The sequence below is a fragment of the Zingiber officinale genome, chromosome 4A, assembly GCF_018446385.1.
Source record: "Zingiber officinale cultivar Zhangliang chromosome 4A, Zo_v1.1, whole genome shotgun sequence".
Taxonomy (NCBI): domain Eukaryota; kingdom Viridiplantae; phylum Streptophyta; class Magnoliopsida; order Zingiberales; family Zingiberaceae; genus Zingiber; species Zingiber officinale.
Window position 1 is genome coordinate 103,179,484 of NC_055992.1, and position 70,282 is coordinate 103,249,765.

General features: G+C 39.9%; 6 protein-coding genes across 11 annotated transcripts; 2 read left to right on the plus strand and 4 right to left on the minus strand.

Annotated features, from left to right (window-relative positions):
• Nucleotides 1-9,407: 9,407 nt before the first annotated feature.
• Nucleotides 9,408-11,347, minus strand: LOC121970394 (vicilin-like seed storage protein At2g18540). The gene is made up of 5 exons (XM_042521099.1): nt 11,023-11,347; nt 10,750-10,937; nt 10,609-10,689; nt 10,223-10,531; nt 9,408-10,151 (listed from the first exon to the last, which is right to left on the minus strand). Exons 1-5 carry the CDS (start codon nt 11,306-11,308, stop codon nt 9,468-9,470), a joined length of 1,548 nt encoding a protein of 515 aa, XP_042377033.1. The 5' UTR covers nt 11,309-11,347; the 3' UTR covers nt 9,408-9,467.
• Nucleotides 11,348-11,583: 236 nt separating this feature from the next.
• Nucleotides 11,584-26,344, plus strand: LOC121970392 (paramyosin-like). Of its 5 annotated transcripts, XM_042521095.1 has the most exons (19): nt 11,773-11,979; nt 12,062-12,132; nt 13,040-13,102; nt 13,575-13,668; nt 13,763-13,871; nt 13,944-13,982; nt 15,625-15,708; nt 15,801-15,862; nt 16,928-17,030; nt 18,304-18,453; nt 19,683-19,751; nt 19,841-19,897; nt 19,988-20,251; nt 22,295-22,384; nt 22,539-22,649; nt 23,382-23,452; nt 24,157-24,378; nt 24,900-24,993; nt 25,929-26,344. In XM_042521095.1, the coding sequence occupies exons 3-19, from the start codon at nt 13,042-13,044 to the stop codon at nt 26,223-26,225; spliced, it is 1,977 nt and encodes a 658-aa protein (XP_042377029.1). In that variant the 5' UTR covers nt 11,773-11,979; nt 12,062-12,132; nt 13,040-13,041; the 3' UTR covers nt 26,226-26,344. The 5 variants fall into 5 exon arrangements, with proteins under 5 accessions (XP_042377030.1, XP_042377028.1, XP_042377031.1 ...); XM_042521096.1 differs by lacking the exons at nt 11,773-11,979; nt 12,062-12,132 and adding an exon at nt 11,584-11,742 and having other exon boundaries at nt 24,166-24,378; XM_042521094.1 differs by lacking the exons at nt 11,773-11,979; nt 12,062-12,132 and adding an exon at nt 11,585-11,742.
• Nucleotides 26,345-26,453: 109 nt separating this feature from the next.
• LOC121970395 (pentatricopeptide repeat-containing protein At5g67570, chloroplastic) lies at nt 26,454-33,644 on the minus strand. The gene is made up of 9 exons (XM_042521100.1): nt 32,972-33,644; nt 32,031-32,222; nt 31,782-31,863; nt 31,497-31,688; nt 31,284-31,397; nt 30,034-30,127; nt 29,803-29,960; nt 27,943-28,374; nt 26,454-27,346 (listed from the first exon to the last, which is right to left on the minus strand). The coding sequence occupies exons 1-9, from the start codon at nt 33,583-33,585 to the stop codon at nt 26,639-26,641; spliced, it is 2,586 nt and encodes an 861-aa protein (XP_042377034.1). The 5' UTR covers nt 33,586-33,644; the 3' UTR covers nt 26,454-26,638.
• Nucleotides 33,645-33,783: 139 nt separating this feature from the next.
• Nucleotides 33,784-36,246, plus strand: LOC121970397 (40S ribosomal protein S3a-like). The gene is made up of 7 exons (XM_042521103.1): nt 33,784-33,867; nt 33,950-33,997; nt 34,111-34,216; nt 35,180-35,317; nt 35,390-35,575; nt 35,662-35,862; nt 35,949-36,246. Exons 1-7 carry the CDS (start codon nt 33,857-33,859, stop codon nt 36,042-36,044), a joined length of 786 nt encoding a protein of 261 aa, XP_042377037.1. The 5' UTR covers nt 33,784-33,856; the 3' UTR covers nt 36,045-36,246.
• Nucleotides 36,247-36,460: 214 nt separating this feature from the next.
• On the minus strand, nt 36,461-40,544 carry LOC121970396 (mitochondrial outer membrane protein porin 5-like). The gene is made up of 6 exons (XM_042521101.1): nt 40,390-40,544; nt 40,201-40,268; nt 37,577-37,687; nt 37,417-37,503; nt 37,133-37,341; nt 36,461-37,057 (listed from the first exon to the last, which is right to left on the minus strand). The coding sequence occupies exons 1-6, from the start codon at nt 40,433-40,435 to the stop codon at nt 36,751-36,753; spliced, it is 828 nt and encodes a 275-aa protein (XP_042377035.1). The 5' UTR covers nt 40,436-40,544; the 3' UTR covers nt 36,461-36,750.
• Nucleotides 40,545-41,069: 525 nt separating this feature from the next.
• On the minus strand, nt 41,070-46,600 carry LOC121970398 (activating signal cointegrator 1 complex subunit 2-like). Of its 2 annotated transcripts, none has more exons than XM_042521105.1 (10): nt 46,115-46,600; nt 45,823-45,982; nt 45,646-45,707; nt 45,478-45,572; nt 44,789-44,902; nt 44,246-44,311; nt 44,055-44,149; nt 43,539-43,972; nt 41,380-42,606; nt 41,070-41,302 (listed from the first exon to the last, which is right to left on the minus strand). In XM_042521105.1, exons 1-9 carry the CDS (start codon nt 46,536-46,538, stop codon nt 41,540-41,542), a joined length of 2,517 nt encoding a protein of 838 aa, XP_042377039.1. In that variant the 5' UTR covers nt 46,539-46,600; the 3' UTR covers nt 41,070-41,302; nt 41,380-41,539. The 2 variants fall into 2 exon arrangements, with proteins under 2 accessions (XP_042377039.1, XP_042377038.1); XM_042521104.1 differs by having other exon boundaries at nt 41,070-41,306.
• Nucleotides 46,601-70,282: the final 23,682 nt, after the last annotated feature.

Genomic DNA, 70,282 nt, shown 5'->3' on the forward strand with positions numbered 1-70,282 from the left:
TTCAAGAAAATAATCGCTTGATCACTTGGTCAGCCTGGACAGGTAAAGGCTTGGCTGAGTCGGAGGTCGTTAGTTCGAACCTTGCCTCAGCCCTTTATTTTGGTATTTCTGTTTCCTTTTATGGCTTAAGGTTAATTCTGACTTAAGATCAATTGAGTTCCTATTTATTCACGAAATACTTGCGTAACACTTGGTTATCTCGCCTCGCTTAAGGCTTATGACTTGTCCGAGGTCTACGGGTCGAACCTCGGCTGGAGCTCTTTTTTTCTTTTTGTAACTTCTTCCTCTTTGTAAAAATATCAAACGAACTCCAAAAATTATATAAAAATACTCTAAAAATTTCTAAAAATCTCTAGATTATTTATATAGCATTTCTAATATTTTTAAGGACTTTTATAATTCGAAATAGGGAAAATTGGGTTGTTACACATTCATCAAGTTCTGGTGGATCAAAATGCTTTGTCGATTTGAAATTCCTCATAAGCTTGTATCGTATAATGGGCGACAGTTCCATGCAAAAATTGAGAATGGTGTGAAGGTTTTGTATTCTCCAAGCTTTCACTTCTGTGGCGTACTCTCTGAGCAATGGCCAAGCATAAGTTACAAACTGAGTGATTATTCGATGATTCAAAATCAAACTTAATCATATGGGTGGCAGCTGAGTAGAAGAACTACCAAACATTTTGTAGGCGTATCGAACCACCTCGCGAGAGAGCACTGGGATGACGCCTTTCCATTTAGTCTACAGGATGAAATGGTAGTTCCTGTCGAAGTAGGAGAAGAATCCATTCGGAGATTACTTTATGATCAAGGTAATCTCGATCGGCGCCTTCTTAAACTAAACTTTATTAGAGAAACTAGAGAAAGGATAGCCACCCAACTGACATCCTACTAACAAATGATGAGGTAAAACTACGATCGACGTGTTGCCCCCAAGTGTTTTTTAAGAAGGTGATTTAGTGTGTAAAAGAGTCAAGTCGATCAAAAATATTAGCAAGTTAGAATCCCAATGAAGATGGCCTTATAAAGTTGTTTAGAAGCACATTTTTGGGGCCTATAATCTTCAAGATTCCAGCAACAAGAGACTACATCGGCTATGAAGTGCTAACTATTTACAACCCTATATAGTTTGAAGGTATTTTCTGAATAAATAATAGAAAAATGTACTATAGTAGTTACTTTTTTCACCCTTAGTAAAAATGCAAGCATGATCACTCGACATCACAAAAACTCCCAGACTCTCATGTCTCTCGACCAAGTTATAAGTATGGTCCCACGTGTCCAACGTTCTTCCGGTCAGCAAACTTTGAGACTCTCAAGTCTCTCAACCAAGTTATAAGTGTGGTTTCCATATGCACAACGACCTTTTGGTCGGTACACTCCCAAACTCATGCATCCGCTGCGAGTTATAAGCATGGTACCCACATGCCCAACAACCTTCTAGTCGGCAAACCCCTAAACTCTCGCATCTGTTGTGAGTTATAAGTGTGGTCCCCACACGCCTAACGACCTTCTGGTCGGTAAAATCTCCAGATTCTCGCATTCACTACGAGTTATAAGCATGGTTCCCACACACCTAATGACCTTCTGGTCAGCAAAAAACCTCCAGACTCTCGCATCCACTATGAGTTATAAGTATAATCCTCAAGCACCAAATGACCTTCTAGTCAGCAATAAACCTCTTGATTCTCACATCCGCTACTAGCTATAATTTGGTCCCACGCGCCCAACGACCTTTCGGTCAGCAAAATACCTCCAGACTCTTGCATCCGTTGCGAGTTAGAAGTGTGGCCTCCACGCAACCCTGTCGCTTACTTGACACTCACTCCATCGCTTGCTTGACACTCATTCCACTGTTTTCTTAACACTCACTCTATCGCCCATTTGGAACTCAGTCCTCCGCTTGCTTGGCACACACTCCACCACTCGCTTGACACTCACTCTGCCACTCGTGCACTTAGCATGCACTCGGTCGCTTGCTCGACATTCACTCCGTCGCTTGCTCGACACTCACTTTGCCACCTGCTTGGCACACACTTTACCGCTTGCTCGACATTCACTCCACCTCTCACTTGGCACACACTCCACCGCTTGCTCGACACTCACTCTATGTCAACACTCACTTCACCGCTTACTCGACACTCACTCTGTCGCTTACTCGGCACTTACTCCGCCATCCACTAGGCACTTACTCCGCCTCTTGCTTGACACTCACTCTGTCACCCGCTCGACACTCACTTCGTCGTTTGCTCGGCTCTCACTCTCCCACTTACTTGACACTTACTTCGCCGCTCGCTTGACATGTACATCACCGCTTGCTCGCACTTAAATATTTTAACTTAGCAAGGAAAAGGGAAGAGAAAAACCTTCAGGCTTTCTATCACAAAAAAACCCAAGTACAAAAATACCAAAAATTACAAGGATTATGAGGGTTGCAAGCTAAGTAAAATTGGAAAAAGCGTCATCATGGATGCCATTATAAATCTTCTAACAATTTATGAAGTTTGCAGGGAGCTTCGCCGTCAGATACCAGGCTTCATGGAGTTGCTTTAGGGCCCTGTCTACCCCATAAGAGAACATTTTCACCGTCCTCCTATCCAAGAGTCTGTTGAATTCCTTAGAGCGGAGGTACTCTAATCTTTTGGTCTCAAAGCGCTCAACCTCTCCGGCCTTATAGTTGGTCATTTTGGCCTTTAAAGCTTCCAACTTAGCATCCTTAGTCTCCAAGGTTGTTTGCTGCTCCTGGGTTTACAACCAGCTCTGTCGCGTGAATATTATCAATCTTTTTCAGTTTAAGGGAGAGGACCTTAGCCTTGACAATTTTCTTATCCAAATCTGATAAGGCCCTTGCCTTCCAGGTGCTCTCAGACTTGAGTTGGGATTCACAAGTTTACAGGCTGGCTTGGAACATTTCCATGGTTGTCGCATGAGTAACAATCTTCTCTCCCAATTTTCTCAACTTTCTAATGCCTCCGCTTGGAGACTTCCTCTATTCCTTATATGCCAGAGTCATTTTCGCGGACCAAAACTAGCAAAAATGTTATATATATATATATATATATATATATATATATATATATATATATATATACACACACACACACACACACACACACAAACTGATCACCATAGATTGGTAGATGGTTTCACCTAGGACATGATTGGGTAAACACTAATCTTTTTTAGCATAGTTTCCCTGCACTTATATATATATATGCTAAAAAAGATTAGTGTTTACCCAATCATGTCCTGGTGAAACCATCTACCAATCTATGGTAATCAGTTAGTGTGTCACTCCATGCCATTCTCCTAGGCCTCTGTGAGTTTGCCTCTCAGCCTTACAGGATGTTGGGGCATCAATAGATTTGAAGGAGACATGACTGACCCCTTGTGGGAGGGCATCCCAAACGTTGCACTTTTCTTAGTGGTGATAGGCTCTTCAAATGAACTAGGTCCAAGCGTAGAAGCCCTCGAAAGTGGTGCGGTCGCAGTGTAAGGATGAAAACCGATAGGTTGGTCGACAACAATGGTTCGATGAGAAGCTGGCCACCAAAAGGATCTATCGAAGGTAGGTCTAAGACGCTTGAGCTGGTGTTAAGCTCTCTCCTCAAACGAAGGGGGGGGGGGGGGGTGTCGAAGTGACTTGTAAGGGAGACTGAGCCGAGGGAGTCATCGATCGACATCTTTTGCATTGGATTTTGTGGGGTTTATTAGAATTTGTGGACTCTGAGGACACCGTGCAGACACTATAGATGGATAGGACAGGGCACCCTCTGCCTCATTTACATTAACCCTGTTGGTAGAGCCAGTCAGCTATGGGACATGCTTCACTATCTCGACATTTCCTCACCGATTTAGCTCGTCTGCGTCAAGCTTCAGAGTCTCACCTACCGAGGTTTTCCACATGGTCTTAACTGCAAAGAGAAAAAAAGACCTCAGTTAGCTATAAAGTAAAATTAAAGTTGCATTCCTTACCAAAACTGAAGGCAATCCGACCTTTATTGGACTCAATCTAAAATGTAGAGAATACCCTCTTAGAGCAGTTTTTTGATGTTGAACTTTAGGCCCGCTAGTGTTTCTAATGCTGAGACAAAAGTAGGCTTCTAACAGTACTCTCCCAGCTCTGGCAAGGGGGGAGGTGGCGATCCATTTGCCAATCGATTAGCTAGGATACAAGCAAATTCAGTTGGACAAAAAAGTAATGGGACTTCCAACCCTTATTAGAAGAAGACACCTTATCAAAAAAGATTATCTTCATTCTAGCTTGAAGAATGAAGACCCTTGCCTCCGATTTTTTAAGATAATAAAAATAATTAAAAAACATAGGGAGGGGGAGGGGGGGGGGGTTAGGGGGATGTGGTATAACTAGAAGAGGATAACAATCTCACACAGCTGTCTAATGAAATTGGGGGTTAAATGTTGAAGATGAATATGAAAATATTGAGATATTTACGAGAAGAAACTTGGAATAGGGAAGTGAAGACCTTCTAGGAACTGGTATTTCAAGAAGGTGATGTAACCAAAGGAGGAAGATGGGGACAATCAAGGGTGTTGAGGATGATGATATGGTAATCCCGAGGAAGCTTGAAGTTGAGTCGAATCTGGTTCATCTTTCCCGCCAATAAAATCAAACAGGATGGAGGTGTACCACAAGGCGGGAATGTGCAAAGAAGCTGCAAGGACTATCGTTCAAAAAAAGATATAAAGACTTAGGGAGAAACTTATAGTCAAGAAAGAGTCGAAACCAAAGAAGAGAATCATCGAAAACTACAAAGAGGCCAACACTAGAAAAGAAGAAGGATGCGTGGGCAAAAATCTTAGCGCAACAAAGCTTATAAACACTGAAGTTTAAAGCACAATAGTCTGATTCCAAGGATAAAAGGCGGGCTAATTATTGTAGCTGTCCGATTAAAAGAGCCAAAAGACATCGAAAGTCTAACTGTTAGACATTTCTTTGGGAATTAAAAAATTAGACATAGGTGGACCACGTGGCACTACCATAGGAAAGAGTTTATAATGAATGTGACAAGTGAATCATTACCATGATACATCATCATACATATTTCTACACATTACTGTGCATTTATGGCAGCCGACACACCCCTTTTCGAGATGGATAACCTCAACAATATAACCTAGCAGGGTGACAACAACCTAGAGAAGGGAGTTGGTTGGAAAAACTAAAGCTTGTAGGAGTTTACGTAGTCGGTACTGGGTCTCCTTTGACTAGACTTGAAAGGGAGATTTGTAATATGACGAATAATGAGGGGTCCCCAGGTGGGGTCCATAGGTCAAGGAGACCGGAGTAGGTGTTGTGACCAAAGGATATTCACATATCTCCACAATAGTATGATATTGTTTACTTTGGGTCTAAACCCTCTTGACTTTGCTCTTGGGGTCTACCTAAAATGTCTCATGCCAATGAAGATATCTTACATCCTTTTAAACATATGATCTTTTCCAAATCTTTCTAATGTCGGACTTTGATTGAATCCCCAATAATCCTCCTCTCAAATGAAGGATCATAATTACTCTCATGATCCGGGCCTCTCCGCGAGCATCTGGTCACTCTTGACCTTTTTCGAACCTCCCCGAGAGCATTCGATTACCTTGGCCTGCTCAGGACCTTCCCGCGAGCATTCAGTCACTCTGATCTGCTCCAAGTCTCCCCACGAGTATCCAGTCACCCTTACTTGCTCCGGGCCTTCCCGCGAGCATCCGGTCACTCCTGACCTTTTCCGAGCCTCTCGCGAGACCATCTTGATCTTCTTCGAACCTCCCCGCGAGTATCTGGTCACCTTGACCTACTCTGGGATTTGCTTCGGGCCTCCATATGAGCATCCATATCTAATCACCCTAACCTGCTTTGGGCTTTTCTAGCGAACATCCAATCACCTTGACTCGCTCCAAGCCTCCACGTGAGTTCGTTCAAGGGCGTCCTATATGACATATGATTTAGATCATGACTCTGATACAATTTATTGTGTCCTAAAGGATATTCACATATCTCCATAATGACATGATATTGTCCACATTGATCCTGAACCCTCATGACTTTTCTCTTAGTCCTTCGTTTAAGGGGAGAATTAGTGGGATACAATCAAAGTTTCATATTGGAAAGATATGAAAAAAATCATGGGTTTAAAAGGTTGTATGATATTTCTATTGACATGAGACTTTTTAGGTAGAGGTCAAGATCAAAGTCATGAGGACTTAGGCCTAAAAGATAATATCATGTCATTGTGGAGATATGTGAATATTTTTTAAGATATAACAAATGACATCAGAATCATGGTCCAGACCAGATGCCATGTGGGATAGCCTTGAACGAACTCGCGGAAAAGGCCCGGAGCGGGTCAGAGTGACAGGATGCTCGAGGGGAAGACTAGGAGTAGCTTAGGGTGATCGGATATAAATGCTCGTGGGCAAGCTCGAAGCAGCTCTCGAGAGCATCGGGTCACCTTGACTGCTTTAGACCTTTCCGCGAGCATTGGTCACACTGAGCTACTCTGGGACCTGCTCCAAACTTTCATCGCAAGCATTCAATCACCCTGACCACCTTTGGGTCTCCCCGCGAGTTCATTCAAGGACACCCCAAATGGAATCTAGTATGGACCATGACTCTGATATCATTTATTGTGTCCTAAAGGATATTCATATATCTCCACAATAACACAATATTATCCACTTTGGATTTAAACTTTCATGACTTTGTTCTTGAGCTCTACCTAAAAGGACTTATGTTAATAAAGATATCATACATCCTTTAGAACACAACAAATGATATCAGAGTCATAGTCTAGACTAGATACCATGTGAGGTGACTTTGAATGAACTCATAGAAGGGCTTGGAGCATGAGAGTAAGTGTGGTCCTTTGTTTAAGGGAAGGATTGTTGGGATACAATAAAATTCCCACATTGGAAAGATATGGAAAAAAAATCAAGGGTTTAAAACTATGTATGATATCTCCATTGACATGAGACCTTTTGGGTAGAGTCCAAGAGTAAAACCATGAGGGTTTAGGTCCAAAGTGGATAATATCATGTTATTATAGAGATATGTGAATATCCTTTATGACATAGCAAATGGTATCAAAGCCATGGTTCAGACTAGATGTCATGTGGGGTGACCTTAAACAAACTCGTGGGAAGGTCCTAAGGGGGTCAGGATGACCGGATGCTCGCAGAGAAGGCCAGGAGCAGGTCAGGGTAACCAGATGCGGATGCTCGCGGGGAGGCCCAAAGCAGCTCCCATAAGCATCAGGTCACCTTGACCTACTTCGGACCTCCCTACGAGCATCTGGTCATCTTGAGCTACTTTGGGACCTACTTCGGGCCTCCTCGCGAGCATCTGATTTGCTCCGAACCTTCCCCACGAGCATTTGATCACCCTGACCCACTCCGGGCCTTCCCACAGGTTCGTTTAAGACCGCTCCACATGACATGTGGTCTGGACAATGACTCTGATACCATTTGTTGTGTCCTAAAGGATATTTACATATCCCCATAATGACATGATATTGTCCACTTTGGGCCTAAGCCCTTATGCCTTTACTCTTTGGCTTTATCCAAAAGGGTTCATACCAATAGAGATATCATATAAATTTTTAAACTCATGATCTTTTCCATATCTTTCTAATATGGGACTTTAACTGTATCCCAACAATCCTTCCGCCAAACGAATTACCACAATTATTCTCATGCTCTGAGCCTTCCTTGTGAGCATCCGATTACTCTGACCTCCTCCGGAGCTCCCCGCGAGCATCAAATTACCTTGACTTGCTCCGCGCCCTCCAGCAACTTCGTTCAAAACCACCTCACTGACATTTGGTCTGGATTATGACTCTGATACTATTTGTTGTGACCGAAAGATATTCACATATCTCTACAATGATATGATATTGTTCACTTTGGACCTAAACTCTCATGACTTTGCTCTTGAGGTCTACCCAAAATGCCTTATGCCAATAGAAATATCTTACATACTTTTAAACTCATAATATTTTTTAAAATTTTCTAATGTGAGACTTTGATTAAATCCCAACAATAGGCGACAGTCAAAAGTCTCAGGTAGAACAAGGACTAAGGAACCTACCTAGTGGGAATCCCTCATCCTGATCGACTAAGGTTGATCAGAAGGGGTCCAACTCCCAGCTCGACCGAAAATTTACGGGGCCAATCAGACACTCTAAGAGACCCAGCTCCCTGCTCGATCAAATACTTATGGAGCTATGCTCCCCATCACTTCCCGATCGGCTGATGCTAATCGGGTATGCTCTTAAGATCCTTGCACCCCAGTCTGCCAGTTATTAATGGGATTATGCTCCCCATCACCTCCCGATAGCCTGATGTTGATCGGATATGCTCTCAGGGGCGTTGTGCCCCAGTCTGCCAGTTATTTGCATAACTCTGCTCCCCATTGCCTGTTGTCGATCAAACATGCTCTCAAGAGTCTGCACCCCAGTCTGCCAGCTACTTATAAAGCTCAACTCCTCATGGGGATACTATCACAACCTATTCACTCCTTATGAGAAATTAGGCTTCTTGTTCATGGCTTATCTTCTGACTAGCAGTTCAATAGGACTCCCGGTCCATGATTTAGTTTTATCATTAATACAACACGTGAGTTTATTAGAAAATCAGAAGATTATACTTTTTTATGAATACGTAACACTTTCCACACCTACGATGAGACTACAGGATACAGAAGCATAGTGATAATGATTAAACATGTTATCAAACATAATTATAAGACATTATAAAAGAAGTCCTATGATATTCTTACTTATATTTTTTTCCCTTCTTCCACTAGCGCTTGCAAATATTCCCAGGTCAAAAATCTTTATTTAGTCAAACTCCTAACTAACTCATGGATAATTCTATCTATTGCCACTTCCGGACGGAATCAATATTCATTCAATACTTATAAAATCAATTCAATAATAAAATTAAACAATTCATTCAACTTAAATACTTATACATTCAACTTAGTAATATTCAACTTAAATACTTATACATTCAACTTAGTAATATTCAACTTAAATACTTATACACTCAACTTAGTAATATTCTGAACAATATTTTTAAACCGTATTAATCAATAAAACTTTAATCAACCAATTAAAAATAAATAAATAAAATTTAAAATAAACTAACAACTTTATATATAAAAGTTTTAAATAATCAAATAAATTTAACTTGATAACTCAATAACAATAAATAAAAAAAAAGTTTAAACTAAACTTAAATAATCATTTAAAGCGAATTAATTCATTTTAAACTCACTTGCTTACATTTATTACAAAACTCGACTCGACTTACAGCTATAGAGTCGAACTTATAATGCTTTATTTGCTATTATTAAAGTAAATTGATTAAGCAAAACTACCACGCAAAAGAAAAATGCATGAAAGAAATTCATTATTCATCCTTCGTCTTTATTCGGAGACTACTAGTTCAAAACCCACTCACTCCTCCTTCCTTCCTTCCTTCCACTCTTCCTCTCTTTTCCGCTCCTCTTCTTCCTCCCATCTCCTCTCCTCTTTCTCTTTCTCTTCCTCTTCTCTCTTCCTTTCGTCTTCTTCCTTCTCCTTCCTCGCCGCCGCCTCCTCTTTCTTCTTCCTCGCCTCTTCCTCTCTTTCCCACTCTTCTTCTTCCTCCTCCTCCTCCTCTCTCTTCCTCGCCTCCTCTTCCTCCCTCTTCTCCTCTTCCTCCCTCTTCATCTTCGCTTTCATCTCCTCCGCGCACGACGTGCACGGACGCATGATCGACTCGTCCCGAGAGGCCAGAAAGCCCTCTACCACGCTCGAATTCACATTGAACGCCGCCGCCAACACATCCACGCCGATCGTCCGCAGCACTGACCTCTTCCCCGTCAGGAACTGCGGGTGGTTGTTTTTCGTCGAGCTGCTGAATCCCACGAACGCCAAGGTCTCGTTGTTGTACGAGATCTGCGCCATCGGGTGGAATCGCGGCACCACGAACACATCCCCTTTCTTCACCTCGAACCTCGTGTTCTGGCATCTGGCGGCGGCCCTGATCTTCTTTCCCGATGCATCGCTGGGGCAAATTAGTTGTACCACGCCTCGCCCCTCTATCACGATGGCGACCTCCGTCGCCCTAGGGTTCCAGTGCGGCCCCATCATCGAGCCCTTCAAAATGCCATTAGCAAATCAACACAAGTCCAGATTTCTCGAAGATTTTCAAGAATTCGATCGCTAACCCTCATCAAATTGACCATGAATGGGGCAAAATGGGAGCCCTTGAGAGCTTTGAGGTCCTTGTGCGTCAACGCAGTGCTCCATCCATTCGCGTTCTGCACGTCCGGTTTGGCCTTGAAGAAATTGAACGCCTTGCTTCCGCTCATCTTTTTCTTCTTGCTCAGAAAATCGGACGTTCCTCTGACGCCAAAAAGGGCTCCAATGATCTCTTTCTTCCAGTTTGGCTCCTCCGTCTCATTCCTTCCAGACGAGAGCACTATCGGAGGAGGCGTCGGAGCAGATTTGATGTCTCGAACTGTTTCCGCCGAAACCTTGCACATCCATTACAGAAATCAATCACTCGTATATCAAATCCAGATCTTGTCACAAGTTCAAATTATTAAGGTACCCCAAAACCCATCTGGAGAACGCCGTCATCGAATCCTCGAACTAAGTCGCTGACATTCGAGTAAGCTCCTGCAGAAAGCCCCTGCAACCAAGAAGCAGTTAGCCTCGTCAACAATGCCCAAAGATCGACTTACAAACCTACCAATGCACTGTAACAATCAATCTCTGAAGTGTCAAAGATGGCATGAATCCGGAGCCGCTCTCTCGCGGGATCGGGGTGGCTTTTCACGTAGAAGGTGGTACCTTGCTCGAGCCTGTAAACGTCGCCGCGGACGACGTCCATTTCTTCCTCGTCACCGCCCTGGCTGATGAAGGTCACTCTTCCTCTACCTACACACGAAAGGTCGAAAGCTTCATAACAAACACTTGCACGCAGAGCGAAATCAAGAGACTGAAGAAACTGATAAATGCGTACCAGTGTGAACGTAGAAGGCCATGTCAGTGCGGAGGAGCACAGGGAGGAAGATTGAACCAGGCTCCATGGTGATGAACTGGAGGTGATAAGCGTCGCCGTAGCCATCATGCACGTCGATGGCCGTTATCTTCCCTGACTCGGACAGTGCCAGGATTTCCCTGTTCTCTTTGGCCACGAGCGAAGTGAACTTCGGCAAGTGGTGGACGTCGTCTCCATTTTCAGCCGTGGCAAGGGTGCACAGAATGGCTGTCAGTCCGACCAGAACCAGAGCTCTCCAAGACATCATTTCGTACGTCCCCTCTCTCTGTCTCTGTGCTTGCGATGGACATGCAGGGAATGGAAGAAGAGAGGGCATAAGAATAAGAATGGATGGGAGAAGGGGGACCGGGACATCTGGACATGCGTGGGTCTCGCAAGGAGGCACCGTGCATGGACGCCACGTCGCGAGGCAGAGCTTCGGCGGGTGACTCGTCACCAGAGGGAGCGCGACACTTGTGCGACGATGACTGGTTGGTTGGAGGCGATTCGATTGCCGAGTTAATGGGCCTGTGTAGTGAGCCCATTTTCATGTTGAGATTAAGCCCATAGCCCAAGCTTACATGTACAATTTGTTCTAACTTCGAGGAGCAATTTATAAAAGAAAAGTGAAGAAGCCTACGGTAGTTTCGTGACGAGGTCATCGCAACTCGCAAGCTCCTCGGCGTCCCCATCGTTCTCCTGGTAAGTCTTCTTTAGTTTCCTTCCCTCTTTCCGTTCCCTTTCCGCCGGAGAGTCCGCCGGTAGACGCCGACGGTTTGGGGAGGACATCGATCTCCTTTTCTCCTCGTTTCACCCTCCCTTGCATCCCTTACCCTATTCTTCGGCTCGTACTGGATGTCGTTACCGAGACTTGTTTCTTAGAAGCAAACCAAAAAAGACCCATCTAGAAGGAGGAATCTTCCTTTGCGTTATCGTAAAGTAATTATTTAGCAGTTATACATACGATCAACGCACCGGCTTGTATTTGTTTGGGTTGTTTATTGAACTAGGGTCTCTGTAGATCCCAATACAAGGAAGACCCTGAGAAGGGCTATTGAAATTGTGAAGGATTATCCACTGCTACAAATTGGGGTATGGATTTTTTGGGGGAAACTATCTTCAGCTGTAAAACAGAATTTTCTGTCCCCTGGTCCATTTTGATCATAACCTTTCAGTTTCTTTTTCTCATCTCAAAAATTATGAAACGATGGATTATCCATCGTAATTTGTTCCTTACGTCACTAGTGTTATAGCTATATTTAATTGTCTTTTTCCAGTTAATGTATATTATAGTTATGGATAATTCTACAAAAACTGCAACGTGTAGATGTCCTGATATCATTGAGAAGTTAATAATTTAATGACAACTTTCATTTAGCTTATGAATTGACGGGTAGAGGTTACATTAGTGTATAATGTATTCTTATAACAAAACCACTTGAACTGTAGTTTATTTTGTCATTTGAGTAGAATTTTAATGTGCTTACTAATTTTCCTTTTGCAAGAAAATCAATGATTCTCTTGGAATAATAAAGTAAAATTTTGAAGTCTAATTGCATCTGATGTATGTAAACTTATAAGTGATTTTGAAGTCTAGTAAGTAATTCAATAAACTATGGGGTTTAAAAGATTAAGGTGGTTTTTGAAGTCATAGGTTAGCAAAAATATACAAGATGCTTAAATTTCAACCACAACCAATGACAAAAGCTTTAACTTTCTAATTACCACGAAAAGTTTAGAAGGATATTTGTTTGTTTTTTGTTTCATTTTGAACTCTTGCTCTGCTTGGAGGTTTCAATTGGTCATCTCAACCTTCTATGATATTCAAATCTACACTTTATAGTTTAGTTGTTTTCAAAATTTTTGATTTTTGGTTAGTAGAATATCCGATGCTAGTAGTGTCTCAGTTCCTTCTGCATTCTGGATCCTACAAATATGGCACTAGATTTTATTTTTAGTTGTTAGGAGGAAGATAATACTTTTCATATATTTTTGTCAGTAATGGATGAAAGAGGAAACAACGAGCACACTCTTCTCTACCAGATTGAACAGCTTCAATATGGTATGATCTTTAACTTTTTACATGCATTTCTATAATATATTTTGTCTTTCATTGATCTTATTGTTCTCAACTTCATTCTTCAGCTGATCTTTGATCATTCTACCATTAATCAATTTAGCCTCATTATGGATTCATCAAATTTGGTGGGCGCAACCGCGCAACCATTCTATTTAGTAATAGATTAAAATTTCAGTTGTAATTCAAACTTTGCACAGTTCAACCTACTGAAAACTTCTGAGTTGTCTAGGGTAGATTCATCCTCTTCAATGATGGGTGATACATCACGCATGCATCTGGCTAAGACGTCCCTATATGTGTAGCATTCATGTTAGTAATATGTGAAAATAATGGGGTAAAATGCATGAGTGTGGACTAGTTACATTGTTGCTGTCTACAGTTTGGTCTACAGTTTGGATTTCTTCCAGTTAGCCGTAAGTTTATTAACAACATACATGCAACTTGTATTTTGAAGAGCGCGATCAACTCAGGAAGGATATTGAGCAGTTGTGCATGCAACAAGCTGGTCCTAGTTATCTTGCAGTAGCAACTCGAATGCATTTTCAGAGGTGCATTGAATGATTATTATATTTTAGCCCACAGTTTGCTTTGTGCTTGGGGTTTTCATTAATATCAGTTTCAGCTATCTGGAACCCTTATCAGGACAGCTGGTTTAGAGCAGGAAATTGTGGACTTGAAAAAGAAATTGGCTGGATGCATTAGAGAGAAGCAGAACCTTCAAGAGGAGCTTTCTGAAGCTTATCACATAAAGGTTTGTGATATTTTGTCCCGTGAATAATAAATCTGATAATGTTTTTTCTTATTCTTTATGATTTACTTCCAGAGCCAGCTAGCTGATTTACATGCTGCTGAAGTTATAAAGGTACATATATACTCTATCAAAACAGTGTAACTAATTTGCAATATGATTATCTTGAAGCTTAGTGTAGTTGACAAGGTTCTTAAATAGTAAAAGTGCTCTATCCTCTATCTAATCTGATATGGTTCATCTATAGGACAGAGGCCAATGGCTTAGGTAAAAATTGCAATTATTATAGTCATGCAGAAAATTGTAGTTCACAAGGCTCCCAACTGTTTTTACGTACTGCACATTCTTATTCTTGCTTCCATTTAGAACCTATAGATATGGTGCTCTATTATTCAAAAATTTTCTCAAAACATTGAAATCTATATGATGTTAAATATTCTGGTTGGCATTTAGGGATCGGGATGAATGTTGATTTGACCTTTTAACTTAGGCTTCATATTGGAATTTAAAAGAACAACTGATTACATGGATCAAAATAGTGTTTCTCCAATATTTAGTAAAAATTACATTTGACTAATTCGGGAAAGACATGACTTGAAACTTTCAATCATTGACATTTCTTTCATCAATCTTGTAGGAATTTCTCATTCCAATGCACAGATCCTACATATCCTAATCTAATATTTGATATTCATCTAGTTTGTGGTCACATACTAAATGTCATTTATTTACCTCCATAATTAGGGATGACAGCCTTTTGTAATTGGTTGATATGTAAACAGCAAAGTTTTGAAATTTGATATGACTTCAGACAAATAAGATAGCATAATATGGTGTTCAATTGCTGTTGAGATAATGATAGTGCCCATGCCTCTTGGCTAGAGCAGGCAATTTTTTGTTTTCTATAAACATGTATACTACAATGAACAAAATTTAAATTAGTAAGTTCCTGAATAATAAAATTAGTAAATTTCCAAAATTCAATTTAATCAATATGTGTATATGTCTATCAATTTAATCTTATGGTATTTTTATCCTATAAATGAAACTTTGTGTTTGATCAGTAATTCAGGCTAAAAACAGATCTGAGACTTCAGATGATGATGCTCATATACATGGATGATGGATTGATATCATGTCTATCTCTAACTATGACAGCAGATTACATCACTAAAAAAATTCATTAATGTGGTTTTATTTTCATCTTAAAAAATTATTAAATGGGCTAAACTAAAAGTATCTGGGTGTATATATATGAATATAATATATGAGGGAGTTTTGGTCTTTTTAATGGTGCCAACCCCAATCAAAATTGGAAAATACAATTAATCAAATGGGGTTAAAAAAACTCACTTACCTTATAAGACTTGACAACTTAGGAAATTAATTAACTATGACAAGAAAACAGAATTGTCTACCAAAAATAGCTCGAATAATAAACCTTTTTTCTGAAATTGCACAGACTACCAAATAACTTTAAATGATGTTAAACACCACTTACAATTCCAAATTAAATTATAATTTAAAATTCAAGTCTATTTGTTTTACCCAAAACTTTTTGAACCGTTGATTCACAGGTTGCATCAATACAGAGGTAGTCTAGCATTTAATATTTTCTCAGAATTGACATTTTTATTTTTCTTCCTGTATAAAATATTTGCTTTAAGTCAAATCTTTTAAGTGAATCTAAATTCGTGGACATGAATGGTTCTTTAGCTTCTTTAAAGTTTCCTAGCTCTCTAACATTGTTTGGCAGAACAAGGAAGCAGAGAAACAAGTGAAATTTTTTCAAGGTTGTGTGGTAGCTGCTTTTGCTGAACGAGATAACTCCCTAATGGAGGTTCTAATCATTGTCTTTCTCATTTTTTCGTTGCTCCTTTTGATATAAATAGAAATAATACTTTGACACTATATGTTGTATAATTTTGACAGGCTGAGAAGGCTAAAGAGCATGAAGAAGCTATGTCAGAAAAAATCAATAATTTTGAGAAGAAGTATTCATCTGTTTCTTAATGGTTTATTGTCAAAACTAATGCATATTAATAGTCACAAGATAAAGTTCTGAAGAAATTGACATCATCATGCAAGACAAACACTGAGAAACTTGTGCTGTTACGAATTACTCTTCAGTATAAATTCCTTTGAGCCTGCAAACTGACCTTCACATAATAGGCTATACAATGTTCTACATGATAGGACTCTGAAAATGCAGTGTCTTTACAGTAAATTGCTTCAGTGCTCTGTGTGCTAGTGCTTCCAGACATAACATCCCTGCTCCTTCAGGAATATTTTGTACATATACACCGTTGGCATACTATTTAATGGTGATTTGCTCGGGGTTCCAAGCTTGAAGATTCAACAACTTAGATGTAAACTTAAAAGATGAACCATCAACCATCCTATCCAAAATACCTGTTAGTTTGGTATTTGTTTGTACCTTTTTTGACACCAAATAAGTATAATAAAAAAAAGAAAGATGCTCTTCTACGTCAAGTTTGAAATTACAATTTAGATTCTACTGGCAAATAACCAATGTATTCCTTTCAGAAAAAAATCTGTGATATCAGGCAACCTTGCTTGACCCTGCTACCAAAGATAATATCTTATAGAATGTATAACTAACTTCAGTGCTTTCTAACTCAACTTTTGCAGCAAAAGCAGATTTGATAATATGAAAAATACATAAAGCTTTACTAGTTATTTCTTCGGCTGATATAGCATTCAAATGTATGATATTCTGTGGCATGATGGTTGACAAGTATTATATTCCTTTTTCTTGCTTTTCTAGTTACTTTTGGCCAAAAAATTGTCTTCATACTCTGATTGAATCATTTCTGATTTGTCTTAACTTTTCTTAAATACGTTTCTATATCTGCTAGCAGCTTGTGTACAAGTATTAGGTAAACCCATATTCTGGTAGTTAGGTACCCATATCTTGAAACGATGGTGTTCTGTGCTTTTAATGGTTGGATCACACTGCGACTTTATATATTGGTTTCATTGGTTGATCATGATATGGTACAAATATCATTTTAAGAAGTAATTGACATCTCTTGCAGATTAGAGGAACTTGAATCAGCATTCCTTGAGGGGAAAAAACTTAATAATTCCTTACAGGTGGAATTGGAAGAATTAAAAAGGCAAAGTGAATCTTGTCCGAAGGTAAATTTTCTCTCATGCTCTCTACTTGTCTCAACTCTTAACAATTGCTCACTCTCAATATTTTTCATCTTTTGCATAGTAATATAACATTTTAGTGCTTTTACTTCTTTTTTTTCTTCAAGAAATCATTCAGATGTAACAGTAGCATGGATCTCCAACGTCAATGTTCTCTGTGATCCTGATTTGTCCATTTCCAACTAAAAGGCATCTCACTATAAAATATAAGGTCATGTGAAGACTGAAGAAACAACATTTAATTTTTAAACATTGGACTGAGAAATGAGAATTTTTCTACATAGCAAACAATATTCTAGAGATACCATACTTTGTCTTGAAAGAAAAATTCAACGGGATTCTGGAGTTTGGTCTCCAATTTTATTTCAAGTTACTTGCATACCAGTGACATGTGACGAGCCATTTCTTTATGACTAAAATAACAACTTGAATTTATTCAATTTTCCAATTATCATCTTCAACTTCCTCTGTTTTCAGTTTAATTTTAGCTTCTTGACTAAATGACTAGCATGTGTTGTCGAACTAAAATTTCCAAAATTCTTCAAACCTGTGAACTTTTCAATGAAATAATACTTGTTTAACACAGGCTTGGTTAATTTTCATTAGAGAATTATGTTTGCACATTATCTGAAGAGTAGCACTGCTCCAACTTTCTTGAGGAACAACTTGTAAGTTGCTTTGCAGTCTAAAGACTCTGAACCATCATTGTGAGATGATTCAAAATTGAAGCTGGCATTAGGGAGGAAACCAGGGTTTTGTGTGCATTAGTATTTGTATTCATAACTGATATGATGATGCTGAGATCAATTCAGTGGGTAGAAAGATGATCTGGCTGAATCTGAGGTTGTGAAATTGCTGAGGTTTTTCTTTTTGTTCTAACCATTGCCTGCTGCAATTGTGGTCTTTTCTTTGACATTACTGATCTATATTATGCTCTAGGTTTCTTTTGTGGCCATTTTGTTGTCAACAGGTCATGGTGGAAATCATTGTTAACAAACTATAGAAAAACTAGTTTCAGCTTGGATGATGTATTACAAACTACTGTCATAATTAGAATGTAGTTTATTCAGTATTACCTAATAATTAGAGGCCTTGTTATGACTAATTCCTTTGAAACTAGAATGACAGGCATTTTGTGTTTTTTCTCTTTCTTGTTGTTATTGAGTCAATGGTCTGGTATGTCTTGCATGTGCCATAGTTTCCATGTAGACCTCATAAATATGTTTTCTTTGATTTATACATTTCCATCCTTTTTCAGGTAGTAAGTAAGTTTTACAAGATCCGAGAACGAGATACTGGGCTTTCTGCAGATATACCATTGCTGGACATGTGTAGTTGCCTGCTTGATGATCCTCCAGAAAGATGGATTTATAACAATGATGAGGAAACCTCCACTTCCAAATACATTGTAAAGTAACCATGTTATTTTCTTATGACCATGCACTTTCAGAAATTCACGAACCCAATGGAACTCATATTTAAGCAAAGACAGTCAAATCATAGTATAATAATATGTTGGATTCTGGATTTCACCTTACTGGCTTCAGATAAATCTGTCTTGTAGTTTTAATAATATCAAAAGCTACTTTATATGCGAATGGATACTGTATGGTTTCATATGAAAACATAATTTCTAGTTTGAAGCATGCCATCAAACAAATTTCTTAGAGAAACACTGTTGTTTATGCCATCAAACAAACTGCTCTAAAGTTTGTATTGCTCTCTTTTCAGATTGTGGTTCTATTTTTTGTAAACAAATTAAGAACATAACTACTGTTCTTTCTAGCAGTTCAGAATTACAGGTCATGGAAACTTAGTTTAATCATTTGGAGTTTGACATTCTTAGTGAGGAATGAAATTTGAACCATGCCTTCTCCTATTCCATTGGATCAAATCAAGGTTTGTAAGCAGTATGGTATCCATACTTGTAGGCATATATACAAACACCCCTCGTGGTAGGATGCCTCAGATTACATCCTTTTTCTTTTGCATAATTAATAAAATGATCAATTTGAATTGAGTAAAATATGAATGAAGTGTGACATTCATCTTATTACTGAATCCATTTAGCTTGTCTTGACCAATCCAGTGTTGGATTGTTTTCACTCCCAGTTCTATCTGTTCATGAACATTAAGAAGTAGAGCTTAGTGATGGCTATGTTCAGATTGTTAATTTACTGAACCTAGAAAATATGAGGCAGCATGTTCTTTTAGCATACTAATTCAACATGCTCCAACCTTCCCGAAGCTAAATTGAGCTTGTTTATTTTAACTTGAAATTACAACAGTAGTGTTCTTTCATTTATTGTTTGAAGCTGGCCTGCCTTTAGACCACTCAAGGGCATACTTATTGCACATGTCGCCAAATGTTTTTAGATACTTATCAACTTTGTCATTTGAAGCACTAGGTTAATTCTCTATCTTCTATTTTCTGATGAAATCTTTTGTTGAACTTGAAAATCGATTCTTGTGGTTCACATCTGTTGGTTGCAAACATGTGGGGCAGAGCTCCTTATGCTGCCTATCATGAAACAGTTTAAAGAATATCAGTTTCTTTTCCTTGCATGTTGAATGATGGTTATAGTTCTCAATTTTAGCAAATTTTCCTGTTTAATTAACATAGCATGTGTCATACAGGCCTCCTTAGAAGAAGAGAAGGATACTTTGAGAAATTCAATTAGCAAGCTTCAAAATAATTTGCGAATGGTAGCCTTAAATATGGAAAGGAACAAACAAGTGAATCCATGACTCTTGATCTTCTTTACCATGATCTTTAATGTTTTGTGGACTTGTAGGGACTCCAAATCGAGCAACATCTTAGGAGAAATGTACGATCTTTAGAGACAAAACAGGTGAAAGATCAGTATTTTGATTTTGTCATAAATAGCTTTCTTTACTATAAAATGTAAGTATTATGAAACATAAATTGATATGGAATACAGATAATGTTGGCTTCGTTGGTAAAGGAAGGATTATCAGCAATGCGAAGTTATCATGTGGAACATAGGTTAAAGATCATACAAGAGTTGGATGAAGTATCATCTTGGATGGACAAAATGCTTGTTGAGGTTCGTAGAAGATTGAGTGAATCTCAGATGGACCATGAATCAAGTGTAGTGTCCTCTGACGGAGAGAAACAATGTGATGACGTTGAATGCAAAGATGTGCATGTCATGAATGATGTTAACTCCCATTTATTGGACAGGGTTTGTATTCTTTCTATCTAATCTTTTTGTCTTGAGAAAAAAAAATATTTGAGACCTAGCTCTCTTGTCCACATTATACTAGAATAATTTGCATTAGTTGCTCATATTTTCTTGTGTTAACAAATTTATTGTGCCAATTATTAGTTAATTCCTGACATATTTACTTTGCATCGCCCTGAGAAAAAGGAAAAAATAGGTGGTAATTTCCCCTTTATTCTATGGTTACAAAGCTTTGGCTCAGTTTGTTTTTGATCATGAAGTTTGATTCAAGTTGGATGCCTATTTTTTACCATATAACTTCTAAAGAAACAAATTTCCTTTCACTCAAAGCCTAACAGGAATGTCATGTAGCAGCACTTAGCTCCCTGCTTATCTTTTTCCCATGCATTGTCAGTCCATGCGTATGTCTGCTATCATGAAAAGGAACTACTTTTGATTCTGTATCGGTGTCTCTCCTATCATTTTCACTACCAGTCCCATGATTGAGTGTCCTCCATATTGCTGAGAGTCAGAGGCCACTTTGCAGAAGAATTTCTGTCATTTTTTTGGCTTCTTGTTTATCAGCTCATTTGTCTGACTTCATGTTTTTGATTCTGCATCGATGTCATTTTTCTTGTTTCTTGGCTTCACAGAGGAATTCCTGTCATTGCTTGGTTTCTTTGTCGTTTTCTAACCTGTTGGTACTTAATTATTTAGGGTTTGTTTATCAGCTCAATTGTCTGGCCCTTGCATTGCTTGGTTTCTTTTCAGTTTCTAGCCTGTGGGTATTTAATTATTTAGGGCTTTTGTGTACGTCAAAGTAGTCACCTGAAAATGTAGTTTTACTTGCATAATGCTTCAACCTGGGATACCTATCCATAGTGAATAAAGACAACAATGGATTGACATTCAAGATCAAGCTGCACCATGGAAGGAATGGTGGAAAAAGGAATTTGAAAGATTTAAGAGAATTTGCACAGAATGAGAGTATAAGCTGAAACCAGCTTATAATGCTGAAAAGAGGGGAAACGCCTAGTATAACCATTACTAGCATATTGACAATCACCCGTCCTACAGTTGGCATGTGGCTCGTAGTGGACCACTCTAAATATAAGGCGGTCCACTGCCCACCTTCCAGTACTTATGCTCAAAAGTATATTTCAATTGTATCAGATGACATGCTATGAACTTATGAACACTGATTGTGCTTTTGCCTGTTCAAAGTGGACTGTATTTATTACCTGTTATAAAAACTAGGACTTCATATGTCTCCTTTCTGTTTTTATTATTCATGAGACTAATCCTACAACAAAATGGAAAAATGGTCACTTTTGGTTTAGAATGGCAAGCATTTTGTGAACAATAAGTTACAAAAATGTTGATTTGACATGGTCTTATTAAGCACTTGTAGAGGTAAACTATTTGGTAGTATGAATTTTGTGTGGTTGATTGGTCATTAGACAGTGCCGTGATGAAGTTCATGCCGACATGCACAATCAATCATTATGGTTTGTCAGTTTAACTGTGTTATTCAACCATGCATAAGACAGAAAGCTGATGCTCTCTTGATTTAAATATTTCAAGTTCAAAAGTAAAAACTGAGTTCCATGAAAAAAAACAAGGAAATGTTCCCCGAGTGGTGATAACAATGTGATCCATTGTTACTTTTAGTCTTTACACGTGATAAGACAGGTTATAGCAATGAGGTACATGAAACCATTAACACTGAAAAGATACAACAAAGCACTGTGAGGTGGTTTTTTTTTAAAATAAAAAACATGTTAAGATGTGACTCCCAAATGCAGATAAATAAAAATAGAATATATATTTTGTTTGATTATGACTTACGTGGCTGAAAATTATAGCATGAAAAAGGTGGAGGCAAGGAATGCTTAATATATGGTGTTATTTTCATGATCTACATAATGAATGATTTGTTGATTACATCTCAAGGAATGCTTAGGCTACTCCTCAATTGCAGAAGATTGATTACATCTCAAAGAACTCTATTGTTCCTATTTTTTTGTAATTTAATCTTTATTAAGCCACTCTCCTCAATTGCAGAAGATTGATATTCCTTCAAGTAATGCTGTGCATAGCAATGGCAACACATGTGATACACCAAGTGCCTTTGCACTAGCATTGCAAGAGAAGGTATACTGCATCTCAAATATTAAACTTTTACATTGTGTTCGACTTCAGTATCCCTTTATCTGTTTCCAACACTTTCATGCTGAGATACAAATTTTGAAAGAATGAAATATTTTAAATGTTAATTTATGAAGCTTATTCCATATTCCGCTTCCAGGTTGAAGCATTACTGCTCTTATCACAGCAAGAAGAGAGACATATGTTGGAGAGAGATCTTAACAAAGCTCTGCAAAATAAGTTAGAGGAACTCCAAAGAAATTTGTCTCAAGTAAGTTTCTCTTTAAGGCGTTCTCCAGCTTGCATACTAAATGTTTGCTGGATATAAAACCATATCCATCATATAAAGTGTAATCTTAGGGGCATGATTTGGTGGATCACAAAAGCTTTTATTAACAAAGGTACAAGATTTGGTCTGAGTATGTGACTAACTTAACATGCCCCAGTTCCTAAAATGAGTTCTTCCAGGATCACATAGGATTGTTGGGTTCCTTTATCTCACTTGGTAAATAAATAATAAAATGTGCTGATTGCCTCCTACAGCTGTTAACCATACAGCTCAGGAAATCAAGGTCTCTAGCAGAAACATTCTTTTACACTGTTTATTATGGATCTGGTGATAATACTGTTGGTAATTATTGTGGTTATTTCATATTTGAAATTCTTCTTGTAGACAATGACTTTCCATTTGTGATATAAAACACCCTCAGTGTGATTAGGTTTACGCGCTAAGGTTTTGTTTTAAGATGATTTATTACCTTGAATATGATATACAGAAAAAGTAGTGACTGAATATATTTCCTTTGACAGTTGACAAAATAATTGAGGGTTATGTCAAGTAACAAGGATCTGTTTGTTGGGACTTCAATACACACTAACCTTTTTATTATGATCCTTCAACATGTTACTACAACGTGCACTTGTACTGACATGATATACATTCACAGTCCTTCCAAAATTGATACCTTTATTGTTGATGTTTTCTTTCTATTATGCTTCCTAGGTTACCAGTGAGAAGGTCAACGCTCTCATGGAATTGGCTGAACTTAAAAGAGATTATGAACTATTAAAAGAGTATGTTGCCTATTGTCCGTTATCTTTATTAGTTTCCATTGGCTGATATTTGCTGTTCATAACTGTGAAAGGTATTGGGATTATTAGGGGCAGTGAGTTTGGTTCCAAGTTAGTACATCTAGGATTAGAGTTTTAATATAAGTCTATATATGCTCATGTAATGATTATGCCTTAAATAATGCTTTAAGAGTAGAACACCTATTTTACACTTTTAAATGACCATTTAATTCACTCGATGATGGTTGTCAATACAAATGCGATATTCCAGATGGTCGTTGTACTCCAGAGCATCCATAAAAGAAAATACAAAATTATATGTACTGTATTTTGTTTAAATATACTTGGTCATTGTATAATGGTCGTACACGCTTGAATTGCTCGAGTTTCAGATGGCTGACAAGTTTTACCTCATTGGTAAGTTGGTAGAACAAAAATCTTAGAAGTAGGTGATCCCTGAACGCTCGAGTTTCAGATGTCTGCCTAGCTTTATGAACATTCTAGAATTGTAGTTCATCCCTGAGTGTTATATCATGGTTTACTATGAAGCCCTTGAAGATATTCTTGAATTTTTTGTTAGTTTATGGCACTTTTAGTATGTGCACATATTATTCTATCCTTTCCATGTTTCGTCCATGCCAGATGGAAAATGCAGTTCTACTTTTAGCTTTGGAAAAACTTTGGCAAATAAAGTTCCTATGATTTAGCCATTGCAGGAACAACAGTCGTAGTTTGAAAGACAGTTGTTTTGTTGATTCTGATAAAAACATTACTATCCAAGAACAAGAAGGGAAATTGAAGAATATTTTGAAAAAAACATACTTGAAGCGTTGGATGGTGCCTGACCACAAACATCAAGATGGCTCTCCAAGAAACATTGAAGAGAGTGACCCAGCCAAAACTAAGCATTCTAATATAAATTTTGCTAGGTTAGTATTTTTTTTTTCCCCCTTTAGATGCCAAGCAACAAACATTCTGAATATACATATAATCATGTTTGTGTAGTCAATTTTTCCAGCTACTCAGTTCATAGTACAACTGACTCTGCACTTGTATGTGCATGTGCTTTGAAAAACTAGAAAAAAATGGCACACAATTGATGCCATTAATGATGATGGTTTTGCATGCTCACAATTACCAATCAGTTGCAAGTTGTACACCAACTACTTGATGCATTTACATGTCATTGGTAATCTTGTCAATTATTTATGAATATGAAAGTGTAGATACAGACAGATATGAATGGTCATATTGACATTAGTAAGGTCAGCAAAATTATTTTTTTCTTAGATTATTGAGACATGTTAGGTATTTATAGGATTAAGATTGAACATGTGTAGTTTTACTCAATGTTTTGATTTAAGTGGAACACAATAGTTAAGTTTGGTATTAATTTTTTTTCTTGTTTTCTCAAGGCAATTGTTTTATGATCATTTTTCATTTACTGCAGATTAAAAATTGAAAATGCTACTTTCCAAGAAAGCATAGCTCGTTTGGAACACCTTACCTCCTCAATTCGTAGACTTCATCTTTTGCTTTTGAAGGTTAGCCATCAATTATGGATAATTTTGATCGGCAGAATCTTCATTTAGGTGCTTTTGGCCGTATGACCTTTTTTATATCCTCATTGAACAGATGATTCTAGTTCACATTTAATTCTTATGTATAATTCTGAGTTCACTATAGAATTTATACAGATGTCACTTGGCATTTCTTTAGTTCAAACCATCGGTCATCCTGATCCTAGTTTTTTCCTTCTCTTTAAAACATATCAACCCTTGTTGTTTAAGAGAGTTTCATTTGATGTGTTACCTGATCTCTTCAATTGCTTTTGTCCTTTTCTTTTTCTTTTTGGATCTATATCAATAATTTATTAAGCAGTTTGTCTGAGTATTCATTGGAAGAAATCGGTATGCTAGGAAACTTGCACACAGCTTTAGTTTTTGTTCTCGTTTTTGGCATACCAATTTACACACGGTGCCACCTTATTTATGGTCAATACACCTTAATGGCTTGGTCATGGAGATGATAAAAATCTTGTTCGTTATTCTATTTTCTTCTGTGAAGCTCATTTGTTTCGAGCTTGATGATATCTCAGTTTGCCCAACTTTTCGCCATTCTGTAATGACACCATCATAATCGTTGTTTTCTTCCCAATTGTTGAGTACTGTAGATGAACTCTTGCAATTGATCTGTTTACCTTCAGTTGCGTTGGTTCCCTTCCAATTGTTGACTACTGTAGATGAACTCTTGCAATTGATCTGTTTACCTTCAGTTGCGTTGGTTCCCTCCCAATTGTTGACTACTGTAGATGAACACTTGCAAGTGAACTGTTCATCTTCAGTCGCCTTTATACATGGATATATATACATAGTCATGTGTAACACACAATAACATGGTGGCGTTATCAGCCTGAAAACTATGATATTAACTTGCATCTGTTAAATATAATCCATCAAACATGATATTCCTTGCGTAGGCTCAAAATGAAGCTTCATCCATCGAAAGTACAATTGAAGCATTGAGCAATATCATGACAGAGGCAAAGCAAATGAAGACTGTGCTTGATGGATCGCTCCCGATCAGCTGGTCCGGGGATGAATCTGATGCCTACAAAAGTCTTTACGAGTCATCCGATCCTTCGGAGGCCTCCAAAAGTGAGAAAAGTGATGCTATTCCTGCTGCCGGACGAGAGATGGCAGAACTTCTGCTGCTTGCTACCAAGCTTCTAATCCAAAACATGAGCAAGTGCGATGATTTACATGCAAGTGCTTAATGTATGATCCATAATTGTAAAATTCTTATGCTGTATATTTCTTCTAGATTTTTTCCTTGACAAACCACTTAAACCAAGCTATTGAATAAATTTGTTTATATATTTAGTAATTTAGAATATATTTGCACAAATAAAATTTATTTAAATATAAATAATTATATAGAGAATCAATTTCAATTGCCTTTTTATATAGTAATTTTATTTTGCGGGATAAAAAACCAATGTCAATTTAAGTAGGAATGAAGCAGTATGCTATTAATTGTTTGTTAAATACTTCAATGACATTTTGAAATTTAAAACTAATATCAAAATAAAAATTCAGGAAAAATTACATCATTTCCTATGAATAATATTGACACGAAATAACATCAAACAAAAAGAGGAATGACTTGTTCATTGCCCAAAGTGCATCCTTAATCTTCTTGCCTAATCCTCCACCTTTCAAGTATTTCTGATGCCGGCGGCGATTCTGGGAAAGGTGTTCGTATTCCAGAAGTTAACAAATCCAGTGTTGAATCAGTAAAATAAAACTCTTCGTTGTGCTCAAAACAGGAATGTTCGCTTCTTTGAGCCCCTGCAGGTGAACTGCTTTCCAAATTATCAAATTCTTCCAGCAAACTGGCATTAGCGCTGCTCTCTGCATCAAGCATTTCAACGAGACTGCATGAATAAGAAGTCGATGACAGAGATGGCGACCTGCCATCTATTCGGCCGGGCACATCAACATGTTGATAATCCTTAATTTTTTCATCATTTTCCAAACTGCCGATCGAACCTGCAACAGACTCTGTGCCCTCCAAAAATCTTCGACCAGAAATCAAGTGCAGTGACTTCAAAAAAATTGGGACGGGATCTTCCATCACAAGGCTGCAGCTCTGCAAATGGTTTAGTAGGTCTTGCAACTTCCCCATGCCCAATGTAGCGATCTGCCTCTCCAGTAAGCTGGTCCACTGACTTTCACTCACTGAAAGCGAAGCATGAGCCATACTGTTGAGTAGACTCACTGTCCTTCCCAAATCCCCTTGGGCGATGGTCTGGCATATCATTTCCATGAAAAGCGATGTATGAGGAATTTCTTCAGCCTCCAGAATTGTGTCGAATGCATGCTCTAGCAAATGCCACTGAAAAGAAACCAGACGATACTAGTAAGTTAATCAGTATGCATACGTGAGATTACATAACAAGCAATCTCAGGCCTATAAATATTTTAACTGACATCTAAGGCATGTAAAGTTGTAAACAAAAAAGACAAGGAACCATGGAAAAGGTGCCTCATTGTTACTAGATAATTGAGGTTCGAGCCTTGTCTCTGCTTCAAGAGTTACAACATTTTACATAGATGTCCCTATCTAAATTTCATGCCAAATATGCTTTAGTACAAGAATGTGCAGAATAATTGAGCCAGTATGACAACATAAGGAAAAGATTCTAATTAATTTCCTTAGATGAATTGATTTGATGAATATAAAAGCATGTCTGAAACCATTCCGGGTCACTTTCGTTTTGGTATTCTTGATCTTCAATAAGTGTACATGCCATGAAACCATTCAAAAGGTTTCTTCCTAGACACAACAATAGAGGTGGTACCATATGTGATAACTGTAGTAGCAAGCAACAAATAAGTTACAGAAAAACTATTCTATCAAAATTTAATAACAAGACACCATGAGATTCATGAACCTGAGAAAACTGAAAAAAATAGTAAATAGAAGCTTACCTTTCCAGCTCTGGATGCTTTAACTAGGCACCATGAAAATTTTCTATGATCTAGCTTGAAACCAGACAAAATCATCTCCTTGTAGACATACTCAAAGTACTCCCATTGTTGGGAAGAAGCAGATGCCTCTAGCATAGATTTATATGAATATGAATCCAGCTGAAGAGATGAATAATTTCCAGAGGATTCTAAACCGCCATGTGTGGCTTTAGTAGCTTCAAATAGTTCTTTAGCTTTTGCAAACATGTCAGCACAAGAATAGACTTTCAGCATGGCATTTATGGTTCCAACATTAGGAGCACAGTGGTCTTTCATATGTTCAAAAATTGAGATGCAGTCACTAACGAATCCACCATCCAATGAAGCTAGGATCATACCAGTGAATGCTACCTCCAAAGGTTTTCTAAAAGGGACCCTTTTTAATTTCTCAACCTGCAATTTTAACATTGAAAAAACATAATCTGTCGATAATACAGCAGCAAAATACTGAAAGAACCATAGCAGGCAGATTAATACTACTAAAGCATGTAATAATGAATATCAAAGAGAAGTGAATATTTATATTTGCTCAAAGATCAATTAGATTAAGTCAAATAAAAAGGTAAACTACACAAACAAGCAACCAATATTATATTTTGCATGTAAAAAATTATATATTACATAGAGAGCGTTGCTTTCTAATAAGAAATAGATGGCAAAAAACTGTCTTAGTAAATCAAAAGAAAGAGTTGAGGCGTCAACTGAGAAAAAGATAGGCTTTGGAAGTAATAAAGCAAAAGAGTAGGTTGAGAGTATGATAACACATCATGCTGATAGGAACCAAAGCAGTTTGTTTAACAGTGCACGTTATTCACATAGTATTTCTGGTTCAATAAGCAAAATCTCTTAGTAGTATCGAAGGCTAAAGTCACTGCGCCAGAGGCACCAATGCATTTAATTCCCAGAGCCAATAGATCAGATGTGCATGGTGCATAACTAACAACTCAGAACATGTTTTAAGACAAATAACAAAATTGATTGAACAATTACAAGAATATATATATGTGTTTAGAGAAAAAAAGATGACTAAGAACTCGCCTTCTGATGTGAATGAAAACCAGCAAATATAATCAGTATGTGCATGATGCATATATGCTAAATCAGAAGTAGGGCTGTAAATAAACCAAGCGTTCATGAACAAGTTTGGTGTTCGGCTTGGTAAAAGTTTGTTTATATTCGTTCAATATACATAAGATTAATTAAACAAACAAGCTTGAACAGCTCGTTAAGCTAAACAAACAAGGTTGAACATATATGTGTTCAGCTTGTTAACGTTCGTGAACTTTTTTCAATATGCTAAATAAATAATAAAATAAAATAAATAAATAAATTTAAATTATCATTTTTAATAACCAATTAAACAATTAAGGGTGCGTTTGGTTTGTGCGTTTTTCATTTTCATTTTCTGAAAACGTGCATTTCTGAAAAAGGTGTTTGGTTTGTATTTTTTGTGTCTGTTTTCTAAAATAATAGATAGTGTTTTCTAAAAAAAGATATTTCAAAAACTTGGTTCATTTTAAGTTCGGCTCGGCTCGGCTTGGTTACCTTATCAAACAAGCTTGAACACCCCAAAGCTCGACTCGGCTTGTTTACAACCCTAATCAGAAGCATCGGAGAAAATGTTTTACCACACAAAAACAATATCAAAAATAATGGTTAGAAAATCAGATGGATAAAGAACCCTCATTCTTCTGCAATGAAAATCAGTAAATAAAAGAAATACATTCTCCAGTGGAACACAGCTAAGATGAGAATGTGCATAAGTTAGTATAAATGCACACAGCTGCTTTAATAGAACAGATGCTGATAAAAAAATTGCACCTCAATCATCGCATCTCGCCATCTACCTTTGTTGCAAAGGCAACAAGCTAACTCGTAATAGACACTAGCTGCTCCAACAACTCCTCTATGTTCCATTTCCATGACGACTTCAAGTGCGTCATCTATTTTACCTTCTTCCCAAAAGGCTCTAACAAGAACTGCAACCATCAAATCAGTGGAATTCTCCCCCCACATCAGAATCGATGTAAAAAAAAGATCATAAAATAGTACCTCTGTAGGTTTGTGCTTTGGGAGCTATTCCACCTTTTCGCATCTTTTCAAAGAACTTGTGTACCAGATCATACTTCCCCGCTTTCAGCATGACCTTTCAACAAGCAGTTCCTGTAAGACTATAGTTGAAAGTGTCTCTTCAGAAAATAAGAGGGAGATGAGTATATCGGTAATCTTAACACTGTTTGGTGCTAATATGGACCATCAGAATGCAGTAGTATAAAGTGTAAACACAAAAGAGATAAACACTAAGAACCACCACCACTCAATATCAAAAAAGAGGAATAAGGTGGAGGGGCAAGCTCCCTTCTCTCTCTCTCTCCCCCCTCCTTTCCACTTGGTATTAGTATATAGAGTAATAACCACCACTCATTGGTCTAACCCAGTTTGACCAAACTCCAAAACCAACAACAACCAAGCCTGTATTCCATTAAAGGGGATCAACTATATGAATACTCCTACGCCTAGATCCATACATAATATTTACCTAAGTTTTAACACTAGTTGACAACCTAGCGTAAGTCTCCTTTATCTCGATTTATTGGCTATGGACATACCAAGCTCCAAAACCACAATCCAAAAATCAAGATATTGTCTTTTAGCTGTCATTTAAAGTTGTTCAAAAAGACTTCCATCCTTCAGTATTTAAAAAACCTCAAAAAAGCATAATAATAATAAAAAACAAATCACTATGTCCAACTGTTTAGCAGATTTTCTATAAAAATGATCAAATATTATCACTTGTAATGAACCTCCATCAAAATTATTCTTCTTTTATAATTGATTCGTGATCCAAATCTACAGACCAGCAAACATAAAACAAATCTTCAAGATTACAGCTTTGGCTTACATCCCCATATTAAACCATAATTAGGTTCATCCACAAAACATTTGATCATCTATAACAACCTACTGAATGTGCTCACGAACAAAATTTATCTAAAGTGAACTCTGATGTTGTTTTTTGCAACAGATATAAAAGCTGGCAACTCATTGTTAGAGCAAGATTATACATTAGAAGTAGATATTATGAGGAATCATGAATTTCAGAGATCTAAGGTGAATGAGAGAACATTCAGTCAGATGTCACAACTTCTAGTTTTTAAGCTTCTTAACAAGTTGAGAATTTCAAGAGAATAGACAAAATGGCAGTGATTTTCAAATTGAGAACTCAAGAGTTTTTGCCAAGTTGAAAAATAAAATTTTTTCTTGCCTATGATATCTAAAACAAAGAGTAATGCGGAACATACTTCCATAGCTAAACCATATGTTGCTCCAGTAGGTTTAAAACCACTATATCTCATCTGTTCCAACACCCAAAACACTCCTTTCCATTGATGGGATGGAATGCAGGCATTCAAAACCTATAAACAAGTTAATATAAAATTAAAAAAAATTAACAGAATACAGTTACTATATCATGCCAAAAAAAGACAACTGTAAACAAATAAAAAAAATCACACAGCATTATAAATGACAATATCTGGCTCCATGCAGGGATCCCAATTTCTGCGATTCATGTTCTTAAGCTTTCTGGAGGGTTTTACTTTCATGCAATTGATAATGTTGATTAGCTCATGTACAAGACCAGCTTGACCAAGTGTGACTGAGATACTATGGTATGCAGCCATGTCTGGATATAACTGCCCATCTTCCTAAGATCATCAAAATAGGAAAAACTATACAGTTAAAAATGATGAGGTGTAAAAGAGCATGAAAATTTTGAAATAAAAAAATATATATATTACCTGCATTTTCTTGAATAGTTGAAGAGCTTCAATTGGTCTCCTTTCCTTTCCAAGAACAGACAAAAGCTTGGTGTACACAAACCTGCAAAATGGAGCTGAATGCATCAGTACTGAGGTATTCACATAGTTATTCCAAACTTTCAGTTATCATAATGATTCAAGGAAAACAAACAATCCACAATTAGGAAAGGCATGGCTGCAGCAAGCAAGCACCAGTTTCAAGGTGAAAACCACTTCCATATGCCATACCTGCTTTTCTTATGCTTGTAGTTCTTTTCATTGTATACCCATTCCACAACAGACAGAGCAGAACTCCACTTTCCAAGATGTCCCAGCCGTTCAATTATTTTGAGTAGGGACATCTCTGTAAACAATATATCTGATTTCCTCATCATCCATGAAAACTTCCAATCTTGCATGCTTAGGTTCGAACTGCTCAGCCTGAATGACAAATAGATGCTTAGAGTGGTTGACTTAGTAGTTCAAATGTAAGCAAATAAACTTTCTGATCATACAGGCTAAAGTCAACTACTTGGTCTTCAAATTAAAAAAGTAAGCAGAACATATTTCTTATTATACAGAGAAATGATGATAACCAGCGTTTAGGTGATGAAGATTGATTTGCCATATCATATGAAACGTATAGTCCATATTAACATTACAAGAAGAAGAAGAGTTATGATCCAACTATTTGAGGTTATTACATGGATCTTATCCATCATTATGCTTCATGTAAGGCCACATCTCGCATGATAACCAAACTCACTCCCCAATACTCTGTTAGTTGATCAGTAATCATTAAAAAGCAGAGTCTCTCTATGTTAAAAATGTGATAACATCATTCACTATTATAACACCAAATAACAATCTAGTCAATTTGTTCAGAAAATATATTCTGTCAGTAAACTCAGAACCATCTACAACATAGAGACAGAAACATAAATAAGCATGGAATGATTGACAAATAATAATAATAAAAAGAACCTTGCATTCTTGCAAAGAACAAAAGACAATTTCATTTGAAGTGGCATTACCAATAATGAAAGCTAACTGAACTTTTCGAACTATTGACCAATACAAGTTCCGGGAGAAAGATTCACATATCAAAAAGGTTGTGCAAGTAGGTAGAGAAGAAATATAATTAAGGAATATGTAAGACAGAGAAGAGGCCAAGCGCAAATAATTAGTACCTGTCAACAAGCAAGCGAATTCTTTCTTCTTCTTCTATCATCAGCCATGATTTCGGTGGTTTTTTCACTTCTTTATTTCCAAAATCACAACCCGTATCTTCTACTTCATCATTAATCAACAACAACCGGAACTGCTCCCCATTCCTCTCCGCAAGCATCCGCCTCAGTTCCTCCAGGTGCTCAGTCCTCAGTCTCCCATCTCCGAGGGTTTCTCTCGCGCTAGTAAGATCTCTCAAGTCGACAGCCTTGGAACCCTCCCATGGCTTCCCGGCGAGAACCACCGCCTTCTCGTCTCTACGGCGGAACTCCTCCCTCACGGCACGGTACTCAGCGGAGACGGTGCGGAAGAGATCATCGTTCTCCAAGTCCCGACTCTGCGACTCCGATACAGAAGAAGGTTGCACTTGGAGGGCTTGTTTCTTGGCTCTGCGGAGAGCCTTCTGGGTCTCTTTCTTGCGGAGGGCGTGGAGGATCTTAGGGGTGGGGAAGACACCCTTGCGGAGAAGCCGCTTCCTGATGGCCTCGTTGTTAGGCTCGAAGGGCTTTTGATCGGATGAGGCGGCCGATAACGAAGCGGAAGGGGCAGCGGCCGAGACCACCATGGCCATGGCCATGGCCGCGGACAGAGGGGAAATGGCTATGGCTTAGATATTTGTTTCTCTTCTGTTTGTTTATGTTTATAGAGGAGGAAGAAGGTAATTTCAAACATAAAAACAATTGTCTTCCCTATTATTGGGCCTACTGGGCCTGTTTTAATGGGCAACTACATGGCCCATTTCTCTAACTATATAACCAATCAGTTTAGACCTAGGGCAGCCTCTTTCGTCGCCCGTATTCACGCGCCGAAGCCCGAGCAAAGCGAGTGCAGCATCAAGAGCAGCAGCCATGGCGGTCGGGTGGGATACGGACATAACTACAAACGCTTATATGTCGTTGATCTCGTTTCTCACCTTTGTTTCTGTTTTGGGCCACTTGCAGGAAGAACAAGAGGATCTCGAAGGGGAAGAAAGGAGGGAAGAAGAAGATGTGATTTTTAAACTTCATTTCCATTGTTTCTATATTTTCTTTGGTCTATATCCCTTGTAAGTCTTAAAGATGTTAGTTTTTCTGGTTTCTGATCTAGCGATTTGGTGTTTCAGAGTTGATCCTTTTGCTAAGAAGGACTGGTATGACATTAAAGCTCCGTCCGTCTTCAGCGTGAGAAACGTGGGGAAGACCCTTGTTTCTAGGACTCAGGGAACCAAGGCATGCCACTATCATCTTCTTTATGTAGTATTCCCTTGAGATATCTGTGGCTTATAAGCTACTGTACTCAGGTTGTCGCTGTGGTTTATTTAGTAGCTTAAATAGTTTTTTTGCTGTAGTGAAGATATTTTTTGTTCATTTGAATTAAAAAGGAAGGCAGATTTCCTTTATATTGAAAGCTTTTCTACATGAAATTCCCTCAGATGGGTGAAATATTTTACTTGAACATTTTGAAAAAAAAACCAAAATTCTTATCTTATCTAAGAAATTAAATATATGTTGATGGTGTGACCATATTGTTGGCCATGAATGAAAGGGAAAACTTTAATGCTATCTTGAAGAAATTCATTACCATGTTAATTGGTGCACATACTGGAAAACAATATCATAGTCAGGGACAAAATTTTTGGCCTTGGTTGGCAGGTGGCTCCCATTATCTTAACCCCCTGCCCCTGAATGCTAAATTCATCTTGCATTGTATTATTCTTAAAATTTGATTTTTCATAACTTAACACTAGTTCTTTATGTCTTCTTCCCTTTGAATGGGTTGATGAAGAAAATTATTTCTCAGCCAATCATGCACCAGAGATCCTTTTGAATAGCAAATCAAATCCCCGCCATTGTCCACCTGATTGCCTCTCCAAAATATGGAGTTTTTTAGAAAGAGAAACAGGTTTGGTTGTTATGGTGGTCAAGATCCATAATATATCCACTAAACCAACTATTTTCCATGTAGAAAACTCTGTGATTCACTAAACAATTGATGGGGGTTTTCAGTTGTCACTTTTGTTTTTAGTTAACAAGAATAAATTTTTTTTTATGTGGTTAATTTTTCCTGGTTAATCCAAAAACTGTTTTTCTATCTTGTTGATAAGTGCCAGTACATGCAAATTGCTCAATGAGGATGCTGACTTCGTGGCTCTTGTACTTTCTTCAACTTGTCTTATGTTTTTTTTGTTTCAGATTGCCTCTGAAGGTCTCAAGCACAGAGTGTTTGAGGTTTCTTTAGCTGACCTTCAGAATGATGAGGACCAGGCATACAGGAAGATCCGGCTTCGTGCAGAGGATGTTCAAGGGAAGAATGTTCTGACTAATTTCTGGGTATGTATCTTGTACTCCTGCAAATTGATCAATTTTATACTCTTGATCTTTAACCTTGTCTCCTTTTTCCAGGGAATGAATTTCACAACTGATAAGCTTCGATCCTTAGTCCGAAAATGGCAAACACTCATTGAAGCCCATGTTGATGTGAAGACCACCGATAACTACACCTTGCGGTTGTTCTGCATTGCCTTCACAAAGAGACGTCCGAATCAGGTGAAGCGCACTTGCTACGCACAGTCTAGCCAAATCAGACAGGTATGCCCATTAAACTATGCAATTCAATTCTCTTTTAAACCAATAAGATTGTTGTGGAAGATCCATAATAAACAATTTTATCACAGATTCGTCGTAAAATGACCGAAATCATGGTTAACCAAGCGACATCATGTGATCTGAAGGATTTGGTACAGAAATTTATCCCAGAGGTTATTGGCAAGGAGATCGAGAAAGCAACAACCAGCATTTTTCCACTGCAAAACGTCTTCATCCGCAAAGTTAAAATCCTGAAGGCCCCCAAGTTTGATTTGGGAAAACTCATGGAGGTACTTTTATGGACTCCAAATTCTTTGAGCTCGTGGTATCAAAATGTTAAAATGTCTCAAATCTTAAAATCCGATGTTATTTGTAGGTTCATGGTGATTACAAGGAGGATGTGGGCGTCAAACTGGAGAGACCTGCTGAAGATGTGCCAATGGAAGGTGAAGCCGAACCTGTTGGAGCTTAAATGAACTTTACTCTCCCCTTTATGGGTTACCAGAACTGCACTTTTTTTCCTGAAGTCTGATTTAGTTTTTGCAATTTAACTCGATGGAACTTGCTGTTTTTTCGAAGTTGCTTTATTATCCATAGGAGAGAAGAGCTCATACAATTATATCTTTATCTATGCCGACTCTTTAATTGAAGATAAAGCGAGTGAAATTTTCGTATGGTCGGATTAGTCAGATCGTCTCACTAAATCAAATTGATACTGATGTTCTGGATATATTTTTTTATCAAGTCCAACCCACAAACTGCTACACTGAGCTCGACGTAAGTCATGCCATACTTAAATAGCATTGATCTAGCAACTCAACTACTAACCAACAAACAGAGTCAACTCTCGACACAAACAAAACCACAGCAGCAATCATACTCGTAAGATAATGTAAGTGCAGTCTATGAGTTCATCAGGATTAAATTGATGTAGCATTCGGTGGCAACTGATCATACGTCAGTTGGAACATAGATTTGACAGCAAAAATTACAAATTGAAAATTTCGGCAACTCGAAATAGAGAGGGTTCGCCATGTACATGGGCGACACTTGAAAAAATTAGAAAACCACTAAATTGTTTTGGGAATTGATTTATTTTGACTTGTAGTCGGAGCCCTAAAAAACTATGCACGAAGCTCTGCCTAACAAGTGCATTCAAGGAGAGCTAACAAGTGCATTCAAGGCTTGAGAGCAAGAGCCAAACCAAACTTAGGAGCATTTTCCAAAGCCTTGGTGTCGAACTCACTGGAGAGGGTGAGAAATGATTTTGGTTTCAGTTCATGCTGCAGAAGAGCTGCAAGCTTGCCTGAGTTGTTGACCCGTGCCTTTGCTAATGTTTGGGGATCTAATGCGTATTGCCCTCCAATCGTAACTGTGTTCTTGTTCGCAGAGAATTGCCTCACAATCTCTGCGACCACAGAGGTCTTTTGTATCTCATCCAAATGATGGACATATGATGCTCTCAGAGTATCTAACTTGTCTTCCCTGGTCAAGAAATGCTAAATTGTGTGAGAAGGCCATACATGAAGTTGACGTGTTTAAGTTTCCAAAGGCACTTACAAAACTATGGAAGCATGGTATTCTGGCTTTGTTAATCCAATCCCAAGAGTATATTTGGCAAAGCTTCCTGATGCTGTGTCAAAACCTGCCTCTACACCAAATGCAGCCACTTTGGTACCGAGTGTTGCAGAAAGTTCGACCACCGGAGATTGCTTCAGAGCTACTACTGAAGCAAAGCTTGCATGATCGTGGAGATATTGCAGCTCCAACTAGAAAGATTGAAACGCTAAGCTAAAAACCCTCCATAAAATTTTCCATGATGTAAGTGAAGGAACAATAGTTACCTTTCCAGAATTATAATCAGGTATCTTGAAAGACGCAATGGCCTTAGTATATGGAACAATGTCTGTGATAGTAAGCGTTGTTGAGATCTGATTTAAAAAAAGTCACTTAACTTATTGCTCATAATGGGTTTTTAACAAGGGAAAAGGACAGAAAGCACACATTTGAGTTCGTATCGACTTTGACATCAAGAAGAGTGTTCTGGTACTTGTATTGTGAGCCAACATCAAAGGTATAAACTCCTCCTTTGTTGACTGCAGCAGCAGTAAGCCCCTGAATTTCGTTCAGAACAAGTTAGGAGATTTCTTTTTGCCACAAGAAGCCAATAAAGATAACAAGGAAGCTGATGAGTAATTTACACTACTCAAGATTTATGAAGCCAAGTGTAAAACATTCATTTACAGGTGATATTTTCAGAAAACATTCACATGGTATAATGTAGGATCATCTGGAAACTTTGGAGAATGTAAAAGACTAGGCTAAATATCAAAGTCATCTCTGCAGACCTCAGAAAGCGAAGTCAACAGGATTCATACCAATTCTTGCCTTTTATCAGTTAAAATACCATATTAAATAACATTCAAGCAGATATTAAGAATCACAAGTATATAGACCAAACTTAGTCAAAACAAATGGAAATAAAGCAATGCAACGAGCAATAGAGCATATAAAAATGAAATAAAAAAAATTGCAAGAGATGCAAATACAAAAACTGCCATAAGCCAATCCTATCTGCAGGGCTGCGTTAAACATTGTCAATCTGCATAAATCTATGTTAGAAGCTTAGTGAACATGGATCTTAATCATATTTGTTGAGCTTAATGAATCTTTAAATCTGACCTAAAATAGTGAGGAATAAGCCCTATATAATACACCCCAAATAATTGAGGCATACGGATTGTACTTTTTGTGCAAGATCTGCAACTAAAATTAGAAATTAGGTCAACTATGAACCTTAAATCTCTAAGTAACCATTACAAGTTATGGAACCCATTGTCACGATTTTAACAAGGAAAGCATCATTGGAAGATCTAGAAAAATTTATGCTTCTTTAAGGGTGAAATACAAACCAATCAACTTGCAAATATGAGAAGAGACAACCGAAATATTATAAGATGAAAACAAGAAATTAGCTGTTGAGTTGAAACAAAATTTAGCATGGCTAACTGATAACATATTTGAAGGATGTGCTCAAAGTGGTGTTACATAAAGAAATAATATATGTCCAAGACACAGTACATAAATTGAAGATGCACCAGATTGATTGGGGTATTAGATCTCATATTTTGGAGAGAAAAGAAAAAAGATCGTCAGAATGGAACAGAAAAAGATTTGAAATAAATGTTCTCAGCAAGAAAGTTAGCAAATAGATTCTGCTTAGTAAACATATCAAGCAGAAATGTCTTCATAAAATTACAACATTGGATGTTTGAAATAATAATTGAAGCTCCAAAAGTCAACACCAACACAGAACAATCTGTTAGGAGTTGACACGGCTTATACAGTAATTTTTAACAAGGTTGCCAAACTAAGGTTACCATCGTGAATTGTTTTGACAAAAGTTTCTGTAAAGATAAGCTTCAGACAACATAATAAAATAGGTTAACAAGCTTCCAATCTTATTTACAATATCTCTACCACTAAAATATATAAGAGAATATGTGGCATAATATTGCCAATGAGCAAGTTGATATTTATCATAGAAATACATATTGGTTCTTACATTTGCAAATTATTGTTAATTCATTACAATGACCATTCAAATAAAATGGGAAATAGACTGCCGAATGTTTTCGACCTTAGAAAATCATTGCCAGGCCCACCTTGGTTGTGTCATGAGGAAAGGCCAAGACCATTTAGATGAAGAGAGGAATACTTTTGTTATTTTAAATTCAAACTGAAACCAAAATTGAAATCCTTTCAGTTTTTTTAAATCCTTTCTGATTTTTTAAATGAAACTTAACCATAAACCAAATTTTTGCTATTTCATTCGGTTTCATTTTTTTGTTCAGTTTCAGGAGGCAATCCCTAACAAAAGATTCATCCTTTCATTCTTCTCTTATGGCTTCAGTTTATTTCTGAACTTGTTAAGTTTGCTTTTGATTGGTCAAATTTATATTCTAAAAATTTTCTCTGTATTAATATAACTTGTACAGAATAAGATTTACATTCAGTCAAACAAAAAGAGGCAAATTGTCATAGTTTCTTGAAGTTCTATCACAGCTGAATCATAACATATATGGCAAGACACGAACCGTTAATCAAGTGACTCTAACAACTATGCTTTTAAAACATAGCAACCACTTTGTATGAAAGAATGATTATCAGACATCTAGGCCACGTGGAATGAATACTTTGGGACGTTGAGTGCTTATAATAAAAAATGCAGCATCTAGGTATTCTTATTTATTTTGATACTTTTTGAACAATTAAATACCATGAAAATTCATACTTAGATACACATATCTGTTTTATATGATCCTACAATCATTGTATTTTATAGATCACAACTTAACAACATTAAGTTTTAAAGGTAGGAGAGGCCAAGCTGTCCCCCGTGCTGATCCCTAGATAAAACCATAAACCCTTCTCCCATCCCACCTTTATGCATCACTCTCTTCTTTTCCAATAAAATATTCTCAAGAGTCGAGATCTCTCCCTCTGACAGACATCAAACAACAACTGAATCAAAGATTTTTCACCCCGACTAATCAATCCCAGAAAAAAAATAGGGAAGAGGAAAGAGAATCCAAGGTGAGAAATCAGCTGTCAGGGAGAGGGTTTACCACTCCGGAAGAACTATAGGTGGAGATGGTCAGCTTCGGGTCGTAGGTGTAGTCCCTGTTCAGCAGATCTGCATTCCCAAGAACGGAATCAAAGCGAGAAAACATAGTATAAATAACGCAAAATCCACTCCATCTTAGAAGCTTGACGAAGAATCGAGAGAAGGCATCGAAGGTTGGATCGGAGCATACCCTTGGCCTTCTTGCCGATATCGGAGAAGAGACCCGGACCCCTCATGGCGGCGACTGAGACTTGAGATGGAGAGAGAGAGAGGTGGGATCGTTTGTCAGAGAGCGAGTTCTGAGATTGAGAATTTTAAAACACCAGCATCGAGCACGGTCCGGATGCCAACTTCGCGTCCGGCCCATCACGGTCCCATTTAGGAGCACAGCAGTTCATGTTCCGAATTTATTTTATCCTCTGGAAAATTCAAATTCAAATTTATGGTATTTCTATTTTGATTATTATCGAGAAGCACTTTCCCATTTCTTATGTGTTTATTATACTAATAATTTTATTAAAAATTCTAAATTACTATTAACTCGAAATAAAATCATTTTAATTTTGTTTCTGTAATTCTGAACTTGCTAATATCTTTCTAATATTGTAAGGAGAGGCACTCAAATTGTAAGTTCTAAGTGATTCTGGTTAGTCTGATATATAAACAAAACGGTCACTTTATATATATATATATATATATATATATATATATATATATGCTTGTCTAATTATTCCAGATATTAGATATCGTCAATGCAAAAGGTCGAGTTATTTATTCAAAAAAATCACTAAAACTTACCGACATATTTCAACTGAAATTTAATTAGTGAAGCATCTCATTTTGAACAAGTCGAATATATAACGTTAGCAATTTATGCGAGCGAAGTATATTAAGCATGCCCCAGAAGTAACACAATGAAACCCTTCATAAAAGTGAGATTGCACTGCACATGTTAATCATTCAGCGCCACAACTTTAAATTAATAGCTCAGATGTGCATATCATTATTAATACATAAAACATGAATTTATAACATGCATTCCACTGCCTATTGACTGCACCTTTCATCAATTCTGCCAAAAGTGTTGTTTTGTGCCATTGATCCTACCTAGACGAAGGATAGTTCTGTCAACGTGAGAATGAAAGAAAATATAAAATGGGTTATCGAAAAAACACTTTACCTCGCAAAAGTTTAGTTGTCTGCATTACCAAAACTGAAGTCGCCATTGCAGCTGACCAAACGAACACATTCAGGCTTGACATGTTCCACAATGAAAGGATTATCTATATACAATTTGGGCGACAATATATGTGCTGCACATATAATCAAAATAGATATATCTAATGTCCAGTCATCCCTGATAAATGCTTCCGTATTGCTCTATCCTTTCTGTGGTGATTCCCACCTCCTCTCCTTCCTCTTCCTCGCTGAGATGAGTTCCCTCTACCTGAATCTCCTGCAGGATCAGATATCTGATTATCCTTCTCCTCGGCATCCAACAATCTCCTAACAGCTCCAATTGGTAAATTTCCACCACGACCCAGACCATGGATCATCTCTTTCTGGGCTTCATTCACAAGAGCTGCATCTTGAGCATTTAAAACAGCAACTGAACCTGAAACCTTATAGCTATAGTTCTTCCCATCCTTGACATAAAATTGTGTCTTCTTTGAATTCCATTTTGAGTTAGAATTTGATGAAGTTTCTATCTCTGAGCCAGTGGGCATTCCTGGAATAGGCCTAACTCTCTCAGTTAAGTAATCTGCCTCCTCACTTACTGATTCGACTATACTCAGACCTAAATCATCGAATGAATCATCATACTCATCTTCGTATTCATACTCTGCTGCAAGTGCTGCAGTCTTTGCTGCATCTTTGGTAGTTTTATAATCAAGAATAGCAGAATCAGCCACAACAATATCAGTCTTTCTAGTGTATCGCCCAGCTGAAGATGAGAAAGAAGAAGACGTGGGCCCATCTTCAACTTTACTCATCGACATGGAACCCATACTAGATGGGATGTTACCCTTTGGTTCAGGATCTATTAATAAACCTTTCCCCTTGTCATTCCTTCCAGACGCTTGTTTCCTTGATGGAATTTGTTCTAATGAAGTATCCAAAGATAATAGATCTTCATGAAGGGTTCCTTCTAGTATTCTCTGGATCACTTCTTCAGGATTCTGGTTATAAACTTCAAGACAGGCAGATAGAAATCCTCTACCATATTCTGGAAAGAGGTCTTTGATTTGACTAATTTTAGACTCAGCAATTACAGTCTCATCAGTCTGTACTTTTCCATCGATTGAAGGGGTAAGGATCGTAGCTTCTCTCTCCCAGGACTTTGTATTTAGTGGGCTTGCAATATTAATTAAATACTGAAATTGTTCCTCGTCCATATATAACCATCCTGTAAACAAAGTAGAAAATAGATAATCAGACAACAAAAACAACACACAATCACATCAAAGTTAGAGACGTATCATCATTAGCTAAAATCCTGTTTCTAAACCTAATGCAGCCAGTTACATGGGCTCAATTCCTCAACGTTGATGTCATGTATATATTCCTGCAGAAGATGGTGACCTACCCGGGGAAATTAACCAAAATAAAATATCTACTCTAACAAATCTACCTAATGAATCCACTACCTAAAAGAGTGGTTCTAAAGGCTAAACAGGAGCCAGACATAAGAATCTTGCTCTCAAATACCAGCGATAACCAAGTTTATGTTAGGGCACAATCATAGAAGATAAATTAATATTGGCTAATCAAGCACACTATGAGACTAACCAGGCCGTCAAATTACCAAAAGCATATCAAAATCTCAAGTAACTGATAAACTTTGTCAATTAATTAGTTAGATTTAAATCTGATAATAACCTAAGAAATACGAGTCTCAAGCAAACCAACAATTTGGACCTATGATTCGCTAGAATCTGAAAGTGGGTGAATACCAGCAAAGCAATTAGGCTCTGAAATTCATTTACTAAATTATGATGTAGGCCACAACTATGATCTTTATGCCACAGAAAAAGTCCCTTCCAAATTCAACACTTGAGTTTATGAGTTTGGAATGCAATTGGATGATCATTCAATACTACCAGGTCATATTGAGAAAGCATTCTAACGCATTTTCAATGAAAATCTGAAATGTTCATCAACAGAATTACAGGCAGATGCAAGATGAAAAAAAAAAAGAAAAGAAGCAACTATTTTTCAGTAACATGGAATAAATCCAGCTTAAGAAGATGGAGGTCAAACAACATACCAAATGGAATATCAAAGTTATAGAATTACTAGACAAATCACAATAACAATCAGAAAGTAAGATTAACTTACCATTCCTTTGAAGGTTGTTAATGTGGTTCAAAATCTTGAACTCCTTTTCAAGTTTCTGGAGAAATCTTTCATTACCATGATTTTCAGAGAAATTATAAGAAATTTCCTCATTAATCTCTTTCATAGTATGAACAATAATGTCACCTCTTATTACAGGATCCTCTACTTTCGCAGGTAACATTTTTGAAGTGGTCTGAAGGTTATCTTCTATTGGATTATCACTCAAATAGCAATAGTTGAGCAATTTCCAACCAAAATTAACAATTCTTCCTGACAATATTCTTTGGCTGATAAGCGTATCAGTGACCATATCATTGGGATTTGATGCCATATCAGACTTTGAACTAGATATAATTTTAAAACTTTTCTGCAAACATGGTAGCAACGAATCATGCAACCTTGCTAGAGTTTTGAGCATATCTCCACCCCCATGACTGAAAAATGAAATAACATACAAAATTCAGAGAGAAAAAATCACGATGTCTATTTCACAATGATAGCAACAAAAGCAGACACCTGAACTCAAGTAGAGAGAAGTACAAACTAGCAGGTGCATATGTAGCGGCAAATGCATCTAGCGTCATGATAGCATCATTCACAAAATCCATTACCTGAAGATAGATCAAATACTTAAAAAACCATAATTGCATAACTCAGAATGGTACCTAAACATGTTGCAAAAAAAAAAAAAACGAAAAGTGACTTGCCTCCAAAAAATCCTTATACAGTTGACCACATCCATGAATTTCTTGTCCTCCAGATGAAAACAATACCTAAGAGCCACATCAGTCAAATGTTTTTTGCATGCTTTGTTGTTGAAACACAAACAAAAGAAGATTTCCAGATTCATTATAATAAAGTTAACTCTAAATCTTGGCAATATTCTCCAAAAACATTTGAAATCTGAGAAATAGCAATAGATCACTCTTCAACTAGCAATCATATCTTAGTCAAAGAACAAAAGTACCGAAGTCTACATCAGCTTCTTAATCTGTGAAACAAGAAAGAAAGTGGAGATCTTTGTAATGTTTAACTAAAATAAGTGATTGGTCACAGTTAATCAATAAAGTTAAAAGATGACTCAGATTATACCGAGTTAACCGTAGCAAAAATTTCAAGGGCAACCCTTTAGATGGATAATAGATATATGAATAACAACTGAAGAAGACTCCATTTATATAGATCAAAACAAAAGAAAACTTCTTAGATTTTTTTCTAAAAAAAATAATTCTAAGATTGAGAAATAAAACCTCTAAAGAAGAGCTGCATCGTTCATGCATAGTTTGCACTATATTCAGGAAATGAGAGACCACTTCATCAATTTTGTTAAGAAGCTTCGGCTGGGCTTTTATAGCATTGACAACCTGAGAGCAAAATGTTCGATGAAGAAAACTAAGTCAGGAACAATAAATATAACAGAACATTGAGTCTGTTAATATATCACTTTCTATTATAAATGTCACAAATCCATAAACAAACCATCATCATCTTTGATGACGAACTTAAGGTGCTTTAATGAATCAAATTGTAGAATTTTTTCCAGACTGAATGCTGTTTAGGTAACTACCAAAGGAATGGGCTTTCATTTACAGACATTAATAGGAAAGTAATTAGCATAAAATGTAGAGTAGTAAAAACTAGAGTCTGACTCTAGGCAATGCCTCAATTCCTTGCATTTCTATGTTTGAAATTTTATTTATTCCTCAAATAGATACGAACGTATACTACAAAATGAGAAAAACATTTAGACAACCTAAGAAACTAAAAGTAAATTTGAATTCCTTTTCAGAAAATTAAAATTACGGGACTCCTTATGGTGCCTTTTTAGGAACCATAATTTTATTTTTCCAACAAAATTTGGTCATCCAACTAAGAGAAAAGAAAGTAGATAAGAAAAAAAAAATAATGAACGAATATTAGCAGATGCTAGGGACCATACCAGGGACTTGGTTAACTCTTCATTTTCATGTCCATAAATAGCACAAATTTCTAATAGTTTTGGCAAATCAAGCAGATTCTTTTCCTGCAAGAGAGCTATAGAAGGAAGATTGGATGAAGGAAGTTCATCATTCTTTAAAATTATGTTACCATGGAAAAGCTATGCAACCTGTGTGCTCTTTCATGCTGAGACAATCATTTGGGTGGGCCCCAGGATCCTTGTTGGAAGACCTGTAAAGGTTCTTATATTGGTCATTATCGAAGTGTCATAAATAACAATAAGAACAGCAAATAAAAATCAGGAGAACCCCCCAAAGATATGACAAATCACTAATAGCGAGCTTACATTCTATAGAGAATCATAAAAACTCGCCGACATAGCTCAAGTTCTCCGACGATGACCCCTGCAACAACTCCCCTTGCCCCTCGATGTGTAAAATCATACCATCTATTCCGAAATTGCAGATAACTATCCAAAAACTCAAGCAACTCATCGTTCCTCGCCACTGAAAAACAAGTAACATGTTTACAAAACAGAATATGAAATCAGCACGAGGGTTTTAACTAAAGGACTAATGGATACAATATCCCATTTTGGAATATAAAGCGACTAAGCTTCCGGGAACCAGGATCCCAACCTTCTCTCCAGAAATCCTTAGGTCTCATCTTAAGTATCCTGGATAGTTCGTCGTTAAGGAGATCAACGACCATCTGCGACTCGATCGCGTCCAGCCCACCGGCGTCAGCGCTGAGGCCGCAAGCGATTGCCTCATCGTGGGGCAAGTAGGCGATGAAGTTGCCTCCATCGCCGCGCTTCTCCTTAGATCTAGATCCTGAGGATGAAGACGACGAATTCCTCAGGGCGGTAGTGAGGGATGGAGGAAGGTTGCCACCAGTGGATATCGATGGATTTGTTGATGAAGATGATGAGGAGGAGGAGGAGGAAGCGGCCGCGGTGGTGGTGGAGGTGGAGGAGGGGGGATTGTTTCTGGGGACGAACTTCTTCTGATAACCATACGGCGCTCTCGATCCTTGGGAGCGCTGCGGCGGGGCAGAAGACATGGCGTCGCGAGCTAGAGGCGGCGGCGATGGAAAGGGGATCGACGCAGAATAACTTGGGAAAGGGTGAGTAAATATCGAAAATAAAATTGATTAAGGTCAGGTAAATAGGCGAAAAAATAAATAAATTCATTTAGCCTCATTATTAGTGCTGGGTGACTGATCGGTTTCATAAAATTTTTTTACTGGCTACTATCAAGATAAATTAAGATGTATAATATTCATTAGTTGTGTGTGCACCTTATTTATAAGAAAAAATTTTATAAATAAATTATAATTGGAAAATTGAATCATGAGTATTTGGATGACAAACTAAATATCTTATCATGGTACTGTAACCCTAGGGACAAGTAAATAGGCGAAAAGAGCATTAACAAATGATAGTATACATCTAATATCCAATAAATTTGTCATAGTTAAAATTAAAAATATAGATTTGTATTGAACCGTGTATCTAAGTTGGTCAAATATTCATTTCACATAAGTTTTTTTGAAAATTTTCGAATCACATATAGGATATCGATTTTACCCTCCAATTTTTCCCTCATGATTGTTGTGTGCATCCGAACCAAAAGAGAAGTATGAACCATGTCAATTTCTCTTCGCTACAAGCTTCCGAACTAACACTTACAACCAACAATGGTACAGTTTCTTCATCAAACCTAAACTTAAACACCATGTCATTTCCAACACTGACATGTTTTGATGGTCTACAGCACAGTGCAGCAACTCAACGAAGACAAATGACCCTCCTCCAGACCACTGAAGTCATAATCAGCAAACACAACCTTCCTCCTGGTCATGTCCGACTATAACGGTCAAGCGAAACCCAGGTATATTCTTTTTTTGGTCAGCGCTCAAATCTTCCTGTAAGGCGAAGCTTCTTTAAAACTGAAGTTTCGTGCTTTGGTTTGGTGTAAATTCTGACAGCACCAAAACCCTCGACACTGTTCACTGTGTGGCGAAGCATCTTCAAATCTTCTTGAATTGCAAGTATTCAAGAAAAATTCTAAAATATCGACAACATTTAAAATCCTACCGAGGACAAAATTTTTCACTGTGAATAATTAAGACATGTATTTTCTTCTACTGGATTTCCCTTTTTTATAGATAATTAGTATTATTAATTTATAGGAAGATTAACATTTCCAATTTTTAAATATCTCTATTTAACTTTTATAATCAAAATCCTAATTATGTCTTTATTTACAAGATAATTACTTCTAAAAGGATAAATCCTAAAAGATTTATAATATAATTTTAATAAGATACACATTTAATGATCTATTGACTTCCTCTATTGTAAATTTTAAATATTCACAATCTTATATAATTTTTGTCACAATATGATTAATTTATGATTATATCAATACATGGAAGATCAAATTTCTGATGAGATGCTCAGAGTTATTATGCAATCTATAGATTCATAAATAAAGAATTGAAACAAATCCATTAGTTCAAATATGGTTAATTTATAATTGTATTAATACATGGAAGATCAAATTTACATTGAGGTGCTTAGAATTATAATGCAATCTATAGATTCACAAATAGAGAATTGAAACAAATCTATTACTCCAAATATAAATATGATTACCAACAATATGTCACCTTCAACTTCCTCTAGTGTTATGGTTAATACTAGAGAGACTATTAATTACAGTTTCAATTTGAATGAACAAACTCCTAGTTTTAAGGATAACCCAGTACTTACAGGATTGGAAGACCTTTCTGAGGACATGTAGACTGAATAAGAATATAACGAGAATAGAATGGAAGTGGAAATTCAAATGGATGTTTCTAAGGATAAATTCTTAGTAAATGATATGCACTATTCATTAGATGAGTCAATCAACACTAGCAAAATTCAAAGAATATTTCTTTGAATTTTCCTTTCAGATATTACAAATAAATCAAACTCAATGTATTTAACAAAAGCAAAATTCAGATTAAAGAAAATATAATTACTTTAATCAAAATTAAATATCATTGCATAAATGTCAACTTACTTTAATAACATTCAATCTCATAGTCTTAATTTGATTGCCCCTGCTTTTCTTTTTATTAACCTCTTCTTCATCCTCAATTTCATCCTCAACTAATATAATTTTATCTTCTTCTTTCATATTAAAATCAACCTCCCTAGACTTTATCTCCAAGTTACCCACTTCACCCTCTTTTTTTTCTCCTGGTCTTCTTCCTACCTAGGACCAATGTTAGCCAATTAAGTGCATCTTTAGTGGTGAACCTAAGGTTATAGTGACTTCTTTGATGCCCTCTCCTTGTCACATTGGTTGAAACGAGGTTAGGATGAGGATCTTTGGTAGGGTGGCTAGTTGGATAAGAAATATCCCTTTTCCAATATGACGACTAATTCTCGTTTAACTTTCACTAAACTTTCATTATCGAGTGTAAGCTTTTGGATTTGTTTTGGATTTTCAGTGCAATGAGAACATCTAGTTTCTTCCTCTAAGTCTATGTGAAATTTTGAAGTAGATGTCTTATCCTGTTGTGGTATTGACTCAAATTTAATAAGGATGGAGGTACCAAGTAAATTTACTTCCTCGAGAGGTAGGGAGAATATCAACAATAATCTACAAAATCAATAACGATATATAATTAATTAAAAACATTTAACTATATAAGATGAATTTAGCATGAGTTGAAATACACATAATGGTTACCTAGCTAGGTAAGACTCTTGCTAACTTAGCCTTTGTTTTATTTTTATGAGAATAAGTAGATCTCCACTTACTTATCCTTGGTGTTACAATGTTGTTTGTCACTTGAATAGGGACATGCTTAAGAAACCAATCCCGTGTCATAATTCAACAATTAGATACCGTTGATGTATTTATGTCACGCCCAGGGGGTATAGTTCCTGGTATCTCACTCAGTGACAATATAATACAAAGAAACCCTAAGAACAATCTAAACATAATAATTAGGAAATTTATCAAATTATATTGATCCGGCGATAAGAACAGGGGACCCTCGTTGTAAGGGGTCAACGCCACGTGGAAGTTAAAGAGTCGGGCGGTCCATCGAAGAAGGTCGGACCAGCTAGGCTGACCGACCGGGAGGCCAGATTGGACGACCAGATAAATTAGGCTGACCGTCCGGGCGGCCATCCAGTGTTTAGCTAGGCAAAAAGGCACCCTTATGGAAGGGGTTCCGACGCTCATTGGGTAAGATCGTAGGGCCGAGCGTACAGCACGCTCAGCCGAAGACATTAAGCATACTGCTGACAGTCACCACAAAGCACTACCGATAGTTTCCCAAGTGCACTATCATACGTGACCGGTCGGACAGAAGACGGACATGGGTCGGCCTGATATCGGAGGTCGTCCGGCCGGACGCTCGACGGTCAGCTGGTCGACGTCCTCTAGTGCAAGAATCGAGTGGAAAAGGACAAGGGACATCTTTTTCTGACAGCAAGTAGGTCGCACGTGTAGGCCATGCTCCAAATCTTATGACAGGGGATTCCGCTGTCCCATCAAGGACATGCGGGGACTGTAGCAGTATGGGGTCAAGTAAGCTCACTGACGGGCCTTTACTATGGTATGGGCAGAGGACACGTGTACACCTCGGTATGTGTGCACCTGTTTCTCCACAGCCCTATATAAAGCCTCTCATCCTTCACCGGAGGTACGTTTTTGGGCTATGCGTTCTGAGACTTTGGGAGCCACCTTTTTTATCGTTGTTTACCTGACTTGAGCGTCGGAGGGTCGCTGCCGGGAACCCCTTCCCGGCCCGACTTTGGTGCAGGTTCGCCAGAGCATCGTGCCACCCATCGAAGATCCACATCAGCAGTCGAAGAGTGCCTCGTGCCCAGCGTCCGTTGATTCGGCCTTCGGACAGGATCAATTTGGCGCCGTCTGTGGGAACGCTCCTGCATCCGAACGGAAACAATGGACGAGGCTGGACGACAACACACGGTGACGCTTTTGACGGAGGAACTCGACGCCTTGATCGAGATAAGGGCCGCCAAGCTTGTGGAGCAAAAACAGAAAGCCACAGCCGAGCGGCCGGAGCAGCAAGCAACCTCAGCTTCTGGTGGCCGAGCGGAAGCACCTCAAGCCACCGTTGCATTCCATCGAGTCTTATTTCGCACCCCCGAAGCTGCAACAACTCACAGAGACCGGGGATCTTCTTCTGATGAAAGACCCAGACGAGATGATAGGAAAGGGAAAGCCCCCCGATCGGACGCATCGCCCGAGCGGATTAACCGCCAATTTTCAGAAGCCATCTTGAAAGATCCTCTGCCAAAGCACTACGTGCCTCCGATGATCGGCAAATATAATGGGACAACCAACCCAGATGATCATCTGGGTAAGTTTGATAACACAGCCACGCTCCATCAATACACAGATGGAGTAAAGTGCCGAGTTTTTCTTACCACTCTTTCGGGATCGGCTCAACGGTGGTTTCGGAGGCTGCCGGACGGATCTATCACAAGCTTCAAGGACTTCCGAATGGCCTTCCTCCACCATTTTGCGAGCAGTCGACGCTATCAAAAAACGAGCGTGAGCCTGTTCGCCATCAAGCAGGAAGCCCGCAAATCACTCCGAGTTTACATACAGCGGTTCAACAAAGTGGCAATGGATATTACAACGGCCACTTCGGAAACCATGATGAACGCCTTCACACAAGGGCTAGTGGATGGGGATTTTTTCCGATCGCTCATCCGAAAGCCGCCCCGGGACTATGATCACATGTTACACCGGGCAAACGAGTACATCAACGTGGAGGAAGCACAAGCGGCAAGGAAAAAGGAAACTCCAAGCGAGCGGGCTCCTCAGGCCGAGCGGAAACAGAACGCCACTCATCAGCCGCCTAGAGGACCCAGGGCCGAAGCAATCCGATCCACCCACGCAAGGTCCCATGTGCAAGAGGTAGCGGCCGCCCGACCCAAGCGAAAGAAGAGATGGACCTCGATGTTCTGCTCCTTCCACCGGACGGATACGCACAACACAAGGGATTGTCGAAGTCTTCCCTTCGTGGCTCATCCTGTGCCCCGGAATGCCGGACGACGGTCTCCCTCAGTCGACAGGAGACAGAGAACTCATGAAGCCGATCGGACGCGGTTTGATAGACCACGGCAGCAAACTCCCGATCGGCATCGTTCTCCAAGGCAGGAGAATCGCCGAGCGTCCAGAGAACGGTCTCGACCGTCCGCTCGGGAAGAGGAAAATAGAAGTAATACTTCCCGAGGTGAGATTAACGTTATTGCTGGCGGGCCGACCGGAGGAGACTCCAACCGAGCTAGAAAGGCGAGCGTCCGACAGCTCCAGATTCACGTGGTCGGTTGTAGCCAAGAGCGGGCGAGCGGACCAGAAATCCTTTTTGGGCCCGGGGACTTGGAAGGAGTTGAAGTGCCCCACGACGATGCCCTGCTCATCAAAGCGGTAATAGCCAATTATACTATTCACCGCGTATTTATTGACACAGGGAGCTCAGTAAACATCATATTCAAGAAGGCGTTCGATCAGCTGCAAATTGATCGAGCCGAGCTGCTACCCATGACAACTCCGCTCTACGGGTTTACGGGTAACGAAGTTCAACCTGTCGGACAGATCTGGTTGGCTATCTCGCTGGGAGAAGAGCCGCTCAAGAGGACAAGGACAATAAACTTCGTGGTGGTTGACTCTCCCTCGTCCTACAACGTCATTTTGGGACGACCGGCGCTCAGTGAATTCCGAGCGGTAGTCTCAACCTTTCATCAGAAGATCAAGTTCCCCATGGAGGACAAAGTGGGAGAAGTGCGGGAAGATCAGCTAGCAGCTCGGCGATGCTACATCGAGATGGTCCGAGCAGAAGCCCATTCCGCTCGGAAGTCACCCCGGATCGAGGTAAACGCCATCACCGAAAAGTCACCCTCTTTAATTTATAAAGAAAAAAAGGAAGTGCGGATTCACCCAACCCGATCGGAGGCCACGACTTTTATTGCGTCCGATCTGGAGGAGAAGCAGAAAGAGGAGCTAATCCAATGCCTTCGAAGAAATCATGATGTCTTCGTCTGTGTTAGGATCCTTCGTACGGCTAGAGAGGGGGGGTGTGAATAGCCGCCCCAAATCTTTCGCGTTTCTTCCTACAATTCGTTAGCGCAGCGGAAAAATAAACTAGAAACGAAAGGAAGAATATCAAACCTTAACACAGCTATGTACGAGGTTCGGAGATGATGCTCCTACTCCTCGGCGTGTCCGTAAGGTGGACGAACCCAAATCAATCCGTCGGTGGATGAGTCCCCGGAAAATCGGCTAATACAAACTCCTTCTGGGTGGAGAAACCTCGCCACACTTATTTGCAACAGCAAACAGGAGTACAAGTACAAAGAATAAGCAAGAAATACAATAAGAATACACAAGCACTCTACCAATCTTGCTTTCTCGTCGACTGGAGTCCAGATGAAGCAGCAGCTTCAAAAACCCTAACAGCAGCAGCTGTTCCAGTCGGGGAAGCTCACGCGAAGCTTTCGGAAGGAACTCAACAGAGCTCTTATCGCAGCCCACAAATCTTCAGCAGAAGAGAGGAAAAGTAGGAAGTAGAAGCACAGAAGATGCCCTCGATCCTTTATACCTGTGAAGGAGAAACAGCGAAGAAACTAGCCGTTGCGTCGCAACGGCTAGAACCCTGATCGGTCTGTGGACCGATCAGGGAAGAAGCCTTCGCTTCTGTTCCGTCCCTGATCGGTCCATGGACCGATCAGGGATCCTCCTGATCGGTCCACAGACCGATCAGGGAACTTCCTGATCGGTCTGGGGACCGATCAGGCTTTGTGCTGATCGGTCCCCTGACCGATCAGCCCCTCTTGCGCCTCGCTCCTGTTCGGCTTCTGATCGACTCCTGATCGGTCACCAGACCGATCAGTTATCACACAGTATGCTACTGATGTGTTACTGATCGGTCACCAGACCGATCAGAATATTCGCGGTATCACTGGATCGATCACCAGATCGATCCAGCTCATGGTTTTCGCCCAAACCAAGTCCAAACCAACATCCGGTCAATCTACATTATGCCTAGCATCTGGTCACTCCCTTGACCTGCTAGCACTCCCCGCTAAGTGTCCGGTCAATCCTTTTGACCCACTTAGACTTTTCCACACCAGATGTCCGATCATCCCTGATCCATCTGGATTTTCCACTTCGTGCCAAGTATCCGATCACTCCCTTGACCTACTTGGACTTTCCAACACCAGAAGTCTGATCATCCCTGATCCATCTGGATTTTCCCTTGCCTGGCTTCACTCACCAGGACTTTCACCTGGCTTCACTCACCAGGATTTCCACACTGCCTAACATCCCAGTTAGGACTTTCTCACTGCCTGGCTTCACTCACCAGGACTTCTCCGTGCCAAGTCTCCATACTTGGACTTTCCGTGTGCCAAGCTACCTGCTTGGACTTTTCCCGTGCCAAGTCTCCATACTTGGACTTTTTGCGTGCCAAGCTCCCTGCTTGGACTTTTCCAGTGCCAAGTCTCCATACTTGGACTTTTCCAGTGCCAAGTCTCCATACTTGGACTTTCCAGTGCCAAGATCCCTGCTTGGACTTTTCCCAAATCAGGTCAACCAGGTCAACCTTGACCTACGGTTGCACCAACAACCTCCCAAACATCTATTCTTGTCCCATATCAAGAATAGAACTCTCTCACGAGTGTCAAACATCAACATGCAACTCAACTAGGTCAACCTTGACCTAAGGTTGCATCGACAATCTTCCTAAGTCAAACATCAAAATACAACTCGAGTCAAGTCACCTCGAGTCGGGTCAACCAGGTCAACCTTGACCTAAGGTTGCACCAACAGTCTGGTCGACACATGAGCTGCCTGGAATTTCGCCGAGCATAGCGCAGCATGAATTGCATGTCCGACCGGACGCTCGGCCGGTAAAGCAGAGAAAAAGAGATTTCAGCGCCAAACAGAACGCCATCATCCGGGCGGAGGTGGAGAAGCTTCTGGAAGCCGGCTATATACGCGAAGTGCAATTCCCGAGCTGGCTGGCGAACGTAGTCTTAGTCTCCAAGCCGGACAACAAATGGAGAGTATGCATAGATTTTCGGGATCTCAACAAAGCCTGCCCGAAAGATTTTTATCCTCTGCCTCGGATAGATCAGCTGGTTGATTCTACGGCCGGCTGTGAATTAATCTGTATGCTCGACGCCTACCAGGGCTATCACCAAGTGCCGCTCGCCCGTGAAGATCAGGAAAAAGTCAGCTTCGTGACTGCCGATGGCACTTATTGCTACAATGTGATGCCGTTCGGATTGAAGAATGCGGGGGCCACATATCAGCGCTTGATGAATAAAGTTTTCCGAGAGCAGATCGGGCGGAATCTAGAAGTTTATGTGGACGACATTCTCATTAAATCCGTCCGGGCGGCGGATCTCTTCAAAGACATGGAGGAAACCTTCAGAACGCTGCGCAAATATAGAGTCAAGCTAAATCCCCAGAAGTGCCTGTTCGGAGCAAAAGGAGGGCGTTTTCTGGGATACATAGTGACCGAGCGGGGTATTGAAGCAAATCCTAGCAAGGTGAAAGCTCTGCAAGACATGCCGCCGTCGAGAAGCACGAGGGAGGTGCAGCGTTTGACCGGTCGGATAACGGCTCTCTCCAGGTTCATCTCCAAAACTACCGACCGGAGCCTCCCATTCTTCAAAATCCTGCGCAAGGCCACTAAATTTCACTGGGACGAAGAATGCGACCGGGCATTTGAAGATTTGAAGGCATATCTGAACTCCCTCCCAGTGTTAGCCAAGTCGGCTGCGGGTGAGCCACTGTGTATTTATTTATCTTCCACCGAACAAGCAATTGGCTCAGCACTAGTGAGGGCGAGCGGAGAGGAGCCGGTGTATTTCCTCAGTCATATTTTAAAAGACGCTGAATCTCGCTACACCGGGCTCGAAAAGTTGGCGTTTGCTCTGGTCCTCGCCGCTCGGCGACTTCGCCCATACTTCCTGGCGCATACTATTATCATCAAGACCAACAGCCCGCTCGGGCGAGTGCTATTGAATCCAGAAGCTGCCGGGCGACTCATCAAGTGGACGACGGAATTAAGTGAATTTGACATCCAATACCAGCCCCGCTCGGCGATCAAAGCGCAATCCTTGGCCGATTTTGTGACTGAAGTGCAAAGGCCAGAGCCGGAAGCTATGTGGAGAATATATGTGGATGGGTCGTCCACTCGGCTCGGAAGCGGGATTGGAATATTGTTACTCTCCTCTCAAGAAGAGAAGATGCACGTATCCGTCCGGCTGGATTATAAAGCTACCAACAATGAAGCAGAGTATGAGGCCCTCATAGCTGGCTTGCAGGCAGCTCGGCATGTGGGAGCCGGTCGGGTAACGCTTCACTCGGATTCGCAGTTGGCCGCTCAGCAACTCTTTGGTACCTTCGAAATTAATAGTGCTCGGCTCAAGCTCTACGCGGAAGCCTTCGAAAAGCTAAAAGCTGACTTCAGGGAAGTTATTGTCCAGAAGATACCCAGAGCAGAAAATCAAGCAGCCGATGAGTTAGCCAAACTCGCGAACTCAATAACGCCGGTCGCCATTCAACAATCAATGAAAAAGTACTGTTGGTGGCGCACATCGACCGGATCGAAGGCCTCACTTTTCCATGCGACTGGCGGACACCCATCATAGAGTTTCTCCGCTCGGGAGCCACACCGTCCGATCGGAATGAAGCCCAGCTGCTAAGGAGAAGAGCCGGTCGGTTCACACTCATCGGCGATCAGCTTTACAAAAAGGCTTTCTCATGTCCGCTGTTGAAATGCGTGAGCTCGGAAGACTCGACTTACATCCTCCAAGAAGTACATCAAGGATCGTGCGGAGGACATCCGGGCGGACGAGCACTAGCTAAGAAGATCCTGCTAGCCGGATACTTTTGGCCGACCTTACAAGCAGACGCCGCTCGGACAGTGTCTACGTGCCTTTCGTGCCAGAAGTACCATAACTTCTCCCACCGACCGGCCGAGGAAATGAAGACATAAACCGTTTCATGTCCGTTCGATCAATGGGGAATGGATATTGTTGGTCCATTCCCGATGGCGACCGGGCAGCGGAAATTTTTGCTAGTGGCAGTTGATTATTTCTCCAAGTGGGTGGAGGCCGAGCCGCTAGCCAGGATCACCGAACAGATGGTCAAAAAATTTATCTGGCAACACATCATCTGTCGATTCGGCATCCCTCGCCGATTGGTATCAGACAATGGGCGGCAATTCACCGGGAAGATGCTAGAGGATAGGTGCAAAAGCTATGGTATCGAGCAACACTTCACGTCCGTGGCTTACCCTCAAAGCAACGGTCAAGCCGAAGTGGCCAACCGGGAAATTCTCCGTATTTTGCGCGCTCGGCTCGACCATTTGGGAGGAAGTTGGCCAGATGAGGTGCCGGGCGTCTTATGGGCTATCCGAACGGCTCCAAAGGAAGGGACGGGCGTCACGCCTTTCCACTTGGTGTATGGCGGCGAAGCAGTCATTCCTGTTGAAGTGGGAGTGGAATCCGGTCGGATCCAAAGTTATGACGAGGACAACGCCGAGCGGAGGAACCTGGAGCTGGATTTGGTCGATGAAGAAAGAGCCAAGGCATCCGTCCGGCTGATGGCGTACCGGCAGCGGATGAAGCAAAACTACAACCGCCGAGTAATTCCCAGATCATTCCAGATCGGCGATCTTGTGTGGAAGAAAGTCAAGCCGGTCGGCGACGTCGGCAAGCTGGAAGCTCCCTGGGCAGGCCCCTTCAAGGTTATTGAAAAGCTCCGCTCGGGCGCTTATTATCTGGACGATGAAGACGGGCGTCAATTGGACCGGCCCTGGAGCGTGAATCATTTCCAGCCTTATCGGGCCGGGTGAAAGGTGCACTAATACAACTTTTGCATATATTTTGGTCGCCCGTACCCTTGTAATGCAGGATGCCAAATTAATTCAAAGGATGGCCAATGGGTTTGCTGAACTATTGTCGCCGAGCGGGTTGTATGGGAGTTAGCCTTGAATCGACCGTCGAGCTCCGACGTTAAATATCGAGAGACGAGCCGGCGTCTATAAATAATCCGAGCGGAAGACCGTCGAGCTCCGACGTTAAATATCGAGAGACGAGCCGGCGTCTATAAATAATCCGAGCGGAAGACCGTCGAGCTCCGACGTTAAATATCGAGAGACGAGCCGGCGTCTATAAATAATCCGAGCGGAAGACCGTCGAGCTCCGACGTTAAATATCGAGAGACGAGCCCGCGTCTATAAATAATCCGAGCGGAAGACCGTCGAGCTCCTACGTTAAATATCGAGAGCGGCTGTGTTAAAAATAATCCGGAAGACCGTCGAGCTCCGACGTTAAATATCGAGAGACGAGCCGGCGTCTATAAATAATCCGAGCGGAAGACCGTCGAGCTCCGACGTTAAATATCGAGAGACGAGCCGGCGTCTATAAATAATCCGAGCGGAAAATACCCATAAAAGGGATGCGGTTGCCCCAGAAACCCGTCTTCAATAGTTAGATCGTCTCTACGGTCCGCTCGGCCTAGCACCTAAAGGTACATAGGTGTCTAGCGAGCGATTTTTGCAATCAGAGCGGAATATTGAATAGTTGAAATATTGCGTATGAAGCCGAGCGGAAATATGATGCCAAATACTTAAGCGAGGTGATAATAGGCGAGCGGGCAACACATATTCGACAGCAAAAAGAGTACGTGAAAGATAAGCATTGCATTAAAATTCAAGCTTAAGGCTGAGCGGCCTAAGTACAAAAAAAGGTCTTTTTGGCCTAGCGGCCTAGAGTCTATTCAATGAAGTCATAGAGGTCCCTCGGAATATTGCTTAGAAGTGCCACCTGATCGCCGGCCGGAATATTGGTGGATTCCGGAAGAAGGCCCTTCGACTTCAGATAGGTCATAGTGGCAGTAATGGCCAAGTCAAAAGCTGAGTACATCCGCTCGCAAATTTTCTCTGAGAATTCAGGCGATCGGATGTAACTCTGTCTTAATGCAGCGATCCGGCTTGGCTCGGCATCTTGATATTCTTTGAGAGCTGCCTGGGAGCCGGTAAGGGCCTCATTTAACTGCTGAATCTTCTCCGCGTCACCCGAATGGCTCGCCTTCTCCTTGTCGAGCTGCTCTGTCAACTCTTTTATCTTCAGCTCCAGGCCCCGAGCCTCCACGTTCTTCTTCTCCAGGTCGGATATAGCAGTATTCTTCCGAGTGGTGGCCAGAGTTATTTTTGTGTCAAGCGACTTGACTTGTCGCTCGGACTGGGCCAAGGCGTGGGCCTGGTCGGTCGTCTTCTTCTGCTCGCCCGCCAGCAGATTTTGAGCTTTCTTCAGCTCCTTTTGCAGCTCGGAATATGAGGGGCCTTGAGAACCGGACGGACCGACTCCCGACTTCAGTTGTCGCAGTTCTTCATCCACCATCGCTAGGCGGTTGGAAACTGCTATCTCTTCCACCCATCTCTGGCAATAGAAAAAATTAAAATTGGTTAGTGGCCGAACGGCGATAGCGCATCCCAAACCTCGAAGAAGACAAACTTACCCCCGTGGCCTCTTGCATATGACTGTTGGCCAAGTTGCGTAGGGGGATCAGTGCAACCCGCTCCCGAGCATCAGCCCACATCTCGGCTAGGGGCCCCTTTAAAGTGATGGTGTGCTCGGGCACGGTCGGGCGGTCGGCCTCGGGCATCAACTCTTCGGTCGGGAGATGAAGAGAGACTCGGATAGTGCGGCCATGTCCGGGGATTGTTCGACCGGCACCCGGAAGGGGATCAAAAGCCGGCGCAGAAAACTGCGAATGAATGGTCGAACGTTGGACTGAATGGCGAGCAGGTGGGAGAGTGCTGACCGGAGTGGCCTCAACCGGAGCAATTGGCTCATCCCAGTCAGAAGGAGTCCGGTCGGACGAAATGGTTTCGGTCACCGGCGCCTTGCCTCGAGCAGTCGCGGCGGCCCGGTCGGAGGGTTGAACCGCGGAGGTAGCAGAGCGCAGCGGAGTCTCCACCCGGCGCCTCTTTTGCAGGGGTTGCTCCTCCTCCCGAGCGGAACCTTCCTCGGGGGTCGTTGGTTCTCCTGAGAGGGTAGCTCCGCTGGCCACGTGCTGTTGAGAAGCCTGAGCGGCCGATTCAGCTTGGGTGCCGCTCTCTCCCTCATGGGAGCCGACCAGTTGGATGCCCCGCGCTTCCATTTCCTTGGCCGCTGCGGCTTCCAAAGCCGCCGCCTTTCTCTTCAGAACGCCAGCCATCACCGAGTCCATGACGATGTCAGCTGCAGGAAAAAGAAAAGAAATCAGTTAGCAATTAAAGCAAATGCCCAAGCAAAATTCTTACTGAATCCGGTCGGAAGAGGAGTCCGTATAGGACTCAGCCCAAAAATGTACATCACTCCCTCGTGAAGAAGTTTGTTGATGTCGAGTCGCAGACCGGCTAGTACATTGGCGGCATGAAGATAATCCGGTCGGGTTTTGAATTTCTTCAACTCGGGAGTAGGAGGTAGACTGACCTGCCACTGGGTCGGGAAGTTTGCCTGACTGGGCATGCAGATGTAGAAATAATAATCCTTCCAATGTTTATTGGAGGTGGGTAGTTTGTTGAAAAAGACCAAGCCGGGCCGAGCTTGGAACATAAAGGTGCCCGGCTCGGCTTGCTTAGGGTAGTAGAAATAAAAGAAGACCTCCGGTCGGAGGGGGATGTTGTGAATCTTAAACAAAACGACAACACCGCAGAGGAGACGGAAGGTATTAGGTACTAAACTTCCGAGCGACACACCAAAATAATTACAGACATCTACAATGAAAGGATGTACAGGGAACCGCAGACCGGCGGTAAACTGGTCGCGAAAGACACAGAATGCACCGCGAGGCGGTTTGTTCGGCCGAGCGGAGGGACCAGCTAAGCGAACTTCGAAATCCTCGGGAATTTCGAAATTGTCTGTCAAAATATCGAAATCTCGTTGTTCGAATCGGGACCGCATGGTAGTATACCATGGGCCGAGGGATTGTTCTTCGGGATGAGAAGAACTGGCCATGAGCCGGATGGAAGAAATCAAAAAAGGGCAAAAAGGCCAGAGGAAAGCAACCGACAACGAAAAGAAGTTTCAAGGATTGGAGCTAAGGAAAGAAATGCGAATGAGACACCAGAAATAAGGAAGGGAAGTGATAAAGCCTTACAGAGAAGAAAGGGATCGAGGAAGGGGCACCGGAGAGCAGAAATCGGATCGCCGGAGCTCCAAAAGCGCAGGATGCAGTGGTGGAAATCGCGGAGGTAAGTGAGGGAGAGAAGGAAACGAAGAATTTATAGGGTGAAGGCCGGGCGGTCCACACCGTCGGATCCAGTCACGGGAATCAAAGCATGCATCTAGCCGTCCATTTCGAATTGCTTCGATCACATCAAAATACCATGTCACTACCGCCGTACGCTGATGGCAGCGCTCCACGTGGCATTCAATCATTCGGAGCATTTAATGAAAGCATGCTCAACCTTAATGTCGAAGATTGGCGCAGAACACGAGGGGATCCGGTGAATACCATTGTTGGTCCGTTCAAGGTTATATCTATGGTTGACCGAGCGGAGGGTACTAGCACGAAGGAGCCGTTCGACCATACTCGCAGTCCAGTCAGTCGGACTAATCGCTTCCTTCGACAAGACTTGAAGGGGAGGCAAGTGATCCGGCGATAAGAACAGGGGACCCTCGTTGTAAGGGGTCAACGCCACGTGGAAGTTAAAGAGCCGGGCGGTCCATCGAAGAAGGTCGGACCAGCTAGGCTGACCGACCGGGAGGCCAGATTGGACGACCGGATAAATTGGGCTGACCGTCTGGGCGACCATCCGGTGTTTAGCTAGGCAAAAAGGCACCCTTATGGAAGGGGTTCCGACGCTCATTGGGTAAGATCGTAGGGCCGAGCGTACAGCACGCTCAGCCGAAGACATTAAGCATACTGCTGACAGTCACCACAAAGCACTACCGATAGTTTCCCAAGTGCACTATCATACGTGACCGGTTGGACAGAAGACGGACATGGGCCGGCCGGATATCGGAGGTCGTCCGGCCGGACGCTCGACGGTCAGCTGGTCGACGTCCTCTAGTGCAAGAATCGAGTGGAAAAGGACAAGGGACACCTTTTTCTGACAGCAAGTAGGTCGCACGTGTAGGCCATGCTCCAAATCTTATGATAGGGGATTCCGCTGTCCCATCAAGGACATGCGGGGACTGTAGCAGTATGGGGTCAGGTAAGCTCACTGACGGGCCTTTACTATGGTATGGGCAGAGGACACGTGTACACCTCGATATGTGCGCACCTGTTTCTCCACAGCCCTATATAAAGCCTCTCATCCTTCACCGGAGGTACGTTTTTGGGCTATGCGTTCTGAGACTTTGGGAGCCACCTTTTTTATCGTTGTTTACCTGACTTGAGCTTCGGAGGGTCGCCGCCGGGAACCCCTTCCCGGCCCGACTTTGGTGCAGGTTCGCCGGAGCATCGTGCCACCCGTCGAAGATCCACATCAGCAGTCGAAGAGTGCCCCGTACCCAACGTCCGTTGATTCGGCCTTCGGACAGGATCATATATATATATATATATATATATATATATATATATATATATATATATATATATATATATATATATATAAAATCTTTTTCATAGACAACAAAACTATATAAGTAAGATGACACCTGAAACAAAACAAAAATACAATGAAACACAATTAAAACAAAATAGGAACTAGAACGTCGAGATCTCTGAGTAACTCTATGTAAAGTTAGGACTAACTATAATATTAAAAGGATCTTTGTGTCTGCAAAACTGGAGGCCAAGGAATGCAGAAAGTTAGCAAAATGGCTAAGTGGGTAATCAAGAAAGATGTGCATGAATTTAATCTTGTTTAAGAAATCAAAGGAGTAAAGTAAATCACCATCTTTTATTACAACTTTAAGTTATTATTTTTAAATTCTCCATTTATATATATATATATATATATAATCATCTTCAATTATCATTATCTATAAGCAAGTAATATTTTTATATTAGAGTTTAGGATTTTCACTTTATCATCATTTATTATCATCAATTAAAATCAATTCTCCAGTCTTACTATTTAATCAATCGGTATACAAGCTATCATGGTAATATCAACATGTATCAATGGTCTAAATATGATAAATCAACTAAAAAATGAATCACTAGAGCCAATATCATCAGAGTGTAATGTCATATGTATAGGTTAAAGCTTCCTCAGAATATAATTCTATCGCATACGTCATTTGACGTATGGGCTATCAACTCTCACTGGTGGAAGATATAATAAACATTGATTGAGCGTTACATCACGCCACCATGCCTCAGGTATATGGTCAGGTACTCTGAACCGTGGGTCACCACTCTACCACAATAACATGTGGGTGATCTAGTACTCCAATATAAAGCTCTGGTATAAAGCTAGATTCATAGTCTTCATTTTTTTTAATATTCTTCATTTACTATCTTTGTTATTTCACTTTAAGGATTTCATTTTATCCATTTATCATAATTAGTCTCTTTTCATATCAAATGGGCAATCAAGTTAATACTTTCGTACCAAGTCTATTAATTTATCCTCCTAGGGTTCACAAATAAAAAGCTATAAGTATCAATAGGTAGAACATCAAAAAGCATAGAGTATGAAAGGTTAAATAAGTCAAAAAGACAAGTATCAATAGAAGAGTAATTCAGAATATTTATTTAATTTTAAAACAACCCTTCCCATATTAATTCCAGTATGAACCCACATGTGAACAAGAAATAATATCAATTATTTTTCCTCCATGATTTTATTATTTTAACCCATTTCATTAATTGTAATATCATTTTAATTCCTTTTTAAAAATAATTATACAAATATATATATATATATATATATATATATATATATATATATATATATATATATATATATATATATATAATTTCATTATTCATGCACAAGGATAAATAAGAGAGATGTACCCATTTATATATAGCAAAATCTTCGAGTGTCGACAGGTCATCGTGCTGCACTCGAGCTCGGGTCTACAAACATAATACCAAACATAACTTAAATAATCAAAATACTATCTAATAAGAATAATGACCTAAAAACTAAATATTGTCTATGATTCGAAATCGGTGAATAATTTTGATCTCGCTATCTCATACCACTTTGCATTCCTAAATGAAACCTCTGTTCTAACCTAGATAGCTCTCCTAACTATACATCGATTAATACAAAGCATAAAATATACCTTCTACGGGTTACTGTGGTTGCTAGAAAAAGAGGATAGCAACTAGGGTTGTTTTCCCTTTATCGTTGGTCGTCTCAGCTAGCTCCGACGAGCTTCGGTGGTGCTGCCAAGAAGAGGACAACAGCTAGGGCTGCTGTTGGAGAAAACAAAAGGTAGCAAGATGCTATTGCTGGTGGGGGAAAAAGGAGAGAGCAACTAGGGTTGCTATTCTTGGCTGTTGGAGGAGAAGAAAGGCAACAATGTTAGTTGGAGAAGGTTGAAAACAGAGAGGATGACTGCTGGAATAGTAAAGGGAAAGGAAACCTTTTTTCTTTTCACCGGTTGTCTTAGTGAGCTCTGACAAAGGCCACAGCTAGCTCCGGTGGCTACTGTGCTTGGCTAGAAAAGAGGGCAGCAACTAGAGCTTTGTCCCCCCTTCCTTTTCTAATGGCCCAACGAGCTCTGATGCACTCTGAGGAGCTCCGACAGTGCTGCCAAGATCAAGGGCTAGTGGCTGGAGAAAAAGGCAGCAAGGCTACCTACTCTGCTCTTCACTAGAGGAGGAGAAAAGGTGTGAGAGGAGGAAACAAGGGCTGTTGTAATTTTTCTACCGTTGAAGAGAAGCAGAAAAGAGAAGGAATGGGAGAAGAAAAAGAAAATAAAAGTCAGGGATGGGATGGAGAAATGGGCATGAGCGTGGTAGGTATGGACTTGTCCTCTTATTATTATTATTATTATTATTATCATTATTTTTTTTCATACTTAACAATTTATGAAATAAATTAACCAACAATCAAAACTTATAACAAGGAGACCAGCAAATTCCTTCATATAAGGTAGTGAGAGAATAGACCTAGGAGTCTTCGATGCAAAAACATTCTCAAATATTGAGAGTTGATAAGCCATATAATTATATATTGCCTCAACCTAATTATAACTTCCTAGATTGTCAAATCATCAAAAAAATATATATAATCCTTAAAGGTAGCTTATATATACTAGAAGCAAATAAAACAGAAAAAAAGATACAAAATATAAAATTTACAAAATAGCAAAACATTCTTATTTGAATGGACTCGGAGACAATATGTCCTCATTAGATTTTTCAATTTAGATAGATTTAGTTCTTTACTTGGAAAAAAATATTTCGAATAATGCACCAAAAGCAACAAGGAATCCATCTCGACGTGTCTGCCACTATTTTGGATTCCAAGCAATAATGTTACATCTTTGGTTATGAAGGACACATCTATGTTAAAGAATTTGAATGTCTCTTCTACTAAATCTCAATTCTTAAATATGTTTACCAGTAAATCCCCTAAGATGTTGAATTTCAAGTATGCCGAGGAATAACACAAAGGGACCACTTCTTATAATACTGATGTATTTTTCATGGAGTATAACTCCTGAAATCCTTTGTCTTTCCCTTTGTGGAAGTTTCAGAATAAAAATTTATGATATGTCCCAACTTGCTCATCCAATGTAACTTGTCATCCAAAGTTGATAATTGAATCTCACTTGCTAAACTTGATGTAATTATTTTACTTTCTTGTCGTATAACAAAACAACAATCAAGTTTTGTAAAATTCAATCAAATATCTTTAGTAACACAAAGTTAAACTAAATTTAGTCACTGGCTCTCTACAAAGAATGAAAACATAAATAACAATTATGGAATTAAAATGAATTCAAACATAAATAACATATAATCTAAAAAATATTAAATTTATTGATAAGTTAAATTAAGTTGATAAACTAAGAAAACAACATGATGAGATCTATACACAAATAAGGGGTAGGTTAGAAATGATATAACCTATTAGATTAAGAGATCCTTAACACATTTTAGGTAGAAAGTATGACATAGAAGAAATCAAAGTGCAATTTGTACTAAAGTTAAATAGTATTAACAATTCATTTTATAGTGTTAACCTATTTAGATTAAGGTGGTGTTTGATACATGGGTATGGGAATGAGGGATTGAATTCATTCTCAAACCTTATGTTTGGTTGATGGGAATGGAATCAAGATTTAAGAATAAAATGCAAAACTTAGGTATTGATGAAATTATCTCCTCCCTTGGATTTTGATAGAAATGGGAATGAGAATTAAGTTTTGGATAAAAGTACCCTTAATATATTTGTTAAAATTTTCTTTCATATTACTTTCTCTCTCCTTATTCTCTCTCATCATATTTTCTCTCTTCTCATTTTCTCATCACACTTTCTCTCATCATACTTTCTCTCTCCTCATTCTCTTTCATCACGCTTTCTCTACCATTTCTCTCTCATCATGCATGTTGGGTTTTTCGGGCCGCGAAAACCGCTTTTCGCGTCGCGAAAACCCCGAAACACCCAGCCACGGATCTGTGCGAAGTAAAAACTTTCGAAAGCATACGAGTACGAGTTTACAAAACCTAGATCTACTCTAGATCTACAAAGAAGAAGAGCTTATACCTTCGATGCGTGCCCTTTTCATATCCCACTCGTCCAACGAGATGTCGAATCTCAAATTGTCAAGGTAGACAACTCTCTATGCGTATCCACATGAACAACTCGATGGAGGGAGAACCTTTGACTGTGCTAGCACTCCAAGAAGGTCTCGGTAATGGAGAGAAGAGGGAGAGAAGAATTGGAGCAAGGAAGAAGATGAGAGTTACACTTGCAAAATGAAACTTATTTCATCCAATAAAGTGGCCGGCCACTTATGTGGTTTGTAACCTCCATGGGATACCAAGAGTCACAACTCTTGGTAACTCCCATGAGGTGGCACTTCACTTAAGTAACCATGGTGATGTGGAGCATTATCATTGGTCCACTTAATGTCAACTCACCAATGAGGTGACATAAAGTCAAGTCAAACTTGACTCTTCATCTTCCTCTCAAGTCAAGTCAAACTTGACTTAATCTCTCTCATGGTTGATCTAATCCAACCATTTAATTCAAGCCAATTTAATATAATGAATCTTATTCATTTAATTAAATTGATTAAATGAGTCATAATCTAAATTAGACTCATTGAACATATGAATCAACTTGAGTCCAACTCAATTAGCCCAATTAGGATTACTCTTAATCCAATTTGATTCATCAAATGAATCTAATCCTCTTTGTTCATCATATGAACCTAATCTCCATCTAATTGTCCTTAGTGTGTGACCCTATAGGTTCTTGTAACGTTGGCAATGCCCCTAAACCCATTTAGGAGCATAAGTAATGAGCGGTATCTAGCAACACATCATTACTACCCAAGTTACAAGAATGTTGAGATCCAACATCACCTTGTGACTACTAATTGTGACTCCTCACAATATATGACAAGTGTCCTTCTATCCTAGACATCTAGATTGATCAATGTGAGGCATAGACCGTGTTATCCTCTGATCAATCTAAATCTTGAACTCCAAGTAGACTCACTAAATCAAATGAGCTCAATATCTCATATTGACTCATTTGGGCATGACCATGCACTTCGTGGTCTCACTCTATCAAGAATATCGATGTCTCTCCCGTCATATAGGAGGGATAGATCCCATCTACATCACTCACATCCCTCTGCATAATTCGTTACATACCCAGTAATTGCCTTTATAGTCCACCCAGTTACGGGCGACGTTTGACGAAACCAAAGTACATAACTCCTTATGTAGGGAGCCATGGTGACTTCAGGTCTAAGGACTAGTAGTCATACTAATAGCCACATGAGAAAGTATATGACACTCATATAACGATCCATGATACTTTCTCATGGCGGGTCATTTAGTATACATTCTCCAATGCATACCCATGTATCAACTTGATATCTCTATATCCATGACTTGTGAGATCAAGTCATCGAGTTGACCTACATGTTAGTCTTATTGCATTAACATTGTCCCTGAATGTTAATACTCGACTAGGAATGATTAAGAGTAGTGTTCCGTACATCATCTCACTATCGGTTCAACTAACTGATTGATATAGGTGAGAACCGTCTACTCAAGGACGCTATTATACTTATTTTATTTAGCACCAATACAAGTAATTATAATAACCAAAATACATGCCTTTATTTATATAAGAATATGATACAACAAGTCCATAATACAATCATCAAATGATTGGTTCTAGGGCTCTAACTAACAATCTCCCACTAGCACTAGTGCCAATTAGCGTAGGCTCTAAGCCCCAATGACCTAGTGTGACCATCATGCTTCCTCTGTGCCAAAGCCTTGGTCAAGAGATCTGCGATGTTAGCCTCTGTAGGTACTCTGCATATCTTCACATCTCCTCTCTCGATAATCTCTCGAATGAGATGGAAGCGCCGTAGTATGTGTTTGGTCCGCTGATGTGAGCGAGGTTCCTTCGCCTGTGCTATAGCTCCATTATTGTCACAATAGAGCTCAATAGGGTCAGCGATACTGGAAACCACCCCAAGTTCAGTGATGAACTTGCGGATCCAAACTGCCTCCTTTGCTGCCTCTGATGCAACAATGTACTCGGCCTCTGTCGTAGAATCAGCTACTGTGTCCTGCTTCGAACTCTTCCAGCTCACAGCACCACCATTAATGCAAAATACGAACCCTGACTGCGATCGATAATCATCCTGATCGGTCTGGAAGCTGGCATCACTGTAACCCTTTACAGCTAGCTCATCATTGCCTCCATATATCAAGAAATATTCTTTAGTCCTTCTTAAGTACTTAAGAATATTCTTGACCGCTATCCAGTGACTTTCACCTGGATCTCATAGTCATGGTATGCTCAATAGCAAGACATCAGGTCGAGTACATAGCATGACGTACATGATAGATCCTATGGCTGAGGCATAAGGGATCTGATCCATGCGGTCTCTCTCCTCTCTAGAAGAGGGGCCTTGAGTCTTCGAAAGACTCACGCCATGTGACATCGGCAGAAATCCCTTCTTGGAGTTCTGCATGGTAAACCGAAGGAGTACCTTGTCAATGTATGTACTCTGACTTAGGCCAAGCAATCTCTTAGATCTATCTCTATAGATCTGTATCCCTAGAATGTGGGATGTCTCACCTAAGTCCTTCATTGAGAAGCAACTCCCTAGCCAGGTCTTGACAGACTGAAGTAAAGGGATGTCCTTCCCAATGAGTAGTATGTCATCCACATACAATATGAGGAAGACAACTATATCCCCTACAACCTTCTTGTAGACACAAGGCTCATCTTCGTTCTTGATGAAACCAAACTATTTGATTACATAATCGAATCGAAGATTCCAGCTCCGAGAAGCTTGTTTTAGTCCATAAATGGACCTATGCAGCTTGCATACTCTGCTAGTATGTTGTGGATCTACAAAACCCTCAGGTTGTGCCATGTACACATCCTCGAGCAGGTTTCCATTCAGAAACGCGGTTTTAACATCCATCTGCCATATCTCATAGTCATGGTAAGCTGCAATAGCAAGCATGATCCGAATGGACTTAAACATCGCTACTAGAGAAAAGGTTTCATCATAGTCAATACCATGAATCTGTTTGAAACCTTTAGCTACCAAGTGACCCTTATAGATAAGTCCATCCATGTCAATCTTTCTTTTAAAGACCCACTTACACCTTATGGGTTTTACCCCTTCAGGTGGATCAACCAAAGTCCATACTTGGTTGGTGTACATGGATTCCATTTCGGATCTCATGGCCTCTAGCCATTTCTCGGAATCTGGTCTCATTACAGCTTCCTGATAGGTGGTAGGCTCATCATCTATGAGCACAACGTCATCATGGTCAGACAAGAGAAATGAGTATCTCTCAGGCTGACAACGTACCCTATCAGACCTGCGAAGAGGTATGTCTACTTGAACTGGTTGTTGTTCCTCAACTCTTTGTGGAACAACATCATCCACAACACTTTGTGGTTCCAGTTCAACTTCCATCGAGGCTTCAGTGCTATGGTCCGCATCTTGAACTTCTTCAAGATCGAACGTACTCCCACTAGTCTTTCTAGAAACAAAGTCCCTTTCTAGAAAGACCCCAGTCTTTGCCACAACTACCTTGTGCTGACTGGGAATGTAGAAGTAATATCCCTTAGTTTCCTTGGGATATCCAATAAAATAGCACTTGTCAGATTTGGGTCCTAACTTGTCTGAGACTTGACGTCGAACGTAAGCCTCACAACCCCAAATCCTCATGAAAGACACCTGGGCATCTCTCCCAGTCCATATCCTATATGGTGTCTTTATTACGGCCTTGGATGGAACTCGGTTGAGTATAAAAGCTGCCGTGTCTAGAGCACAGCCCCAAAGGTATGTCGGAAGATCTGTGTGACTCATCATAGATCGTACCATATCTAATAGGGTACGATTCCTCCTTTCGGATACACCATTCCACTGTGGTGTTCCAAGAGGAGTGAGTTGTGATAGAATCTCACACTCAGCTAGATAGTCACGAAACTCATGGCTAAGGTATTTTCCACCTCGATCTGATCGAAGTATCTTAATACTCTTGCCAAGTTGGTTCTGTACTTCATTCTTGAATTCTTTAAACTTTTCAAAGGATTCAGACTTATGTGTCATCAAATACACATAACCA

Excerpts from the sequence above, each read along its gene's own strand:
- LOC121970394 (XM_042521099.1), bottom strand. The coding sequence starts at position 11,308 with ATGATGTCTTGGAGAGCTCTGGTTCTGGTCGGACTGACAGCCATTCTG. Across the intron at positions 10,938-11,022 it reads GGCCTTCTACGTTCACACTG|GTAGAGGAAGAGTGACCTTC; the intron begins GTACGCATTTAT and ends TTTCGTGTGTAG. Across the intron at positions 10,532-10,608 it reads TTCTCCAGATGGGTTTTGGG|GTTTCGGCGGAAACAGTTCG; the intron begins GTACCTTAATAA and ends TGGATGTGCAAG.
- LOC121970392 (XM_042521094.1), top strand. The coding sequence starts at position 13,042 with ATGGATGAAAGAGGAAACAACGAGCACACTCTTCTCTACCAGATTGAA. Across the intron at positions 13,669-13,762 it reads ACTCGAATGCATTTTCAGAG|GACAGCTGGTTTAGAGCAGG; the intron begins GTGCATTGAATG and ends AACCCTTATCAG. Across the intron at positions 19,752-19,840 it reads TTCAAAATAATTTGCGAATG|GGACTCCAAATCGAGCAACA; the intron begins GTAGCCTTAAAT and ends GTGGACTTGTAG.
- LOC121970395 (XM_042521100.1), bottom strand. The coding sequence starts at position 33,585 with ATGGCCATGGCCATGGTGGTCTCGGCCGCTGCCCCTTCCGCTTCGTTA. Across the intron at positions 32,223-32,971 it reads ATTCGCTTGCTTGTTGACAG|GCTGAGCAGTTCGAACCTAA; the intron begins GTACTAATTATT and ends TTTGTCATTCAG. Across the intron at positions 28,375-29,802 it reads GGCGAGATGCGATGATTGAG|GTTGAGAAATTAAAAAGGGT; the intron begins GTGCAATTTTTT and ends TTAAAATTGCAG.
- LOC121970397 (XM_042521103.1), top strand. Across the intron at positions 33,998-34,110 it reads AAAGGAGGGAAGAAGAAGAT|AGTTGATCCTTTTGCTAAGA; the intron begins GTGATTTTTAAA and ends TTGGTGTTTCAG. Across the intron at positions 35,576-35,661 it reads AGTCTAGCCAAATCAGACAG|ATTCGTCGTAAAATGACCGA; the intron begins GTATGCCCATTA and ends ATTTTATCACAG.
- LOC121970396 (XM_042521101.1), bottom strand. The coding sequence starts at position 40,435 with ATGAGGGGTCCGGGTCTCTTCTCCGATATCGGCAAGAAGGCCAAGG. Across the intron at positions 40,269-40,389 it reads TATCGGCAAGAAGGCCAAGG|ATCTGCTGAACAGGGACTAC; the intron begins GTATGCTCCGAT and ends TTGGGAATGCAG. Across the intron at positions 37,342-37,416 it reads CTGATTATAATTCTGGAAAG|TTGGAGCTGCAATATCTCCA; the intron begins GTAACTATTGTT and ends CAATCTTTCTAG.
- LOC121970398 (XM_042521105.1), bottom strand. The coding sequence starts at position 46,538 with ATGTCTTCTGCCCCGCCGCAGCGCTCCCAAGGATCGAGAGCGCCGTAT. Across the intron at positions 43,973-44,054 it reads TTCTCTCTACTTGAGTTCAG|TCATGGGGGTGGAGATATGC; the intron begins GTGTCTGCTTTT and ends TTCATTTTTCAG. Across the intron at positions 42,607-43,538 it reads TAACAACCTTCAAAGGAATG|GATGGTTATATATGGACGAG; the intron begins GTAAGTTAATCT and ends CTTTGTTTACAG.